The 71,910-nt window shown below is 41.8% G+C and overlaps 4 protein-coding genes and 1 long non-coding RNA gene across 7 annotated transcripts; 1 reads left to right on the top strand and 4 right to left on the bottom strand.

Moving 5' to 3' along the window:
- Positions 1-35,847: 35,847 nt before the first annotated feature.
- LOC147861358 (uncharacterized) lies at positions 35,848-37,199 on the top strand. Of its 2 annotated transcripts, none has more exons than XR_015530164.1 (2): positions 35,848-36,032; positions 36,527-36,647. XR_015530164.1 is itself a non-coding variant. In XM_087323994.1 (2 exons), the coding sequence occupies exons 1-2, from the start codon at positions 35,961-35,963 to the stop codon at positions 36,893-36,895; spliced, it is 420 nt and encodes a 139-aa protein (XP_087180120.1). In that variant the 5' UTR covers positions 35,878-35,960; the 3' UTR covers positions 36,896-37,199. The 2 variants fall into 2 exon arrangements, 1 of the variants encoding a protein (XP_087180120.1); XM_087323994.1 differs by having other exon boundaries at positions 35,878-36,032; positions 36,548-37,199.
- Positions 37,200-37,501: 302 nt separating this feature from the next.
- On the bottom strand, positions 37,502-39,308 carry LOC147861357 (uncharacterized). Of its 2 annotated transcripts, XM_087323993.1 has the most exons (3): positions 38,581-39,308; positions 37,644-37,873; positions 37,502-37,569 (listed from the first exon to the last, which is right to left on the bottom strand). In XM_087323993.1, exons 1-2 carry the CDS (start codon positions 39,259-39,261, stop codon positions 37,691-37,693), a joined length of 864 nt encoding a protein of 287 aa, XP_087180119.1. In that variant the 5' UTR covers positions 39,262-39,308; the 3' UTR covers positions 37,502-37,569; positions 37,644-37,690. The 2 variants fall into 2 exon arrangements, with proteins under 2 accessions (XP_087180119.1, XP_087180118.1); XM_087323992.1 differs by having other exon boundaries at positions 37,502-37,873.
- Positions 39,309-41,709: 2,401 nt separating this feature from the next.
- Positions 41,710-43,744, bottom strand: LOC147861356 (uncharacterized). The gene is made up of 2 exons (XR_015530124.1): positions 42,967-43,744; positions 41,710-41,983 (listed from the first exon to the last, which is right to left on the bottom strand). It is a non-coding gene; the product is annotated as an uncharacterized LOC147861356 (long non-coding RNA).
- A 5,036-nt stretch (positions 43,745-48,780) lies between these two features.
- On the bottom strand, positions 48,781-62,011 carry LOC147861355 (putative starch synthase 4, chloroplastic/amyloplastic). The gene is made up of 16 exons (XM_087323399.1): positions 61,715-62,011; positions 60,012-60,285; positions 54,184-54,268; positions 52,992-54,081; positions 52,842-52,893; positions 52,569-52,691; positions 52,373-52,448; positions 52,115-52,299; positions 51,831-52,025; positions 51,674-51,745; positions 51,332-51,547; positions 50,606-50,731; positions 50,193-50,342; positions 50,053-50,114; positions 49,763-49,838; positions 48,781-49,670 (listed from the first exon to the last, which is right to left on the bottom strand). Exons 1-16 carry the CDS (start codon positions 61,873-61,875, stop codon positions 49,494-49,496), a joined length of 3,120 nt encoding a protein of 1,039 aa, XP_087179525.1. The 5' UTR covers positions 61,876-62,011; the 3' UTR covers positions 48,781-49,493.
- A 1,901-nt stretch (positions 62,012-63,912) lies between these two features.
- On the bottom strand, positions 63,913-65,870 carry LOC147861354 (large ribosomal subunit protein P1-like). The gene is made up of 4 exons (XM_087323960.1): positions 65,737-65,870; positions 65,034-65,157; positions 64,528-64,622; positions 63,913-64,120 (listed from the first exon to the last, which is right to left on the bottom strand). The coding sequence occupies exons 1-4, from the start codon at positions 65,803-65,805 to the stop codon at positions 64,067-64,069; spliced, it is 342 nt and encodes a 113-aa protein (XP_087180086.1). The 5' UTR covers positions 65,806-65,870; the 3' UTR covers positions 63,913-64,066.
- Between the last annotated feature and the right edge of the window lie 6,040 nt (positions 65,871-71,910).

Here is a 71,910-nt window from a genome sequence, read left to right as displayed (position 1 = left end):
CATATTCCCTGGTTTTGGTCCTAGGTGCTCTTGCTCAAGTAGCATACACATGGGCAACGTTCTCTAGAACTACCTTTCTTTACGAAAAGCACTAAATGCATTTTCCTCCTTCCTCTTAAAATGCCCATAAGTGGGCCTTAGACTTTGTTATTCCCTATTTAAGAGTTATAGGTAATATCATTTATCAAGATGCCCATTTCCCCTTTGTACATTGTAAAAGATTATGTGCGGAAGCAATAGAAAACCGAACACAGAAAATAGGCAGGTTCAATGGAGAGCTTGAATATACACAGTACGCGAGAGAGATAGAGAGAACACACAGAAACTAATTTCAAAAAATAATACTCAATCTGTACATAGAATGTGCTTAGTGAGCACTTTTATACAAGTCCATACGGACTGACAAAAGTACTGACACGTACTTCAATGCTCATAACTGAGCTCTAAGCTAACTCCCAAAAATATATTCCTACGTGGAATATCTTTCCAACGTCCTCACGGTTTATGCACCGCTACGACTTCTCGTTACGCACTGGTTTGCGTAACGGTTTACACACCCATTTTACACATCGGTCCGGCCTAACCGATCGGCTCCAACCGATCCGGTTCTCGGCTTGCACGGCTGATCTGGCCAATGTTGAGCTTGTATCTCAACACTCCCCCTCAAGCTCAACTTGAGGTTCGATCTGCTCTTCTGGGTCTGCGCTCCGGTTCCTTTTGGCTTCACACCTCGCTCGCACTCCTTGACCTGTTAGATTCTGCGCGCCTTGACCCTTCCGGTCAGCTTGTCTGCTCACATGGCCCTTCTTAGCTTCCTTGTTGTTGCGGTGTTGGCACCTCTTCTGTTGCCTTCTCTTCTGCTTGGCCCTTGGTTGATTCAACGTATCCGAATCAAACATCCGAACCGACTTGGCTTCCTCCAATCGGTTTTCACTCTCGTCTGAGTTGGCTGTCTCCAACTCGTCTTCAGTCTTCTCGTCCTTGATGGCTTCATCTCCCCCAAGCTTGGTTGGCTTCGGCTCTTTCTTTCAACTGCTCCCCTTATGTCCGCTTTCTTCGGCTCCGAGTGTGGAAGCCGAGGTTCTTTGATAGCTGGATGTTGCTGAGGTTGTCGCAATAGATTGTCGTTGGATCAGATACCTCCACATGCAGATCGTTAAGCAATCACTTCAACCATATGGCTTCGCATGTTGCGACAACCGCTCCTCTATACTCGGCTTCAGTGCTCGACAACGCAACTGTCGGTTGCTTCTTGCTACTCCACGTGATCGCAACACTCCCAAGAGAGAATGCGAAACCGGACGTGGATCGGCGATCACCAACGTTTCTGGCCCAATCAGCATCGGTGTAACCGACCAATTGCGCGGCAGTATCGGCCCAATACAGTAGCCCTCGGTCCTTAGTGCCACTGACGTATCAGAGTACTCGTTGTGCGCACTGAAGGTGCTCCTCGATCGGTCGTGCCATGAACTAACTGATCACCCCGACCGGGTAGCTGAGATCTGGTCGGGTGATGGTCAAGTATATAAGGCTTCCGACTATCTGTCGGAACCTCGTCGGGTCGCACACCTTTCTCAAATCGGGGCGAAGCTTGACGGTTCTATCCAGAGGAGTCAAGACGAACTTACAGTCGGCCATCCCGAATTTGAAGAGCATACTCAGCACGTAATGTTGTTGGCTGATCAGTATGCCTTCAGGGGTGCAGATCACTTCGATCCCAAGGAAGTAATGAAGGTCCCCTAGGTCCTTCATGTCAAATGATGCCGCAAGCTGGAGCTTGACGCGGTGAATTTCACCAAGTTCGGCGCCGGTGATGACCAAGTCATCAACATAAAGTAAAATACTAACCGGCCTGAGTCGTCCTTTCCGGGTAAACAGTGAGGAGTCCGATTTTGACGTCGTAAAGCCCAACCGACGCAATCGTTGCGTGATCTTTGCATTCCAGGCACGCAGGGCTTGCTTTAGTCTGTAAAGGGACTTCTTCAATCGGCACATCGCCGAAGTGTTCATTCCGGAGTGAAATCTGGGGGGTTGTACCATGTACACCTGTTCCTCAAGCTCACCTTGCAAGAACGCATTCTTTACATCCATCTGATGTAAGTGCCACCCCTTGGTCATAGCTACGGCTAGCAGGACTCACATGGTAGTCATCTTCGCGACAGGCGCGAAGGTCTCGTCATAGGTCACACTGTGTTCTACGCGTAGCCTTTTGCTACTAACCGGGCCTTGTAGCGGTTGACAAAGCCATCAGTGTTGTATTACACCTTATACACCCACCTACATCCGATCGGCTTCACACCTTTTGGTGCGTCAACCAGGTCCAAGGTTTCATTCTCCACCAACGCGCGCATCTCTTCCTCCATTGCGGCACGCCAATTCGCGTCCTTCGCGTCCTTCGCGGCTTCTGCGTAGCTCTCCAGCTCACGCACTTCCTCTACACGTGTCATGTACGCATAATGATGTGCCATGTACTCGTTGTAACCGAACCGCACAACAGGGTTCTTCTGGTGTGTTGATCGGCGCAATTGCTCATTAGCCGAAATTGAGGCTTTCTTGGCCGATGTGGACTTTTGTCTCGAAGACCTGTCGTCCCTTCCCTCGGAGTTGGACTCGCGTCGATTCGACTCGTTCCTATCCGTGTCGTAATCCGACACCTTCTTCTTCCCTTTTTCTTTGCGCGTAAGCCATCTCCTCGGCTTCCTGCACGGGGAATGCACAGCCAAGTCTCAACTAACCGAATCTTCATCAGACTGGTCGAACCGACTCAATCGTCCATCCGGTCCGCGTAACCGAAACGAAATCAGACTCTCTTCGTGGGTCCCGATTTCAGGCTCATCCGGAGGTATCTCAGCCTCGCTGACCTCATCGTTAGAACTCGGATTTGAGGTGAGGTCCGGAGTCGGGGGCAAGTACCAGGACGCGGACTAGTCAAACACAACGTCACGGCTCACGCACGCTTGTTTGGTGCGAGGGTTATAACGCTTATAACCCTTATGCTCGTCCGAGTAGCCGACTAATATACACTTATTGTCTTTCGCATCCAACTTCCTCTGTTTGTCCTTCGGTACATGCACATACGCAATGCTACCAAAAACTCTCAAGTGTCGTAGATTCAACTTCCTTCCGAAATACTGCTCATGCGCCGACACTTTGTCTCTGATCTGATTTTGGATGTATACTGCGGTTCGTACCGCCTCGGCCCAATAAAACTTGGGCAAGCTCTTCTCCTCCAGCATTGCCCGTGCCGCTTCTACAATTGATCGGTTCTTCCTCTCGGCCATGCTATTTTGCTCCGGCGTGTATCTACAACTGAAATCGCACCGAATTCCTATCTGTTGCAGATAGCCGTTGAATTGACCGGAAAAGTATTCTTTTCCACCATCCGACCGCAAGCACTTGATCTTTCATCCTGTTTCTGTTTCCACAAACCCTTTGAGGTCCCGAAAACAGTCGAAGACTTCACTCTTCTTCTCGATGAGGTAGATCCACGTGTGCCGCATATAGTCGTCGATGAAGGAGACAAAATATCGACTCCCGCCAAGACTAACATTCTGTGTCGGCCCCCATACATCGGAATGTACCAAGTCGAGCTTGTTCCAGCTCCGGTTATGCTCATTAGGGAAAGGAAGTCGTTGTTGCTTCCCTAGCTGGCAGGCTTCACAAATTTGCGCCTTTCAGCCACTAAATTTGGGCAATCCGAACACTACTTGTTTCGATTGCAGGTCCTGAAGCCGTTGATAGTTGGCGTGGCCTATCCACTTGTGCTATAAGTCGATATCCGAATCGACTTTTCTTAGGTACAAGAACCACTGCTTGTGGCACGTCATGTGGTTTGACGCGCCGGAGTCGATGTACCACACCTTGTCCGATTTTGGGGTGGACATCTTCATCGAGTTCGCTTCGTGTCTCGTCACAAAGGGCGACCCTTTTCCGGCTTTTCCGGATCCTTCGGCGTAGTGCGATCGCTGCCGATTTCCTTTGTCGGTCTGTCCGGAACCTGATCCGGATCCGGTCCTCTCCAAATCAGCACGCTTCTTCCAACATTCGCTCTCCTTGCGGCCCTTTTTGCCACAATACCAGCATTCCGCGACAGATTTCCCTTGCTGGTTCTCGTCGCCTCGACTCCGCCTATTTTCGAAGGGTCCGAAATTTCTATCGGCATCACTTCGATGCCTTCTTCCTTGATCCCGTCGGCCGCCCCCATTGCGCACCAACTCGCCTCGTCCGCCACGACCACGGGGTCTATCTCCCTCCGTGTACAGCATCTTGCTATCGGCATGCGTGGTTCTCCTCTATAAGGACCATCGATTGTAAGTCGAAAAATGACGGCGTATTCTCCTGTGTACACACAGCAGTTCGGAACACTCCGAACTTTGACGCCAGTCCCCCGAGATAGATCTGCACCATCTCGCCTTCCTCAACGTTCACATCGATGGAAGCTAAGGAGTCGCATATATCTTTGATCTTCGAGGTGTAATCAACCACCAACAAATCACGTTGTCGTAGGTTGCTCAGCTCCTGTCGGAGTTGAAGCTTTTTGGTTGTAGTGCTTGCGGCGAAAATCTTCTTCAGATTTCCCCAAGCATCTTTTGGCGTTTTTGCATCCGGAATGTAGCTTAGGAGTTGTTTGCCCACACAAAACGTGAAGCAGTACAGTACTCTGCTCGCCGACTATTCCCACACCGGGAAATCTCTGTGTGTCGATTCGGGTGCTGTGTCATTTGCTCCATCAACATAGCTCCAGTAACCGTGCCCGAGCAGGTACTGGTGCATCTTGTAGGACCAAGACACGTAGTTGTTCCTATCGAGCTTCTCGGTAGGAAGAGAGCTAGCCATGCCTCTATCCATTTGTTTTTTTTTGTTCTTCTTGGTTAGTTTTCTTTTCAAGCTATGTCGGCTGGGGCTGCAGAGGTTCTCAACCCTCGCGCTCTGATACCATGTAAAAGATTATGTGCAGAAGCAATAGAAAACCGAACACAAAAAATAGGCAGGTTCAATGGAGAGCTTGAATATACACAGTACGCGGGAGAGACAAAGAGAACACATAGAAACTAATTTCAAAAATAATACTCAATCTGTACATAGAATGTGCTCGGTGAGCACTTTCATACAAGTCCATACGGACTGACAGAAGTACTGACACGTACTTCAATGCTCATAACTAAGCTCTACGCTAACTCCCAAAAATATATTCCTACGCAGAATATCTTTCCAACGGCCTCACGGTTTACGCACCGCTATGGCTTCTCGTTACGCACCAGTTTGCGTAACAGTTTACACACCCATTTTACGCACCCATCTAGCCTAACCGATCCAGTTCTTGTTCTTGGCTTGCACAGCCGATCCGGCCAATGTTGAGCTTGTATCTCAACATACATCCCTACTTATATCTATCTTATAAATATATTGAAGTCCTACGTTGGATGACTAACAACCAACAACATGACGGTGACCTCGTTTCTATGTTACCATCAAGGATGACCTTGTCATGATATACATTCACATTTTGTTATTTAAAAAAAAGTTTTATGATTTTGTCATTTACTTTTAATCTAACGTGAAGCACACTATGTGATGTTGCCAACCCACGTCAAGGTTGAGTAGGTGTTGAGATATCAAGCTCAATAGTTCAAAGCTATTGGATTAGAAAATCTTGGACAATTTTCAATGATGTTCAACCTACATGTTCTTGGCTTGTGGAGCTTGAGATATACTGCAATAATGAGCAAAAGGGATCCGAGTTGTCAACTACTTGATGATATGGCACACTTGAACTTGAAGATGTGTTGAGATATCAGGGTCAATGTGTGCAAGACCCCAGTGCACATATATGGCTCAACTATCCATTTTATCTTATTAGATGAGTAGTGTATGCATTAAAATCCTTGCGATGTAACTATTAGGTCATATAATTAAACTATGTCCTATGTAGATCCACAACTAAATGGACAAAGTAGTTGTAATTAAGTGATAACACAACTCTCTCCATTTTGTTAGCATTGTATATCCTCATTCAACATACTTAATTGTCTTTGGTATAATTGTATTAACTTCTCTATCTCTTATCTTGATTCTCACACACACAACACAATCAATTACATAAATAATTATATTGTTTATCTGTTGGTATGATTAACTATTCACCTAGCTCTCCAAATATTTACATGGTTATATCATAGTGCAAGGGTGTGACCATCATAGCCCATCCACTTCTTGTGTGTTGTGTTTGCGACAATCCTTCAAGGAAGAACCGACTCATGTGTCAACTTGATTGATTGGTGCTAGATTCTATGAAGTAGAAGTTACAATTTGATTCAAAGGCTACATGAACATTGATTGGGCTGGTATTTTGATAGATTACTTATCAATATTGTTGCGATAATAATGCATGTGCGTCGAAAATATGAGCAAGATGGCTAGAGACCTGAATTAGGGAAGATGGGTTGACTTGAACCAAAGACCTATGGATTCTTGCAATTGTATATTCTAGTTAGGGAAGATGGGTTGACTTGAACCAAAGACCTATAGATTCTTGCAATTGTAGATTCTAGTCATTTTGAGCTTTCTTTGAATGTCTTTGATAGACTTCATTAATGTCATTATGTCACTATGTGTCTATGGCATTGGGTACTTTCGTACATATACGTATGGATTTATCATTGCCTAGGTATCTAAGAGTATTTGTCTGTATATGTATCTTTGTAAATAAATAAATATATATATGATAATGTGCAAGGCATATATGCGTAAATACAGTGTGATTGTCTACTTGAGAGATAGATAGGTAAATATATAGATTATATTATCATCTTCGAAGGTCAAATATGACCTATGAGACAAAAAATATTACATTTCACGTGATACGTGTGAAAGTGAGTACTCTCGATGTTCAAGAACTTTACCAATGAATGTTACAATCGAGAGTGCACATTGTGGTTGTGAGAGAAATTCTTGCAAGGATTGGGCTCGATCAAAGTGATGTGGAAAGCATGGTAGAATATGATCAAAGGCAGAGCATTGTATCAAAGTGTGATACTCAAACTCTTAAACTTGTTTAGGGCAAAGTGTGCATAGTCGGTCACTCTCATCACTTGTGCCCCAACATCCCATCTCACATCGCAATGCATGTGAGCTAAGTCACGTGGAAGCAATGGCTCGAATGGCAGATAACGAGATGGGCTCTAACATGTATCTATGTGTACGGTTTCTCCGTTCCGTGAAGAATACGGTTTTGTTGTCAGGTGCAACATGTGTAGTATAATGCGTGGAGCGCGAGCCTCCACATTTGTCCCATGTCATGATACATTGGCGTTGCAAAAATGCCTCGTTTACTGAGGAATCTAGTGATGCATCATGAAGCAAGTGTCTTGCATCCCTTCTACCAAACCATTTTTCTATATCGTGCATCCAACCGGAACACAAAATTTTGCTTTTATGCGTGTTTTGGATCTTTTTGGCTTGCTTCCCATGCAATTCTAGGAAGTCTATGTGAAGTACTTTTTTGAACCTTAAGCATGTATTCAACAACCCTTTCCATGGCCATGATCTCAATGGGAAACGATCCCGTCTCAAGGAGGGGGAGGGTGTAGGGTGTTTGTTTCTTAACTTGTAGAAGCTTTGTATGAAAATGTTTTTGTACATTTCCTAACACTTTCCACGTAGATTTAGGGATGCTACCACCCCATACTTCCACCCCATAGAGAAGAACCGGTGTCACCAAAGTTTCGAAAAGATATTTCTTGAGGACCAAACACTTAATATCTCTAAGATTGCATGTGTTCTCAAATGCATAGTAACGGTTACCACCCGCCTCTAAGCGACGTGTAGCACATTCATTCCATCTATGATTTGAAGGAACTTCAAGGCCAAGATATTTGAAGCTTCACACATCTTCAAGTGGCTTATTGTTGTACATAATGCATGGTTTATCACTTTTTTGGCTCTTCACAAGCATAATCTTTGTTTTAGAGCTATTGACACTTAATTTAGTATGCATGCAAATTTTTTCCAATGCCTTCATAGGCTTTTATGCATCCCCTAAAGTATTTGCAAAAAGCACTACATCATCTGCATATAGCAAAAACTTAATCACAACATTCCCAATGGCAACTTCTTCAACACATTCTTCCTTTACAAACTTCGTAACCATTTCTTCCAATTCATCAATGCATAGAACAAATAGTGTTGGTGAGAGTGGGCATCCTTGCTTAACACCAATAGTGTTATTGAAACAATTTGAAAGTCTATCTCTGATACACACACAATGTTGGGAAAACAGGTCCCTCCGGATGGGAAGAGTACGGGTCGAATTGGATGGAACCAATGGGCAATTCGGCCTTGACCGAAATAAAAAATCGATTATATAACCGATTCAGGAGACTATATTTATAAATAGTCTAAATGTGCCCCATGTGGGCTATATCTATAAATAGCCAAAAATTGTATAACTATAAATACAACTACGGCAAACTTTATAGTGTAGCAATCGTGAGTCATTATTGTTGGATAAATACTGACGAGGTCGTTGCCTCTGTAACTAGGGAGTGAGAGAGTGAGAGAGAGTGTGCAACTACTCCATAACTGTCTGTTCAGACAAAGGAGAGCTTAAGGTCATTGATTTGAAGCTTCTCATTGTACTCTTTCATTATAGTGAGTCAGTTCAGAGTTCGAGGACTCCCGTGGTTTTTCCTTTTTTTGGGTTTTCCACGTTAAATATTCTGTCTCTCTGTATCTTCTCGTTTTTTTTGTTTGTGCACTATCTTGCTTGTTTCTTTGCACCCGAATAAGTATACATACGAGCAACCGGTTGTGGCCGGGTTCGATCCTATCACACAACATATAACCTTCTCATATATTTGGGAAATTGCACGCATATATTCACTTGGCACCTCAAGTTCTTCCATTCGCCTCCAAAGATGCTCACGAGGTACCATATCAAAAGCTTTCTTGAAGTGGGCTTGAAGTCTACAAAGCACCAATATAAACCTTTACCTCTAAGGCGACTTTCCTCCATTAATACTCGAAGGGTGACAAGGTGATCAATGGTGCTATGGTGTTTTCGAAACCCAGCTTGCCCGTAAGGTCTCTTACCATTTTTTTCAGCCCATACACTTATCTTTGATTCCATTATACATCCAAATAGTTTTGCCATTAATGAGCCAACCATGATGGTTCGATAGTTGTTTACATTATTTACATCTCCACCTTTATGTAAAGGTTTGATCCAATTTGTAGTCCAATCATACGACATACCATGTTACAATGCATCATTAAACATATCTCTCATCCATACATGTGCTTCCTTTCCCATCCATTTGAGCATTTTAACCTTTATACATTGAAGATCACTTGCCTTTCGAGAGGCCAATTTCTTAAGTCCTGTGCATATATCTTCAATTGTAAAGAAGGGAGACATATGTGAAAGACAACCATAACACATCATCTTTCCGGCAAGAGATAACTCATATAAATTCTTACAATGCATAGATAAGTCGTGAAGAGTTAAGTCACCATAACACTCAACGCGTTGTCGCGTTGTCACGTTGTTACGCGCGTGCGTGGAGAACGAGGCGGGACCACAGGGGCCTTGGACCAAGAAATAACTGAATGAGAAGAGGGGAAGGAGACTACCGATGTACTTCACACGCGCACAGACACACAGATTCATAGGAGTTGCAACTAACTCTGAACAATGGAGACAGAATGAATGTATATGTATATATAAACCAAGGAGTTACAATCAGCAAGCCGGCGAGTGATAGGCTCCGATGCCTGCACACACACACACACACACACACACACACACACACACACACACAGAACGCGAGATGGAGACTCTACCGGAAGCACTCAGCGTTCCGCGAAGCAGAGTCAACCTCCCGAAAACCTGCACAGAACGACTATGGAGAAGACAGAGGAGAAGAGCTCGGTTCTAGTCCAGCAGCACCTCCTCCTCCACAAAACGCGATCCCCCCCTTTCTACCATACCTCTCCCTCTCTTTTATAGGCCAAGGAGGGAGGCCATTACCACCCGTTCATTACATCATGTTTATTCCCTGTCCTTTCAGACAGGGATACGCCTCGATTTTCTCCCTAATGAATGCGTGCTACCTAGGATTTCACCTCAGCCGACTTGTACCTATCTACGTACTATACAACAAAACTTGTGCCCACGTGTAAGGGCCGGTTTACGCACATTATACCTGGTTTCCGCCTAGGGACGGTTTTCTCCATGACATCCGCCCCCACCTAACCGCGCATCCACCGATATGCGCCAAAATTAGACCCTTGCCGGAGAAAACCGGTCCACGCTTATCCTTCGTCTTCCGGATCGACATCTGTTCTGAGCCGGTCGTTGTCGCTATCCAGGTCATCCAGGTCTGGTTCAGCCTCATGCCGCTTTTTGAATGCTTTGATCCTTTTACTCGCCACCGGTACCGCCATCCTTGTCCCGTCAAGCTCCGCGAGATGGTAGGTCCCATTGTCGTTGGCGTTTCTCACCACATAAGGCCTGAACCACCTTCTTGCAAACTTCCGCATTGCCCTGTGCTGGTTGTCGAGGCTGTTGTCATACACTAGAACCCAGTTGCCTTCCTCGATCTTCTTCGGTCTCAGTCGGTGAGTCCGGTCGAACCGTCCTTTGTTCTTTACCCTCGCCACCTGTAGCTTCTCCGCGGCTCAGTCCATGTCCTCCGGTCTTCGCTCCAGCTAACGAATCTGTGCCGCTAACAGCTCCTCCCGGCTCATCTCGTCTTTCCAATCCACCGTGGCCCATGAGGAGATTGTATGCTCCGTTGGCATGATCGGCTTCTGCCCGTACATTAGCTCTGCCGGCATGAACCCGGTTACCGAACTGTGCGTAGTTCGGTCCACCCACAACGCATAGGATAAAAGCCGCATCCAGTTCTTGACTTGCCCTCCACACGCCCGTACTAACGCTTTGACGATCGGCCCGTGTCCGCATTCCACCTTCCCATTAGCCTCCGGATTGTACACTGTGGTGAGCGAGAGTTTAATCCCTAGCCGGTCAAACAGCTCTTCCGCCTCTTGTGCGTCCAATTCTCCGCGGTCGGCCACGATCTTACCTACGCACCCGTACCGGCATACCACTTCTTCAGCACGGCCGCGGTCATTTTGTTCTGCAACACTCGGCCTTCCACCTGGTTCATCAGGTCCTCCTGAGCCAACACCAAATACCGCATCTGCCCCACCCCCATCGACATCGTCACCAGATCCACCATCCACTTGAAGTGGACGGTCGGAGGGTAGGTCGGGTGAAGCTCGTCCCGATGTCGGACTATGGAGTGCACCTAACAGTTTTCGCAAGTCGTCACGAACCAATGCACGTCCCGGTATAGTCCCGGCCACCAATACTTCTCCTTTAGCTTCTCGAATGTGGCCCACGTCCCGCGGTGTCTGGCCCAAGGACTCTCGTGGTATGCTGTCAACAATTCTTCCTGTTCCTCTTTCTTCGCCACCACTCGGAGCGGGATGTCGTTTCTCTTCTTTGGGTGTTTCCATATGCTCATGTACCGAAGGAAGAATCGGTACGCTTTCTTCCGAATCCGGTTGGTCTCTTCCTTCGTCCACGCCGCGTCCGGTGTCATTGTCTTTAGGAACCTGCCGATCTAAAGCCACTCCCCGCCATACTTTCTCTCATCGAATTCGTTAAGAGCCGGAGTGCTCCCCGTCCCAGTTGCCACGTTAGCTGACCTGAAGAAGTCCTCGCCGACTTCTTCGTTATCCGAAACCATGCCGTCCTCGTCGTTGAACCGCGCCCTTGAAAGCATCTCGGCCATGGCGTTATCCTTTCCAGAGATGTGCCGTATCTCCGGGTTCAAGGACTTGATGTACACGATCCACCTGAGCATCGCTAGGTCCGGAGTTGCGCATCCGGAAACCATACCCAGAATCAGTAGGCAGTCCATCTCGATGATCACTTCCGTCCCGATCAGATAGTCCTTGTCGGCCTTGACTGCCAAAATGATACCCCATAGCTCCGGCTTGATTTGGGCGTATCCTCGCTGCCACTCACTCAATACCTTTGCCCCGAATCGGATCGGGAACCGTACGTCTTCTTCGTCTTCCTGATTGATCACCCACCTGATCCCAGTCGGGCTCGTGTCCACCGTCACGTAAATGGGGACTTCCTTGCCGTAAACCGCTTTCCGGAGAGCCGGTGCCACGGCGAGCGCCTCCTTAAGTCTCCGGATTGACTCCGTGTGCTCCGTCCTCCATTCGATTCGGCGCCCTTTCTTTAATAACCCGTAAAGCGGTTCCGCGACATGCGCGTAGTGCGGAATCCAAATGTGATAGAAAGCACATGCCCCCAGGATCCTTCGGACCTCCGTGACCAACCCGCAATCATCCTTCATCACGGAGATTGCTTCTACCTTTGCGGGGGACGGCTTCCGGTCGTAAGGCCCGCACAGGTGTCCGACTACCAGGATCTCCGGCTGTCCGAAGGCTGATTTTTCTCTAGAGAAGGTGAGACGCGCTCTCCCGAGTCTTTGTAGCACCTTCTCGCAGTCGCGGATGTGATCCATCACGAACCTCCGGCAACCGTCGAGCCCAATCAACTCGTCCTTGGCCTCCACCAGACATCCTTTGATCGGGATGTCATCCAGAAACGGCATGGCGATGTCCGGGATGGAGTCCCTCAACACCTTGTTCATCGCATTCACCATGTGCACCACCGAGTTAGTTCCCCCTTGCGGTAGGGTACACATCCGAACTAGGCCGAGAGGAGTCCGTATCGTCATGACATCCCTGCTCTCTATGGCTAGTTGGAACTGATCGTACCCTGAGTACAGATCCCCGACCGAGTAAATCGACCTTCCGGCGAAGGCCTCCGCGAACTCGTCTATGGTCGGTCTGATTCCTACATTCCGAATGGTCACCTTGTTGACCGGCTGCAAGTCATGAATAAAGCGCAAGGTGTCGTTCTTCTTTGGCACGGTAAACCACCGATTCGAGTATGGGGCACTCGATGGTTCGAGGATGCCCATTTCCACCTTCTGTTTCAGTAGCTCCATCAGCTTCGGGATGTGTGCTCTAGGTACCAGAATCGGTTTGAGATTCCACGACACATGCGGTACCGTGAAGATCACCATTGGTTCCACAACCGTCGGGTCTACACACCCGATCTCCTCTGGCGAGAATTCGAAAGCCTTCCCGTGCCTCCCGAGCATTCTCCGAAACTGGTCCTCTTCTGTCGGCAGTAGAAAGCCACCCCCACCGATCTTGAGCTCCCGTAGCGTTATGTCGGTGAACGTGTGTCCTATGCTAGCAGGATCTCGTAAACTTGGGTCCGACGCGACCCCCTTTATCCGTAACTCGCTACCCTCTGGCAAAGGTGTTGCGACTGGCCTCACTTTCCGGTCCACAATCTTGTACTTCGTATCCACTCGGGCCGTCCGATCCGACTCGAATCCATTACAGAAGTCGGCGATGACTTCGTACATCTTTTCCGAACATACCGGAATCGTCTGGTCCTCATTAAGGCCTTCTCCGAACACCTCCCGTAACTTCCCTAAGGTGTCGTCGAAAGAGACCACGTCCACAGCTCCGTTGATTTCCTCTTCAGGGCCGAGGACTCCGCATGCCCGAAGTTGCTCCTCCGCCTGCTTCTTTTCCCGGCCAACTACGCCGGCTATCGTACAACCTCAGCTATTGGAGAACCAAAATTTCCTACCTCTGATACAAGTCTTTTTGCCTATATTACATTTGTGGGGTTTTTCCGGGGTGTCCGGACTATCGCGGCCCCACTCCTTGATAGCCCTCTCTAAAAATCCCCTTGGTTTTCACCACTGAGGGTCTCACGGTTACGCTCATGGTTCGGTCGCACCGTCAGAACTGGACCGATTGACACCCATCCTAGCTCTGGACTCGTGCATATGCCGAACCGTTGTCCAACAGCTTTGTCTCCATCCATGCCGCCGTGATGTACGGTTCCTCGAGTATAACCGGATGCGAGGACGTCTCCTGCACGAAGAAATGTTGATCGATCTCGACATCGCCAATTTTCACTCGTACATTCGGGCAGGCTCCATGGAGCTCTTCCGTGGCGCGCGTTGTTGCCCGTATTTTCCACCCGTGCTTGGTGTTGATCTGCCACTTCCCCTTCTTGTAGAAGTCCATGGACATTAAGTTGATTTCTGAACCGTGGTCCACCAACACCACCACTGGCTCCCGAACATCTCCAATCTTAACGGGGGTCTCCGTGGCTGCTCTGGCCCAATGTGGCCTTGAATAGTGGCTCTCCGCCAACTCGTCTTCTAGAGCCATGTCTTCTAGGTGCGCCGTTCGCACCTCCACCGGCTTCTCCGGCTCTGGCTCCGTCGAAAGCCTTTTACGCTTCACCAAGTCTACGATGGAGTCGTGGAACTCCTTCTTGGCGATACCGAGCACTTCCCTCAGCGACAGCTCCACTTTGCTATCGAGGATCTGTTCCTCTAGGACCTTTCGTAGGTCTATGGTTTTTTCGATCTCTATGCTCAACCCATAACCAGCCTTCTTGGCCTTGTCCGGTGCGCCAGATGCATTGACATCATTCTGCTTCGGCCCTAACCGGGTCTCATACCGTTGTGAGGGTCCGGCCCCCGCGGTCTTTCCCGCGCGCTTGTCTTCCACCAGAACCTCGTAGTTCTGGCACATGGCTTCCACGAAGCCCATCTTCTCTTCGACCGGGTCACTCCACCCAGTTACCTCCCAGACCCGTCTTTCAGCGCGGTCCGCTTCCTCTTCCCTCAGTCGTACGCCGGCGAGGCCTTCCAGCATCAACGGCCAGAATCCGGCTTCCTTCGTCTTCCGGACTTCATCACTTCCAACCCGGATTCTAGCCGATGCCGAGTAGTGGACGGTCTCCGCGTGGCGAGTGGCCGCTTCTTCCATCAGCCGCTTCATACCCCCTCGTCCGACATTCAGATCCAGGGCCCTTCGAGTCTCGCTAGCGTGCACCCGATCGTTCCATAGGTACACCACGTTGTCGCGAAGTTTCGCGCGTGCGTGCAGAAGGGCGGGACCACGGGGGTCTTGGACTAGGGAGTGATGGAGCGTAGGAAGTTGTGATTCACCATTTCCGAGAAGTCGGAAACAACCAAAAGGGAGGAAGAGAAGAACACGCGCGCACCCCTGGCCGACACACGCACACACAGTGCAGACCCCACTCACGCTTATGTACAGAAACAGAAGTAAGGAAACACTAAAACACCCACACAGACACCAAAAACATAGAATCTTCCATAGGTATATTTACAAGAAACAAGATACAACTATCGTCTACTGCCAAGCCGTCGGTCGGGGAGCTCACGGGCTCGTCGTACCGAGCAGGGTCTTGCACAGCAGATAGGGCAGATACAGAACTTGCAAGTATCAAGCTAGACTCATAGAGTGACGAAGAAGAAGCCGAGGAGGAGAAGAAGAAGAAACCCTAAAACAAGAGAGAAAGAGGAAGAGAGAATGTCTCTTCATCTAACGGTATACCCTACTAATACAAAATGGGCAACCCTTCTACAAGGGACCATCCCTTCCTTTTATAGAACAAGGAGAGGGATGCGTTACAATGTGGGATAAATCCCGATTTACATGGGATTCTTCGTCCCGACTTAACTCCTATTATTCACACAATTATACGAGGGTGAGTACACATGGTACACCCCGCCGATGTAGCCAATATTTCCCGGTTTCCGCCTCTGGCCGAAATTCTTCACGACAATGTTAGCTCTTATCGCTTCGGCGAAGTTTCCGTAGTCCTTTCAGGCGTGGCTGACCGCGTCGCACCACAAGCACCGGTTCCCAACTGGAGGTCTTCGGTCACGGACTTGTTCGCCGTCGTCCCTCCGTGCTTGTGCAATCTAGAGATCCCTCACCATCTAGTCAGCTCCTCCAGAGCCGCTCCTTCGGACGAGCCTTTGACCATGTTGGTCGAAGTCGAGCCGGTCTCGAGCCAGTCTCGGGTCTCTTCCCTTCGCGTTGGTGGGGGAACTTCGACCTTCCTTGTCACAACAGAACCCGCCCCCGTCAAGCCTTTATCAACTTACTCACGTCGTTTGTCAAAACGGCCGCAGACTCTCTTCACCATGGCCTAGTCGGTTGTTAGGCCGTCATCGGTCTCCAGCAGGAAGCCCACTTGCTCCCGGTCCCTTACATCCACCGATTTAACGAACAATAGGACATGACTTGTGTCCAGTACGGTCCGGTCCAGCGCCGAAAGACGTGTGAAGCGTTCTTCAAACTCCCGAAGGAGCACCGACACGTTTCTCCCCTTTTCGGGGGTCTCCACCCATTCCATGAAGTCCCGCTTCAATAGCCGAAGCACGTCATCAAGCCCGTATTTTTCAAGGAGCCGACCTTCAAACTCTTCCCAGGTCCGACTCTCAGCCCGTACCTCAAGCACCTCCGCATGGATGCCCGACATCGCCACCCTAGGGAATCCGGCCAGTCGCTTGTCCTCCGGGATGTCCCTCATCACCATTTCGGCTCAGTAAGCCTCCAAATAGCTCGTGGCATCCTTCCCACTGAACCGGCCTATCGTGCTAACGACTACTTCAATAGCCCTATCGAGGGTGCCTATGCCTTCGCGCGCACTCACTATCTGATCCACAGCCAAAGCCATGGCTTCTGCAAGATCCGACCCTCTCATCTTTCTATTCCTCTGCCGCCTGTTCACGTCGGGTTCATCAAATATGTCATGTTGTTACACTCGTGCGTGGAGAACGAGGCGGGACCACGAGGGCCTTGGACCGAGAAATAACCGAATGAGAAGAGGGGAAGGAAACTACCGATGTACGCGCACAGACACACATATTCGCAGGAGTTGCAACTAACTCTGAACAATGGAGACAGAACGAATGTATATGTATATATAAACCAAGGAGTTACAACCGGCAAGCCAGCGAGTGATAGGCTCTGACGCCTGCACACACACACACACACACACAGAACGCGAGATGGAGACTTTGCCGGAAGCACTCGGCATTCCACGGAGTAGAGTCAGCCTCCCGAAAACCTGCACAGAACGACTATGGAGAAGACAGAGGAGAAGAGCTTGGTTCTAGTCCGGCAGCACCTCCTCCTCCACAAAACGTGATCCCCTCCTTTTTACCATACCTCTCCCTCTCTTTTATACCCGGTTTACGCACATTATACCCGGTTTCCGCCTAGGGATAGTTTTCTCCACAACAGCGTGTCCCCTTTAGATTTCCCCAAAATTTAGCACATGCATGTGCTTTCTCTTGCATTTTGAGAAATTGTTGAGTAACTTCCCATATTCTTCTCTTTCTTTGAATAAGCCTTTTATACTCATGCAAATGCTTTTGGTAATTTTCTTTATCATTAACTACATCCAAAACCATAAGGCACTTTCGAGCTTCATGACATTCTTTATCAAACAATTTTTTCTTAAATTTCTTGGTGCATTTCCAAGATGTGCGGTTGGTCGAAAAACATTTGTTTATACAAGAGAGAATGACTTTCTTAAAAGCTTCCCATTTGCATTCTAGTGTGGCACCATGTTGTTTCTTTGTCATTTGTAACATATCCTCTACCATCTTAGAATACATAGGCGCTCGCTTAAGGTTCATGCTCAAGTGTGGTTGTTTATTAACTTCAATGGTCTTCTCACAATCAAACCTATGGATACATTTGAGATCATTACATAAAGCCCTATGATCGGATTCTAGTGTCCATTCACCAAGTGAGAACCACCACGAAAGTGCCAATGTCGAAAGCCGAACAGAAGCCGACATCGAAAGTCGGACAACGCCGAATACAAAACCAGATGTCAAATGCCTCACACTTGAGCTTGAGGGGGCGTGTTGAGATATCAAGCTCAACTAGATTTAGTTAGCTAGTCAACACACATAACTTAGTAGTTACCTAGATAGAATCTAGTTAGTGTGTTGACCTTAAAGCCTTAAATAAGATTTTGTACTTGAGTGGAATATATTGTAGATCCTCCACGCCCATGTTCATTTAATATACGACTTATACCTTTGTACCTATATTCTACTCACACATGTGCACCTTTGCACATGAGATGTATGTATACCTAATTCTGGGTATTTTTGTAATTGATGATGCTTTTTAATATAATTAATCATCCCCCATTTTGTCATGTTGTTCATAAATGTTTTTTCTCTCTTCCTCTCACACTCTCATATACTTACACACACATCACATAATCTTCTGTTGCTTAATCACATAATTAGGTACTATTTAACCCATAGTTAATTACCTAATTCTTAACAATCTTCAATGGCCTTCTCACAATCAAACCTATGCATACATTTGAGATCAATACATAAAGCCCTATGATCGGATTCAGGTGTCCATTCACCAAGTGAGAATTTATGTATATGATCCAGAATACCTTCAAAAAGTAGCACATAGTCAATCACACTATTTCCGTTGTGTTTTCTACATGTAAAACCATTAGTGTTGGGCCATAAGGAAACACCATTTGCAATAAGAAATCCAGTACTATTGCACATTTGTAGGAGTAACTTCCCAAATTGGTCTGGATATTTTTCATCTGTAGAAGAACGACTATACATTTGCATATCCTCTTGCATCCTTGAGATATGTAGCATGAAATATTCGTGTGAATCAAGTTGGAAACTTCTTATACGAGCATTCATGTCACCAAAGACAATAACTTCCCCTTTGGATTTGAAATAAGCAATATTATCCTCTAGATTAGTAAAAGATTGATCTTTATCCAAACAAACATAGAAGTTAGAATCTTGATGAGGAATGTAACATCCAATTATAAAAGTGGGCAAATCATTAGGCGTTTCTATTTTGAGCCATATGTAGCATTTATGTTCATCATTTTTTATGATTGACACATATTTCTCTATTTCCTTTTTAATCAAACATGCCACCCCTCCTTGTCCTCTTCTTTGTCTTGAATTTTTCTCCTATATCAAAGAGTGTACATCATAGTTTCCTAAACCTTGAATCCTTTGAGTATCATGCTCCCATGTTTCAACAAGACGTTGTCGTGAAGATTTTCGGCAATGGTGTGAAAATCGCATAAAACATACGAAATCGAGTATGAATCATATAAAACAATAATAGTGAAAATATTATTTTAAATATGTTTAATATCTTAGTACAAAAAGATGGAGGTCTGCAAGAGCTTTCGAATGCACCTTACTACATAAGAAACGGACATCTAAGTCTCAAGTTATGTGGGTAGGAAGTTTGCAAAGGAAAAGAGAAAAATAAAACTGTGAAATATCCCACATAGAAAAGAAAAGTTTAGGCCCAGCTATATAAGCAGTTGTGTGGGTAGGAAGTTTGCAAATGCATGAGGGGATCTATAAAAGAGGAGGGGAAAAAAATGAGAGGGACTAATGAATTTTTTTTATAAAGAGCTTTGTACTTTATATCAAATTTTAATATTAAGAAGAAATTTCGTTATCCAATTGATGTATTAATCTTGTTCTTCAAATCTAAAATCAAGAGTTCAATCTTAACCTCTCTCTCAATCTAAAGTCAAGACTTCTATCTTATCTCAATCTCTCTCTCTCAATCTACCTTAAATCCTTTCTCGTGAAAGTTAGTGCAACTTCGAATCCTTCCGATCCAGAACCCCGGCGGTTCCGCCTCACGATCCGCGCGTAGTGACGGATCTTCACGACAACATGTGATATCTGAGTCATCGGTGAACTCCTCTATGCCAAATCCCACATTCCATGGGTATCCATTGCAATTCCAAAAGCATAGTCGTAAAAGACGTGGGTTAGTCTCATAGGTCACGTGTCCCTATTTGCCTACATTTCCATCTTTAGGGACATCCTTAACCTTATTTTTCAAACTTTCTTCATATGCTTTACGACGGGCATTTGGTTGTGAGATAGTATGATCTTCACTCACAAAGCATTGCATACCTTTGAGGTATACCCAACTATTTTCGAGTATGATCGAAGACTTTGTATCTTCCGTCATTGTGCATACAATAGGCCTTTCTCAAGAGCGAGTAACACCATGTTTCCCAAGTCATTGTGCCCCATATACATTCACATTCGACATCCCATAATGCACGCTAAAAAATTCACCAATGGCCTTTCTAAGGGATGCGGGTGTTTCCATACTCTCCTCTTTAATCCCATGGATGACAATGTTCTTTGATCGTCGTTCACGTTCTTTCAATTCTCGAACATCTATGCTTTCTATATTCTTCTCTTGATGCATCACATGCATATTAGATGTGTTTGATACCACATCCCCGCCACATACATCGACCTATGACTTCGTTGTACATACATTTTTCATCTCACTTACAAGTTACATCCCGCCTCATTGTATCCAATTTTTCTTCTTTTAATGCTTCCTTTAACTCAATCTTGTTAAGGTGCTCATTTGTTTCGAAAGAATCTTTCTTGAATCTTATCTTCAAGTTTTGCAACCACTTTCTTAAGACTTTCATTCTCAATGACAACAATTTGGAGCTTAGTTCTCTTTCATTAACGTCCTAATCTCTTCACCTTGCTTGTTTATGATTTCTTGAAGAAAAATCAAGTGACTCATAAGCATTTTGTCTATTGCATTGGAATCAAGATTTGTTGGTGATCTCGACTCATTATCAATCATAATCCCGAACTTTGTGGCGGCTTTACGAGTGTTTGCCATTGTAGGACCAAACCCTACGGGAAGAGCGAGAGGGAGGGAGGGAGGGAGGGAGGGAGAATGTATTGTTCACTCGATTTAGGGCTTCAAAATCTACCTTGTATTTGAGGAACCATGGGGCAAAGATGGATGGAGACGAAAATGCTCATAACTTTTCTCCATGGTAACAGAATTCGGTATTCCTTAGATAGCTCTCTAAAAGGGCTTTCCAACGAGCTATAGAATGTAGAAAACAATGGCTGGATTCAAACGAGCATAGAGAGAGAGATGTGTACGTTATGGAAGAAAGAGTACAACATTGGTATCAGTAGGGTTTCATGGCTTCATATATGTACCCCGAAACATTTAGGAGGAGCCGGTTTACTCAATTCGGAAGATCATCTGGTTGCTCGAAGGTTTGGTCTCTTGAAAGAGATGTGTTTAGGTTCTCAACCATGGGTAGAGATAATTTGTTATTTTGTGGAGAAAGTGGGGATACAACATGGTAAAACAAAAATTAGAACTTCATGGTGGCATGTTATTAACAACACTCGATCATTTAGATGTTCAACATCTACTATTGTTCAACATTTAGTGGTCTCTTGGCAAAAAAGTTTGAAGTTGTTCAATTGGAAACCACCTGATTGTAGAAAAGATTGCAACTCGTTGCCAGCATAGGTGATAACATCGTCAAGATTATTACAATGGGATGGAAAAGATAGTTTAAAGTCAAAGTTTAATAGAATGGCAAAACTAGGTTTGGTAACTGTGGAGGATGGTATTTTAGAGTCACAGAGGCAGATGATGGCTTTTCGAACTATGAGAAATAGATTTCATATACCTCCTGGATATGGTCAGATTTGGCAAACAATAGTACAATTGCCTATTTTATCATCACCGATTCCATAATTGGTGGTGGTGGAACCGTGGAGAGATTGGTTTTTTAATAACAAGAAATCATTCTTTGCAGTGAACACAAATGATGTTTACCATAAGTTGGTTAAGGATAGAGTTTGGGTACAGAGGAAGGTTTTGGATACATGGCACATTATCCGTGGATGTGAATGGTGTGTTAGAGTTTTAGATGCAGGATGGAAGTCTCATCTTCCTTTCCATGCAAAGGTGTTTCTTTGGCGTGCTATGGTTGGTGGGTTACCTTTGGCTAGGGCTTTAAAATGAAGACACATTGGTAGTGGTACATGTGTCTTTTGTACAACGGTTTATATCTTGCCCTGTTACTAAAAGTATATGGATAGGTATATCACAACTGTGGGGGTCATTAACTGGAAATGTTTTGTCACCTTTTCAATGGATTTTCATTGAAGGTGATAGAGTTTTACCATCCCTAGAGTATAACTTTGTGTTTGATTATTTGCGGTACTCGGACATGTGGTATATTTGGAACTTGCGGAATGGTTTCTTATTTGATGGGCTTTCTGGAGTATCTCAACAGATATGTAGGATAAGAAGAGTTGATTTGGCAATTTTCCCAATTATGTTGTGTGGGAACTTTGTCCCCAAATGAGTTACATTTGTGTCGCTTTGTATTGCAACACCTTAGAAAGTTGCCCTTGCCACATCGCTACCTTTGACGTAGTTTTGATAGCAAGGTTTTTTTGTATTATCATGTTGTTTTAATATAAACATACATTTACGAAAAGAGAGAGAGAGAGAGAGAGAGAGAGAGAGAGAGAGAGAGAGAGAGAGAGAAAGAGAGATGTGTGTGTGTGTGTGAAACAAAGGTGGAGAAATGAACATGTGCAGGGGCCATCAAGAGGCCATGCAGGCAAGTAAATGTGAGGGGGTTTGCGAGCCTTCAAGGGAGAGCAGGGGCATTCAAGGGGTGTGTGTTTGAACACACAAGTCTTGAGTTTGCATCAATTGCCACGTCACTGTTGCTCCTACCATTATAAAAGACAAACCAACAGTAGATCTTTGAGAATCAACGTCCCCCCCCCCCAAATCCGAATCAGACCAACTAACGAGTGATTTGATTGGTCTTTCGGATTGGGATCGTTTATATGTTAATCCTTAGTTAGATGTGTGTTTTAGATATCACATAACTCGTTGAAGTGATTTCCAATGCATAAGTCCGAGGTTATGCATAAAGCGTGTAAGATAATTAATTGCAAAACAAAGGTCGGGATGAGTTCCTGTGACTAAATATTGAAGTTTTCCTATTAATTGTTTAAAAGGAATTGCTTCATAAAATTAATATCTTTGTTTGTGGTTGGACCATCGGATATACTTAAGTTACATGTTAGTGATAAGGGAGTAGTGCAAGGTTTAATGTTTAGCATCCCAAAGGATTTCAAAATTTCATTAATGAATTTATTTTGATGAATGATCAAAGTGCCCATAATACGATTACACGTAACTTGTATGCCTAGGAAATAAGATAGGGGACCTAAATCTGTTATTGAAAATGCTTTGGAAAGTTCTAGCTTTGCTTGAGTAATTTTAGATGGTGTTCCAACTATAGGAATGTCATCCACATATAGTGCTACCACTAAGAACTGATTAGATGTATGATTATGTCTAATGTATATATTTGGTTCTGATAACAATCTAGAATAGCCATGTGAGAGCATAAAATTGTTAAAGTTTTGAAACCATAATCTAGGAGATTGTTTGAGTCCATAAAGTGATTGATGTAGCCGACAAACATAGTTTGGTTGAGAGTGTGACTCAAACCTAGGAGGTTGGACATGTAGATTTCTTCTAGTAAATCACCATTTAGAAATGCCATGTGTACATCCAAATGATGTACCTCGAGGTCAAGAATGGTGGCCAAAGCTATTAGGAGTTGAAATGATGCCGTGCGGAGAACGGGTGAGAATGCCTCAAAATAGTCAAGTCCTTCGACTTGAGAGAAACCACAAGCTACAAGTCGAGCTTTGTAACGTGCAATGGTACCATCCGGGTTTAGTTTTCTCTTCAACACCTATTTGCATGAAATAGGTGAGCGTCCTATTGGGAGTGGTATTAGAGTCCACGTTTTGTTGGCATCAAGAGATTCAAGTTCTTTTTCCATGGTAGCTTGCCATTCAACACGATCTGAACTTTGCAATGCCTCATTGATAGTTAAGGGATCATCAGAAACGTATGATGTGGTTGAGGGGGAACCAAGTGCCAAAAATGCAAACTCAGTTTCAAATTGACGGTCCGCAACAAGGGCATCTATTTTTTTTCGTGTGATCATAGAGATCTTGAATAGTACGAACTTTCTTTGGAGTGGATGTAGGGCTAAGTGTACTAGGTGATTTCGAAATGTCAGAACCATTTGTATGTTCTACATGCTGGTTATTAGTGGTTCACATGAAGTATTTCTACATCCTATTTTAATTACTTTTGCATCCTTCTGACCAATGGTTTTCTCCTTGCCATTAAGGCGTGAGGATCGTCGTAATGGGATAAGGAGATTTTTACTAGGATGGGAACATGAATAGTCGAGTTAGTTGTATTTCATCTAAAGGTTTTTCCTTATGAATATTAAGGTGATTATTAAGGCTCTTTCTAGTTTATGTAGGATTAGTGTTTAAAATTGGAGTATGTACATCAGTTTGTTGTGATTGTTTGGTTATTAGAGGCAATAAGTTAGTCTAAGAGTCATTGGTTGAAGCTGAAACTTGTGGGCGGGCCTCTAGAGATGAGGGCATTAGTGGAGGAGGGTTAATTGGCATATGGTCAAGTGTGACTTGTTGAATTTCCAAGGATACTGGCGGAGCCCGCCAAGAATTAGTAGGTGATAATATTACTTCTTTATTAGATTCAGTGTTAGACATGGTATTCACGCCTTGTATCTTTTTATATCCATGGTGTAGGTGAGGATTAGATATCATTTTATCTTCATCAAATATCACTTGTCGACTAAATATAAATCTTTTGGATTTTGGGTCGTATAATCGATAACCCTTATAGCCATGAGGTTCGCCATACCCAACAAATATTGTGCGAACAACATGATTATCTAAATTATTTTGATCGACTTTCTAAGGGTACGAGTGCATATGATGGACATCCAATGATTCTTTGATTTTCATAATTTGGATTTTTTCCAAACCACAAGGAAAATGGAGTTGTCCTAAATTATCTACTATATGTTCTATTGAATATATAACAAGCAGTTGAAACAACCTTGTCCCAATATGTTTGGGGAAGGATTGCAACGGCGAGCATGCAACAAGTGGCATCCATATACAACCAATTTCATCATTCAGCCCTTGAATTGTGTTGAGGTGTATATGGAATGGTAAACTATTGTTGAATCCCATGGTTCTAGGAATAAGTTTGGAAGTTTTGGGACTTGAATCCTCCACCATTATTTGATTGGAGTACTTTAAGGGGTAAATCTTGTTGATTTGTTACTCTAGGCTTTGAATTTCTCAAGGATTTGATCATTACATTTTGTCTTTAGAAATGTGACCATTGTGAAACGAGTAAAGTCATCGATAAATGTTAGGAAATATGCATTTCCAGATAGGGATGGGGTAGACAAAGGACCACATATATCCGTGTGTACTAGTTGGAGGGGTTTAGTGGTCATTGTTGGATGGGATGGAAATGGCGAGTTAGAGAGTTTTCCAAATATACACCCTTCGCAAAGGGATAGTTTTGATTTACGAGGAAGAGTAAAACCAATTGCCGATAGTGTCATAGTAAAGTCACATAGTTTGATGTGTTTGAATCATCTATGTGGTGTGCTTCTTTAGTAGGTACCACAGAGTGGCCTAAAAGGTAAAGACATCCTTGTCTTGGACAATTAACGACATAACTTGGACCAGGGGGTGTCTTATGACGAATGATACAATATTTGTGGTAGAACTCAACGGATGTATTATCATTTGTGAGTTTATTAACAAATATCAAGTTTTTTGCTATGTTAGGTATATAATAAACTTCATTGACTTCAACGAAGTTCCCATCAGAAAGTTCAAGATGGGCAATCCCATGTCGAAGGGCGTATTCAACCCCATTGTTCCCAAATCTCACCAGGAAAGGATGTTCTAAGACCTTATAGTCTTTGAGCCATTCAACCCTTTAGGTGAGGTGACATGTGGCACCTATATCAAGAATCCACATTGAAGTGGGAGAGTTGTTAAATGAAGTGAGATCCATGAAGGCAATGAAAGAATCTTCATTGTCCTCATCGGAATTTTGGTCACTATGACATATGTCATTATTTTGATCGTAGTCATAATGTGATGCATTGTAAGATTGGTCTTCTTTATATGTTCTTTTCCCGTTGTTGTTAGAATTCCTATAACAATATTTCGTTTCATGTCCACTCCTTTAACAAGTTTTGCAAAAGGATCTAAGGAACCTACATTTGTTATGATCCCTTGAATCATTAAATTTGGAGGTTCATGAATAAAATTTGGAGTTATTAGGTTCGTATGTTGATCTAGGTTTATTATAAGATTTTTTATTGTAATTTGGATGTTTAATATAAAGTGCAGTGTGAGATGAGGAGGGTTGATTTATTGCCCTACGAAGTATGTTTTCTTGTGAGATTGATGTCACTAATGTTGGGACACTAATGTTGGTTGATGTGGATTTTGTACTTATAAATGGTTGCCATGATGTGGGTAGGGCAACTAACAAGAGGGTGGATTAAACGGAACTTGGCAAACTAAGTCCCGAAAGGATCACATCATCAAGTCAAAGTCTCCAATTTTTGACAAACGTGTCAACATCATTATTTTCATTCATATTCATATTTGTTAAAGTTTTTAAATTGGCAACTTGGGATGTAACGTCCATATGGAGCTAATCAGCCTCTAATCTATCCCATATTTGTTTGGAGGTAGTCAAGGTTCTCACACTTTGCTTAAGTATGAAGGAGAATATCTAAGTGAGCGTTTAAATTACGTCGCTTCCACGTTTGCACGTCAAGTGCATTTGTGGGGACATGAATGTTGGGGCACACGTCAATTCCATCGACGATATTTACCAAGTTATATTGTTCTAATATAATTTTCATGGTCGTATGCCATGGTTGATAGTTTTTATCATTCAAATTTTCAATTTGATAAGTGTGAGACAATACTGGGGTGGCATTTGCTGCCACATTCGTTATCGCTTCAACTTTTGACATGGTCGAATATTGTTTCTTTAATTCACACGTTCGTTATTGACACCACGGAAAAATTCTTGGTGGGGTTGGAGTCCTTCACCGCTTTGATACCATGTAAGATTTAAGAAATGGAAAGAGAGAGAGAGAGCCCAAATGGATGTAGCTCAACCCCTACATTCCACAGTGGCATCTAGTGAAATAGAGATATATATGAAGTATATAATAGAGAGGTGGGGAAATTGGGTTTCGAACCCAAGACAAGGCCAAGACATAGTGCTTCTAGTGTTATCGACTTATCACTAGGGTAAGCTAATTATGATTAAAAAAAAAAAGAGTGAGAGAGAAAGAGAGAGACATTATTGGGGACTACAACACAATTGGAATATGCGTAATGCTTTCATGTTTGATAATAGACATGAGGTGAAAGCCTATATAAAGAAGTTGAAAGGTATTCTCATGTGGAATTTTTCAATGTTAGAGCATGCGGGGATCATTTCCCCAAATGCATATTCAAGTTTTTTAATGGCATTACAAGATGTCCCTCTCCCTACATAGGCATGTATGATAGGTAGAGGAGACTTAAGTGGATTTTATATACAATTAATATAATTGTGTGCTTTTACTCAAAAGAGAGAAAGAAAGAAAGAAAGATGTATTAACGTCTTCTAAGGCCAAATTTGGCCCATGAGACAATTGGTTTACAACAATAGAGTATTTATCCAGTCATCATAACTAAAATAAAATTAAGTAAAAAAATAGAACTTAAACTAAAAGAGTTCTAGTAGTGTACAATATGTAGTATACTCGAAAGTGACTATACACTAAGCCTAATTTTATTTCCACCCAAGCCTCTCGAAAAGAAGTGGGGGGTCAAAGGGTCTTGATGTGGGTTCCAATGTAGAGAGTGCCCTAGCCATGGCTTCTAGGCGGTGTAGCTCACGTTCCCTTATTTTCAATATTGCTTCCACATCACGTCGAGTTGCTTTGAAACCCGGCACCCGAGGACGTCTGGTTCTTCTCTGGTTTTCTGCCTCATCAATGGAAAGGCCGAGTGGTGCAAGTGTGTCGGCATTCGTTGTCTCCTCAGGTTCCTGAAAAACTGCATTTGTTACATGTTCGTGATCATTAGCAACATTATTGTCAACATTTTGTAATTTATTCTCTCTGTGTTGTTTTAGCTCTAGAATGTATTTGCCTAATTTCTTTATATCTAGAGTATCTAATAGTTTGGGGATGGTGGGAGACGGACCAAGTATGTCTTGGTGTTTTGCCCTTATCTCGGCATAGGTTGGTCACTTGCATGTAAAGTGGTACTCATCCTCTATCTCTATGTGACATAACCTACATATCCTTTCCTCCCTAGGGACTCCACTAGTACGGCCATTTTCAATCTCAAGTTGGTGAGATGATATTCTAAGTTGTCCAATGGCAACCCTTAGTGCATGTGGTAAGAATACATCTAGATATTTTGGCCGCGTGATAAAACCTAACTCAGAGAAGTGCATGAAGTGTTTCTTATAGTACGACATTTTAGATGGGAGTGGCTCTAGTGGGGTGATCCATTTACACCGAGTGTAAATTTGCCATATTTCTTGGCGTATTACTTTATTGCGGTTCTCATGAGAGATTAAGGTGTTATCACTCGTGTGGTTGTACCTAAGGGGAGGTAGGTTATTAATGTCTAGACCATTCGCAAGAAGCCAAGTCACCATCATGCCATACCATGAGCTAGTATAGCCGGACTCATACAATGATCGAGAGGCCTTAAAGGCTTGATGAGATATTCTATCATGTGGTTGGCTATGTATCCTATCAATGAAGACTATAAGTTGAAAAAGTGCCTCTACTAGCATTGGGGGTAACGTGAACTCGGCCCTAATAATGTCATGTGGTACAGTCGATTTGCTTCGGAGTTGGCGTGATAGCATCATCACCAATGGTCTCTCTAATTGCGTCCACATGAAGGATGGTAATCCTGGAGCCCAAACCGTTGATGCATACATGAGGGAGGGGGTCACTAATGAGTCAAAGAGCCACCCTTTAGTCTGTGGCTCTTGAAAGTGTGCTTGGTGGCATTGTCTCTCTAGGAGTGAGAGGGATGCATGTCCTCTCGTGAGTCTATCCTTCGCTACCTGTGTCATCGAAAATTTACCTGAGCGGGCACTAAAAGTGACTCCGAGATAGACGTACGATCCAACCACCTCGACTGGGCTATGGGAGATAGTTAGGTGACACTTAGCTCTAACTTGGGCCGATGTGTGGAAGATAAGGACTTTCGTTTTCCCTAGATTCACTACCAATCCTCGTTGTACACAAAAGTCATCTAAGGCATTAAGGTGCCTCTGTAGGTCGTGTTCGGATTCAGAGAGCAAAACTATGTCATCCGCATAGAGCAAGATACGAACCTGCGTATCCCCAAGGACCACTCCGGTGCCTCCCTCACGAGCAATAAAATCTGTGATCTCATCAATGTAGATCCCAAAAAGCGTCGGTGATAGGGGGCAACCTTGTTTTACACCAATAGTGCTAGTGAAATGATTGGATAGGCCACCTAGGCATCGGACACACCCGGACACTTGTTCATATAGTGCGTAGATGGCCCATACCATATCATCTGGTATCCTCAAGCTTTTAAGTCTATCAAACAAGCGCTCTCTAGGGACTGTGTCAAAGGCTTTGCGGAAGTCCATAAAACAACAATATAATTTCTTCTTGCGAGCCTTAGTTTGGTCAATTAGGCATCTAAGTGTGAAGATGTGATCAATAGTGGAGAAGGCTCGTCTAAAGCCAGCTTGTTCAAGTGCACGAAGGTTTAGGGTCTCCATGTAGTCGCTAAGCTTTGCTTCCATTACTGCACCATATAACTTAGCAAGGGTATGGCCTATCATAATGGTCCTATATGTATTTGGGTCCATGGGGTCCCCCCCTTTATGTATGGGGGCCACTGTATTCATAGTCCACTGTGGTGGAAAACCCTCCGCAAGGGCACGATTGAAGATTAGAGTTAGCAAGGGAGCTAGGCACTCTCTCGCATATATAATGTGTTCTGCTCGCAATCCTATGTGGTCCATGGACTTCCTATGTTGTAATTTCTTTATGACCTTCATGACCCTAGAGGTCGTGAAAAGTGTCCCCGTGGTAGGCCGGGGTGTGGAAGGCATTGGAAAAGGTGGTTGGTTTGGGATTTGGTAAAGTCTCTCTCTATATGTGTGCCAAGTTTCGGGATCTTCGATGGGTGTTTGTGGTCTTGGCTCCCGTAGTCTCTTCCATGCCGTGGCACAATCGCTACTCATGAGCATATGGTAGAGTTCCCAGTATTGGGATGCCTCCCACGCTCATCTCTTACGACGTGTCATCTTACGCATTTCTTTGCGAGCTTGTATGGAGGTAATACTACCATTGAGTTGCGATACTGTAAGTTGTCTATGTAGGTCCCTACAATCCTCGTCATACCATTTATTTTGTGGCATTGATCCTGATCTACCTTGATTTGAGTGTTTTGTATATGGGAAACTGCTAGCTGCTGCGGAGTGAAGGATGTGTGTGAGTTTTGTACTAAGGCTTTCTAACGGTAGGGAGGGATCAATGGAGGGGAGATGGGCCTGAACATGTTGAGAGTATATGTCAGAGAGCTCATGTGTGAAATGTATTGTGGTGTGATGGCATGGTTGACTAGACTTGGTGACCTTAGAGATATCACATTTTAGCTCGAAGTATAAGAAACTATGGTCTGCGCCAATAGGGCATGGGGCCACTCGGAAGGAGTTAATCATGTGGGTAGCTTCAGGGCGCCCTATTAGATAGTCAATTGTGCTTTCCCCTCCTCCATGTGGGAAACATGTGAGCTCTTCCGAGCCCAGTCACTTAGCTAAACCATTATATATGACCATCTGGTGCCGACTGCCAAGTTCGAGCAAATGATGGCCAGAGCTCGTGGCGTCCGCACCTTGATCCTTTGATCTACGTGTGGTGCCTATGTCTAAAGGATCAACATTTACCATTTCTAGGTTTCTATTCATCTGAAATACTGTGCATTGTCGGGATTGGGTTCTCGCATTGAAGTCTCCTACAAGAAATACTTCTCCTTGGGAAGAATATCGGATTATGTCATCCGATAGGGGTTCGTATGGAGAAGGCCCATGTGGCATTCCTTCATTGACTAATCTCGTCAAGCCACTAATATTATAACGGGATCCTTTTGGGGGAAAGTAACAAATGGCGAAAAATATTGCATGGTCTTTGCTTGTGGAGACTTTCACCCACATAAAACGAGCTTTTGGGTCTATCTTCATTATTTCTATCCTATTATGTAGCTCTCTACGAAATAGTATCGCGACACCTCCAGATCCCCTAGTAGTGTGTCGATGTGAGGTTTGTCTAAAAGCGGACTCCCAATGGAATCCTTCGACCCGTGGGAGTCCTCTATTTGGGCTCTGATGTGTTTCTACCAAGAAAAGTATATCAGATACCTTTAGTATCTCCTCTAGGCGGCCGGGGTGTGCCCAGAGTGCGCCATTACAATTCCATAGGGTCATCCTAAGTGCATTTTCTGTCACATGGGCCACACGCCGTCAGTTAGTAGTGCGATCATTTATGATCACTCGCCCATCTCGGTAAAAGGCGCGATGGCCTTCTTTACGAGCTTGCATAACTCGCGGCATACAACTCTTGCGATGCTCAATTTGCATCTTAGTGAGGTCTTCATCGAGATAGATGGGGTCACCATCCATTCCTCGAAGGATTGGTCTCTTCTTAAAGAAAGTGATTCTAGAGTCTAAGTCTTTAAATTGAAGGACTAAGGCTCTCTTCCTAGTTGTGTCACGCCCGGCCCTCCATGCTTTGGTGATAGGTAGGGCCTCTGTGTACCCTAACATTTTCCCAAGTGTTTGTGCGTCCTCATTTGGGGATGCACCTTCCTTGAGCCCAGTGACACGTACATTTAAGCGTCGGGCCTGACGCATTTTCTCTTCTTCAAGGGTGGTATTAACAATATTTTCATCTTTTATTTCTTTTTTAATGTTTCTTTTAACCACATCTACCCAACCCGTTTTAGCTAACTCTATGTTATTATTAACTTCCTCTTTAACTTTTTTAATTTCGTCCTTTATATCCTCTATAGAGGATATTTCACCGTCTTCTTGAGATACCTCGATGTCCTTAAGTTGTTTTTTAAGGTCGATGTTTTCTACTTTAAGTTGTTCTATTTCGGCCTTGAGGGCGTCTTTTTCCTCTCTATCTTTTTTCTTGTGGGTTTCGGTGTCTTTCACCCATTTTTTCATATCCATCTCTATTTTTGTTAAACGATTAAACATATCTAAAAAGTCCTCCTTACTTATAGCCTCGTCTTGTATATCCTTAAGTTCCTTAGTCCGTCTAGACGTCATTGTGGTGTCAATAAGAAAAAAAAGGTAAAATAAATGGGTTCGAGACTTAGCCGAGTTTGTGTGTGTGTCGCAATCACATCGGCATTTTGTAGCACGCGACGAGCACACCAAAAGAACCCACCCACGAACTCGTCAAGAAAAGGGCACTTCACCACATCAAGAGACAACGGAGAAGAAAACACCCCGTGACGGCGACGGTGACGGTGGCAGTCGTCAAACGACGGTAGACGGCGGCAGAAGACGGCAGAAGACGGTAGACGACTGCAGACGGTGGCAGACGGCGACGGCCGTAGATAACGGCAGCGACGGCGACGGCGACGACACTAGCCGGCGACAACAACGGCAGAGAGAGACGAGGAAGCGAGAGAGAGAGAGAGAGCAGACGGCGACGGTTGCAGCGGCTGCAGACGACGGCGACGGTGACGGCGACGGCGACGACAGCGACAGCAACGCAACGGCAGAGAGAGCCATTAGAGCAACGCAACGGCAAAGAGAGAGAGAGAGAGAGAGAGAGAGAGAGAGAGGAAGAAACATTATTATTAGAGGATTTGTCTCTGTCTACAACCAACCGACCACACAAAGAGAGATTGTGGTGGTTATATGGTTATAGGTGCACCCTATTTTTGGGGTGGACCTTTTCATATTGTTTACCATTTCGTATAATTTATTTGTCTATTTATTTATTCTAAACTAATTAGTTTATTACAACATGCTTGATATCCTAATATCTTTCGTTACGAACGTCATTCAATTGATGCCCAAGTTTCCAAGCTCGTCATGGAGGATTCCGCTCTCGTCATTCGAAATAGGAAACAATTTCGTGTGTGCAAATTTTCAAGCCAAAAAATTTGCCACGTCACCTCTTGTCATCATTGGTCTTGTATCCTCTCTTATTCGTAATCTCGAACTCAATGGGTAGTGCTACTGCCTTGTGGCAAATTGAGATCCCATTACAATGGAACCTCTTCTCCCTTGTATGGTCTCCTAGAGCTCACATTGGTAAATAAAAATAGTAATCTCCTCTTGTAGCATGCATCTCTCTTTCCCTTTTTTCATGTGCTCATCTTTATATTCCCAAGATGCTTGGAATTAAGTTATTGTTTTATAGTATGCTTGATCTTCATCTCCTCAATTTTCCTTCCAACAACATCTTCGCACTTTCCTCCCTTTGCGTTCCGCAATTCACGACATCCACCCCCACATGCAAGGCATGTACATCTTCTGGTATGCACCAAAAATTGTGGTGAATAGAGATAATTCAATCCACGTTCTCCTCATTTGACAACCCCTCTTCTTCACCTTACAAATCCATCTTCTTTGGGGTCATCGATCACACCTTGTGTCCCATCAAGTTTAACCAAACTTCTTGAACTAGAGCTTACATGAGCAAGCACAACACATGACTATTGACGTGATACCTATCCTAATTACACATTTGAACTTCATGAAATTTGAAAATATTCAACACTTTGTGCTTATGTTCAAGAAATTTTATGTCATTGGAAGGCTCAACCATTTTTGGTTAGCATTGGATGAAACATTGATTAGTAATTATTCTTGAGATCGTCTTATTCCACTATGTTCTCCTGGTTCCACGTTATTTATTGGAGGTTACAAAGTAGTCCTGGTTATTACCATTTCTTTCCCTCGAAAATACCTACACCATGTTTCTAACCTCTATTTCTCTAAATAAACTTTTTTGATCCAAATCCTAGTTCTATTTTCAGCCCATCCTCACATTGGTGATCCCTATTTGAATCCTATAATGTTCAAGTTGTCAAGGTTTTTTATTGAATCTTCTTTAAACCACGAAACATTTCACTTAAGTTTCCTCCATTCATTTGTTATCTCCAAATCTCTATCAATTTATACAATAAATAATAGTCTCTTCCTAAAATGTCCAAATGGACCCACCTAACTAATGTTCGCTATTATTTTCTCCATCCCCTTTAGAAAAACAATTTAAAAAGTATTGATGGCTACCTTTACTAGTTTTCAAAATTACAATATACAGAACAACACACACTCCCCAACAACTCCTAAGCCGTTGAAATTGTGGTTCCAATCAAGATAAACCACAAAACGGTGAATTAATATAATTTAACACTGAACCAAAGTAAATCATTCACTCTTCTTCCCCCCCCCCCCCCCCAAAAAAAAAGAAGCCAAATTAAACCCATATGTAACCACTTTTTGACTTTGGAACCAAAACTTATCAATTGAATTGTTTAAGCTATTGGGTTGTGAATTTGGCTATACATGAACTATTATTGTTTGCTCTTACCTTTTCATCTATTATTATTCCAAGATAGAACCAAGTAAATCCATGTGTTTGTAAGAAGTTAACAACATGTTGATTAGGGTATAGGGTATGTATGAAGTTGGATGCGTCAATGACTATATTTGAGATAATTAAAGAAAACTTACTCAAAGTTTATTATTCAACTTGTAAGTGCCACTGTGTAATTCTCAAGATAAGTACAATTTATAGTTATAGGAATGTATATATATATATATATATTGGTACTTTTGATCAAGTATTCCTAATTCCATACTCTCTTTTTTTCTTCTTTTTTTCCAAAAAAAAACTCCTTCCATTAGTTATAAAATTTTGCAGATGAGATTAGTATATACAATTCCATGTAGGGACACAATAGGTCCATCTTATGTGGATGCCCACTGACTCAATAAAGGGGGAGGACGACCATTGTTGGATGAAGGCTAGTTGTTGTCTTTCAACTCCATCGGAGTCACCCTTGAGGCTATCATATTGGCTCTTTAGAGTGGCTACCACTTCACTCCATATCTCTTGCATTAACACTATTGGCTGCACGGTTTGGTTGGAAAAGACTTGTCTACACAAGTAGTTCATTACATAAATGATAGGAGACTTTATTAAAATATGCTTAAAATGCATTAGAATTTCAAAAATGTGATTGGTTTGATATTTCCATGAATGAGTTACAAGATAGTCTTGGTAATTAATTTCACTAGGCTCACTTCTATTGGTTCAACATAAAAATTAACATTAAGCACATAATTAATAAGGCTCCTAAGAGAAACACAAACAAAGAACAATAAAATGACTCCAATAGGAACCAGGAAAAGAAATGAAGGAACTTCTAAATTCTGAAGAGAATGAGCGAACTAGAAGCAAGATTTACAAATCACGCTCATGAAATATTGTTACAAGGACAACGATAGAATAATGAAGAAACGTAGCATGGACTTGCAAGATCACAATATCTACCATGCCAAGTCTTGTATTCGTTGTGAACAAGCACTAAAAGGGTTAAAATTATTGGTATCTCCAATATGGCAAAAAGGCTAAACTACTGGTTCATGGCAATGGATGGCAAAAAGCATTAAACGTGTACATGAGACGTTCGGTAGATTGACCATCCAAACCAAACCAATAAAAGCCTAAGATGACGAGCATGCCAAACAAAAAGTGCATGGAAAGAGAGATTAAACGTGACACACGTTGATTAACCATTTGGATTAACCGTTTTGGTTCTGTAAACTTGTGTATGGAAACCAACTAACGATAGATATGACCATTAGCGAGAGCAATGTGCTTAAACTAATAAATGGCCGATGAGTTGTAATACCCTTAAACCCTAAACCCTTAAAAGCTAAACCCTAAACCCCATGAGGTCATATATGTAGATTTTGGGAAATATATAAGTTTAAAAAACTTTCCCAAAATGGAATTATGTGTGCTTGTATTCTTTTAGAAAATTATTTTCCGAAAAGGGAAAGAAATCTCAGACCGTCAGTACTCTGAACATTCCTCTGTTTCTCGTTCCTGTGAACCATTTTGGACCTACAAAGAAGCAGAAACCGAGAGGGACCTCGATCCGACAAAAGTCAGAAGAAAGAAGAAAATGGATATGGCGATACTGAAGAGGATGGCTCTCTTCAGATACGTTACTGCCACTTTAAAGAAGAATTCTTTGGTGAGCCATCTCTCCGTCTCTCTGTGTGTCTATGTATTTAAGAGAAGAAAATAAGACAAAGAAAAAACATGTTTCTATATGCATGCACGGAGAGATGGTGTCCGGACATGAAATTTTCAGGGAAACACGTTTCTGTAGGATTATTAGGGTTTCTTGAGTATATAATAATATGTTAATAACACAGTTTACACATAGAGGTGTTTTTAGGACATGGAATTCTTCGTGAAACCCAGTTTTAAAGGATTCTTAGGGTTTTATGAGTATATATATGTGGTGAAAGTACTAATGTTCTCCAGAAGATGTGATTGTTTCGTGTGTTAGTCTTCATGCTATTCTTTGTTTTTGAGTGCATATATTGCATGGAAGCCACACCATGTATTTATTGCTTGAATCTGGGTTAAAACTCGTAGCATCTTTTGTATAATCGGGAGCTTGTAATAAGCTTTGGCATTGTTCTTTCTATGAATTTTGTTGTATTTGATGTTAATGTTTAGGAATTGCTCGAAATGATGTAGGGAGGCTATGAAAAGTATGTTGTCAGTAAGCATTTAAACCCTAGATCAATTGCTAGTAGCTATACTAGTCAAGGAGCGCCACACGAACCATCAAGCACATCAAGTTGGGATGTCGGAAACCCTAAACCCACGAACACTCCATCAGATGAAGGAGAGAAAGATAACAATGAGAAGCAAGCGCGAGAATCACCCAACTCACAAGAGAATCACAGTGGTGATAGACCCATTGACTCGCCCACCCCGTCTTTGGAAAAGGAAACAAGTGCTAGAGAATTCTTCCATGTGAAGGCGAAAGAGACAGAAGATCGGCTTCATGAAGAAGAAGAGGAAAAGTTGAAAAGATCTTGATGGAGGTGTGATTAACAAGCGCCTTCATTTTTGTTCCAACTATTATTATTAATAGTTAAATTCTTGTTGTAGATATCATGTCACTATATATGAAGATATGGTTATACGAAGAGTGAAACCTTTGAGGTGTTTTTCTTTGTGATTTATTTCAAGGAGATTCCGTCTGAGGGTTGTAAATTGGTTTTCTTTTCTTCAATTGTTTTTTATGCGGTTTCTGTGCCATGTTTTCTGGGAAAGGTGTATATTGTAAATACTCTTGTTGTTTCCATGAGGAGCAGGGGATGTAATATGAAGTTTTTTGATGTATCCATGATGTATATAGTTGAGTCTTATGACTGTAAAAAACAAATTCAGTCTCTGTTGCACTATATTTAGTGCTAATGCATCCAATAGTAATTGTAGCAAGTATACGAGATAATATGAAAATGCTAGATCGAAAGCCTCAATTATCATCACATAATATTATCCACAGAGATCTGAAGGCTGCAAATCTTCTGATGGATGAGCACGAGGTAAAGACTTAAGTTTGAGGTCTTGATGGAGGTAGAAAGATATGCTGAATTGAAGTTTAAATGTAGGTGGTTAAGTTATGCATATATATACATGTATGTATATATACATACATTGTATGGAAATCATGTGAAATTTTTTGTGTAAATACAAAAAATCATGTTGGTTCATTAGCAGTATTGATGTTTGGGATATGCAAATCATGTGAAATTTTTGTGTAAATACAAAAAATCATGTTCATTAGCGATATTGATGTTTGGGGGTAAAACCAATTAAGAAGAGGTTCTACATTGCAGGTGATGAAAAACATTGAAATATTCGGAAGGTCCAACTCCCTGCAGTTGTTAGCCCCTTGCGAATAGTATCGAGGATGTTACGAGAGGTCTCTTCAACAGGTTGGAGGATGACATAGCCTTGAGCATTATTTAGAGTGTGAGAGAAGTTCAATTGAAATTTATCATCCGATCCCTGTTTTCATAAAGCTATACCATGTCAATAATAGTGTGTACTCCAATAATCAGACCAAGCATTTCTTACTAGAACTCCAAGCGTGTTTACAAAATTCATTGGAACTCAGAATGTGCCTAAATTTGAAATGTGAAGGGCCACTTTATGCCTATCATCGGATTCCTGTTTTCATAAAGCCATATCATTGTAGATATCATGTCAGTTCCCAAAATTTTACCCATCACTGTACTACTATTAGTCAGATTTTCTATGGTGACACCAGCATATTGCAAGAAACCAAAAGCATAGCATAGATTATTATAAGCGAGAAAGTTTGCATCAAATTGGATCCCTCTAGTTATTGTGCCCAATGATTTGGCCTTACCGTTCCTAGGGATATGCAGTACAAGTGTTGTCCACTCAACAATATAAACCCTAATTATGAACGGATCTAGTGCAGAATGGATTAGGCGATCATAGTGCGCTTGACAATATCTACCCAACTTCTTATGATCTTGACATAGGGACACGTCTTCGAAAATCCAAATGGGGGGCTCATTGAGATCGAGTTTTAGGGTTGGCATCTAGATCTATCCCGTTGGAAAAACCGAGTAATATGGCCGAATTCTCTTGGCCTACAAAGGATGGAACGAGATGACGAGCGACCTGACCAACACATAGCTAGTTGAATATACAAAGTGTGTCAAGAGAGGAGGAACCATTTATACCTTACTCCTATTCTCCGCGGTGTCTAGGAACCCAGGCTTGGGAGCGAGGTGAGGGAAGATGACATTGGACGACCACGCGATGGTGGATTGGGGATCGGCGCAAAGGTGCGGCATCCCAGGCGCGATGGCCACCGTCATGGGCGGCCCTTGGGTGAGCAACGCCACAAACCCGTACCCTTGGAGCAATGCGATCTTGACAACTGGCGCCGTGTTATTGGCCACGATGCCGCCGGCCCCGCCCCCCCCAAGCTGCACCCGGCGGATGGTGTGAGCCACGGTGGGCTCGAAGGCGAGGAGCGCGGCTGTGTTGACCGCGAGCGACTCGACATTTCCGCCTCCTCCGAGGCGGAGGAGGATGACATGGCAGCTCTCGGAGGCGAGGAAGAGGTGGGCCCCCGCGGCCGGGTAGGCGGCCGCCGTGGCCAGCATGATCCCAGTCCCGGAGTCGGAGTTGGGGTCGCGCGTGAGGAGCACCTGCCCACGGTTGGCCACGAGGCTCGACCCCTTCACCCACACTTGGGTGAGAGCATTGCCATCGCTCCCGGCCGCGCCCAAATTCACCTTGAGGAAGCTCTTGCCACGCACAAGCTCGAACGCCTCGGGTTGGCCTTGGCGCTGCGTCTCGAACGTGTCCGACATGAATTGTTGCAAGGTGGTCGCCGCCCCCATTTTCCGATCCATCCCAAGGGGATCTAGGTATGTGTGTGTGTGTATTAGAATTTTGGGGGGGCTTGACAATGAGGACGTCTTCTTGGATGCCTTAGTGATTAGGGGCTTCATTTTATTCATGGTTAACTTGTAAAGCCGGCGGTGGGCCCCTCGTGGGTGTCACAAATGTCAAACACTTTCGAGATGAATGTATGGTCACCTATAATGAATGTCAAACTCCTCCGCCCCTTGTTCTTCTTTTTCGGCCCCAAATCACTTTATATTACTCGAGGGAAACTCATGAAAATATGCTAGTGTACAAAGATGTTGCGAAAAGAATATTCAAAAGTTGGGAAAGACTCAATATTATGTCGTGAACCTCGAGACAACCATGCAACAAATTGCCTAAGAAAACGTGTGTTTACTTGGTATCCATTTATTCCATAATCCCCAAAATCGTACCCAATTAAAAAGAGTCCGGTGAGATCTCCTAATAACTTTGAAAATGAAGTGTGCATACTTCATGGGAGGAACTACTATGTATCCTTGTCCTTACTATACATTTCTTTACCCCGAGCAAAAATGCAATAACCCTATATCCGTCATTTTTTAATTGGGATCTCACCCTCTACACTAATCTAGATTGACCTCAATTATTTTGCCCATGAGCACTAGATTGCCCACATATAGTAGCATATGGATCACTCAAAAATTAGGGATGTGTGAACATCCTTTACCCCATGGTGGGTACTCTCCCCTTGAATTCGTAGATTGTGTAAGTTTGCGGGATGGATTATATGACATCTAGTGTGTGCTAAGGCTCTAGTGGTCACCCTCTCTTGTCATCAGTCGAACTCTTGTCTTCTCTCAATAGCCAAATATTTGCCCATTCTCCACTTCTTCTTTTATTGTCTGTGGTTACTCAATCGAGCCTATCGTTCTAAACTCACTTGTCGAAATTCACAATCATGCACCATTTTGCAATCATGCTACCATTCTAGCACTAAATTTATAAAAAAACAAATTGACAATTAAATCTACAATAATCTAATACATGACAATTGGCAAGACCAAGAAATAGTAAAAAAAAAGTATTCGACCAAAGACTAAGAGAAATGAAAGATATTTATAAATTATACAAACATTGTGAGTGGTGTCTTCTTTTTCTTTTCTTTTTTCCAAAAACCACGGCTTCGCATTAGTTAGCAAATAGAATACAACAAAGTTTGTCCAAATGCACAATGGGATCAACATATAGTATATACAACTTGGAGAAACAACTCCAAAACTATCAAACAAAAACAACAAAAAAACTCAACCGATCCTTAACTCAAGCAAAATTAAAATAAACCCTATTTTACCCCAACTCTACCCAACTAACTCTTTTCTAACAACATTATCCGGGTAACTCGTGAGTGGTGTCTTAAGTATTAATACAATAGAAACATCTATGTCTTGTAACAGTTACCCTCCTTTTATAATTAGGATTGGAGGTTCACACAAGTCTAAGCATCTATCCTTTCTCCACAACATATAATATTTACCATAAAAACTTCATAAGCAATGACAAAGTGTGGCACTTAGAAATATACAAACTACATGACTTTCTTTCTTGAAATTCGATTGCAAATGCCGCAAGTGGCCCCCAACCCCTTCACAATAAACGGAGATATTAACATTATGCCTCTCTAGTTTGATCTGACATGCACATTATTGTATACCTCATAGAATCCTACAATGAATTTGGTATCTTTGTGAGAAATTAGTATGTTTTGGTCTTAGTATATATTAAACTAAGCTACACCACTTTGTGAAACTAAGGAAACATTAGGCGAAGTAGTGGAAGGTTTTAGAGGGTTGTAGAAATGTGTAGGAGGTTGTATGGGAGATAGTAGAAGGCTTTGGAACTTTATGGAACTTTATTAAATATTTTAGGAGATTGTAGAAGGTTTTTGTGGAACAACATATCAACGCCTACATTTCCCTTCCTTTTACTTGTATATTTTATTGCCTTGAATATTCGTGTACGTGTTGTCTAAGCTTGGCCTAGGTTTACACCTAGTTCCCTCTCCTCCTTGCCTACTACTCTACCTATTCTATTCATGCTTATTCAACATACCTCACATGTGGCTCAACTAAATGAAAACAATTAGTAATTCTTTGATAGTGAAGGAAATATGGATTTTTCATGTGTTTCCTTGTTTCCCAAAAGTGGAAAGGAAACATTAAATCTTACCCCCCATTGTCTCACTATCTTGATTGTCCTCCACCATTTCATGGTCACATCTATGATCCAACATTTCCGTCAATTTACGATTACGTGGGAATATCATACATAAAATCCATATCGATTTATTCTCATCGATTTTCAATGTAAAAAAATCTCTGCAAGGGCATCACTAGTTTCTTGTGACCCTTTTCTCTTTTTTGAAAGCGAATATCAATATGTTTATTATCACATGATGTAATTAATACATGGAATGATAAAAAATCATTATATAACATGAAATCATTTAGATCACTAGTGTTCTTGATGTTTGGGTTAACAATTATCGAAACAAGGACATTACGGAACTCCGGGTGCTGCAACACATCTCAATATTCGGAAGATGATACAACTTGCAAATCTTAACCCTTTGAGGATAGCAGGAAGGATGTTCCGAGTGGTCTCTTCAACAGGTTGGAGGATGACATAGCCTCGAGCATTATCTGAAGTGTGCGAGAAGTTCAATTGAAATGTATCATCTGATGATACCTGTTTTCATAAAGCCAAAATACCACATATCAATAATGTGCACTTATAGTTACATCTTAGGATTGCTTGTAAGAGCTAAAGTTTGGTCATAGATCAATGGCTTTGATAATGTTCTTACATTTTAAGGACCACGTTGTCATTAGTATCTTACAACAACAAGACTTGTCATTTCTAAGGAAAGAACAAACTTGGGTGTTTTCATAGCTCACTCACTCTATAGCAGTTGGGTTTTCTATAATATCTTCACATACCATGAGAGGCCAAAAGCATATGCATAACTTAGGGTTGAGAGGCTTCACACAATATTGGAGGACTTTAGGGCACGTGGAGCCCTAGGAGCCCTTTACCACTCAATGCAAGGTGTTGTAGCATACACAACACCAAGAGACCTTCTTAAACAATATCCAAGGTACATCCCTTAAACCGAAGTAGAAGATAACTATGATGGGCATTTCCTAAGTCCGTATTGATCATAAACTATGATCATGGCTCTAAAAATTGTCCACTCAACCATACAAGCCCACACTATGAACTAGACTAGATTTATGTTAAAAACATTGGAGCTATAGAGATGAGGAAGGTATGTGCATCATGAGAAAACATAATGAACTATGCAATCATAGTGACAATGAAATGGGAGAAGGCCAAGTAACAATAGCTACATTGGAACTATATCAACCCATCTAGGGATAGAATATTGAATGGATGTTTCGATCTACTTCAATCATGATGCCGCCAGATTTTTAATCACGAGGCAGTCGATGAGATGGGATCTAAACATCCTTGAACCATATGGTCGCTCTTGAGATGGGATCTAAACATCCTTCAAATCGAACCCGATCTTCTTCTTTTTTTTAGTGGCGAACATAATAGCTTCACAATAAAACAATTTCATAAAGATACCCAATATAGGAGAAACCAACGATCATCATCATTGAATACGCAGAAATATCTTGAACACGGGGCGAGGACACGAAAATTACCTTCCTAGTATTCGCCTCGGCTTCTAAGAACCCAGGCTTCGGAGCGAGGTGTGGGAAGACTACATTGGAGGACCAACCAATGGTGGCTTGAGGATTGGAGCATAGAGGTGGGAGGCCGGGGTCGATGGCCACGGTCATCGGTGGCCCTTGGGCTAGCAAGGCCACATAGCCGAACCCTTGGAGGAACGCGACATTGACGGTGTCCATGATGCTGCCGCCTACTCGATTGACCGGGACCTGATTGACGGTGTGGCGCACCGTGGGCTCGAACGCGAGAAGCGCGGCCATGTTCACGAAGAACGCATCGGTGTAGCCGGGGCCGGGTTCGGGGCCGGGCCGTTCGAGGCGGAGGAGTACGACATGGCATCTCTCAGAGGAGAGGAAGAGGTGGGTCCCGGTGGCGGAGGAGGCCAACATGAGGTCCGACTGGGGGGCATCCGCATCCCGCTCGAGGATCACATCCCCGCGGTTCGCCGCTAGGCACGAGGCCTTCACCCACACGCGGGTGGGCGCGATCCCGCCCGCGCCAATCCCGCCGCCCAAGGTCACTTTTAGGAACCGGCGGCCGTGCACGACCTCGAACGTCTCCGGCTGGGCCTTGGCACGCGGCCGCGTCTCGAAAGTGTCCGCGATGAAGTGTTGCAATGTCGAACCCATTTTTTAGTCTCGATCCGATCCGATCCGATCACGAGATGCTTGTGAATGTAAAGTTTGTTCTTTCCTTCCCCAACCTTCATAATTCATTGAGTTTGTGTATAGAGAAGATAGAAAGCATGGTGTGGTGGGGGAGGGGGGGTTCTAGTAGTTTGAATGTCCACTCTGTCCAACATGTATTTGTCTTGGTTCCTTCATAAGTCAACACTAGGGGGTTCACTCTCTATTATTCATAATGGTCTCTCACTCTCTCTCAATCACCCAATATCTGATTCCTTTTTTATATATTTAAAAGATGTCAATCAAAAAACGTGTTATGGAAATGAAAACATTATTGTCGTTCACGAGTTTCGAAAAGGGGGGGCCTACACACTTCATATCACAGCCTCGGGAATTTAATGTTTTTCCTTCATGACCTTCAAATAGAGTTAAAGAAGTGCACCCACTTGTGGCATCTCACAACTTCAAGTTAAGGACCCACCAAAACATGCACACATTAGACAAAATCAAACCCAATTCTCGTTCGTTTGATTATACCCATGCCCAAATAGAGAGAAATAATCAAAGAATACATGCAATCAATGTATCTTGATTTATTCATCACTATCCATCTATCATTGATTGACTTTGCACGATTTACAACTACATAGATGAGATGGCAAATTTTCCCTTATTCATATCAACAATGAGTTTGCGAGTAATGCTTTTGCACAGTGTCAACGATCTAGTAATAACCTATGTAGCTTTGGGGTGTTTGAGCCCATCCTCTTACATGTAAAGAGACATCTCATTGAACGAAGTGACTGTGAAATTTCCATCCATGGGTGATGTTGGTTTGACAACGGATCCGTGTGTATTAAAAATATTGTTGTACGGTGCTAGTTTTTTCCACACAACATAACTTAAATGCTAGTTAAATAGAAATGCTAAGCATTTGTTCTTTCCACTTCCTAAAAGTTGTATGAGTCTCTATCCACCTTCACAAATTCTCTGCTCAATGTCCAGAGTTTTGGCATATCCTAGTTATTCCATTTCACTTACGGTATGCATTTGTAAATGGATTTCGTGAATAGACTACACCATGACATCATAGATCCATTTCCAATATGAATGAAAAGTATGACATTGGAAATGTTCACATGATCCATTTATGTCAAAGCCATAAAAGAGTTTGATTACTTCATTATGTGATCATTTGTTGCAAAGTTCTTTTCTCCTAAAGCACTAATAAAATTCTAGACAAGTTAGATGTGCACATAAGAGAGCAATCATGGGAAGGATTCAATGCGCATTGATTAATCAAGACAATCTTTTATTATGAGGATGGGAAATTGTCTCACATATAAAAACCATGCACGAATCACAAAGATTGGTGTAATTGTGATTAAATAGGAGCAATATTTTCCATTTCCATAGAAAACATTGGAACCACAACCATTTGTTTATAAAATCAAATCAAAGTCAACTCTCTCCTAAAAGTTATTTTTTGTGACCATCACTGCACCAAATGAGGACTAATTTTAGGGAGGTTGTGCGGATAGAACAATTTCAAGGTTTGAAGGATATGAAGAATTTCATCATTGACAACTTGATATGCGTAGCAATGCAATCTTTTCTGTAACATTTTGTTTGTTTATGTGTTACATTATCTTTTCTATAATGATGTGGTTTTATTGTGTAATTGTTGCATTTGTTTTTTGCATCCTATGGAAAATTTTATTACATTGCATTTTCTATAATATTATGTGGATTTATAAAACTTCTTATAAGTGTTTTTGGATCATTAACAAAATATTTAGAATGTAGCAAATATTTGTCCCATGAAACAATTGTAGGTTAAGACAACCTAGTAAATATAAACTAATAGGGAATCTTACTTATCCTATGGGTAACTTCTAAACACAGTCGAAGGAAAGCTCCCTAGAACAAATGGACCTCCAAAAACATAACTTCTTCAAAACTTCTTTATCCTCCACTACATGCTATTACCCATACAATTGATAGTTGCAACTAAGGTATCCTAACATTGTTCCAGTAAGTAGTATGCAAAACCAGTTGGATTTTGACTCTAGAATGACTTCTCTTATGCGCATTGAATTTTACAGTTTTAAACAATACACAAACATAAGAACAAACAAAAAGTCAAAATGTGCCAATATTAAATACAAGCAATGCATACATTGACCTTAAATTATGAGCACACACCAACTTTTTATTCTTCAAACATTAGCTTTCTCATCCCAATCCACTCATATGTGTGCATACAGACATTGCTTTATCCAAAGACCGCACTCTAGTTGCTAGTGAAAATTCAAATTTGAACAGATAGAATATACATATGCAATTTATAATATGAACCAGTAATTATAAGTTACGAGGAGATTAAACATTCCTTTTGTCTCTCTACATGTGAGCTTTCTAAATGCCATATCAGGATGAAAATTTTCAAACTAAATATAACAAATATTTGTACTTTCTAAACCCTAAAATGTAGTATGTCATATACTTGAATGCAAACCAATGTGTATGTTATCAAAACATTCTTATGTTTTATTTTTACACTTTTTACCTTAACTTTCTTACCATAATTTTTTTTTACCTTATAATAAATAATGAATACAGAAGTATGGTATTTACCATACTTCGAGGGTGTTTACCATACTCGAATGATTGAAACATTATTGGATGTGAATGCACGTATGGTACATATGGTTCATTCTAAGCCCTAAACCATACAAATCAAAATATATTTCATAAATGTGATAACAATGGATGTGATTCATGATGAAACATCCCTTCTGACTCTACAAGTGAGCTTTTGAAATGCCATAACAAGAAGAAAATTTCAAACTAAATATAACAATATATGTGTAACTTGATCCACATTTGAGAGTTGTTTTTTCTATTCAAACAAATCAAAAATATATCGCATGATGAAGAAAGTAAAAACAAAATAATCTTGAATCTTTGAACAATACTACTTTACCCCATACATTGATGGGCATAGGGGCTCAATTAAAAGTTTACTAAATCTCCAATGTAATAATAAAATTATAATTTAATGAACTAAGTATTGAAAAAGGTCCAACTATTGCTTCCATTTGATCAAAAGTTAACCAAATTTTTAATCTAGTAGCATGACTACTTAGAAATGAACAAACAAAATCGACATAGAAAAAGGTTAAGTGCATTGTATTGGTTGTAACATGTAGGGGCCAAAGTCCCCTTGTTCTAAACCTGTATTTTATTTTGTGCAATCTAGTACCAAGGCTACCACTAAACCAAGAGAAATGGCTTGGTGATTTAGTAAGTACCACATCCCTTGTAATTTGTGCACCATCTCTAAACACAACCCAACACACACGCGCACACACACACACACACACACACCCCACATACCCAAGGTGATCATTGACGACCGAGGCTATGAAAGTTTTAGACATACACACATAAAGGAGAGGAATCGAAATCTTCATAAATGATTAATTTTGTATTTGTGACCTTCTATATCACGTATGTTCAATGCATGTTAAAGATACACATTATCTATGGAGATTTCTTAATTTCTATAGTACATTTTTTCCTATTGGATCCATCTATTCCTTTGTTGTGACTTTTTGTATACACTTTAGATTAATATAAGTTAAGGTTATGGTCAAACAAGTAGTGAGGAAGAGTTTAGTATGGATGAAGACTGAAATAACGAAAAGATATAAATCGATTGGTAAGAGTAAACACTCAGATCCTTGCTGTCAATTGTAGCTTCTCAATATGGAATTGACTAATTCCACAACTCTATTGGTTCGGAACCCATTTTGGCAAAAGAAGTGGGAAACTATAGTTTACATGCAAATTATACAAGGATGAGGAATGTGATAAAATGAAACAAGGAACACACTTTTGTGAAACTTGAGTGTCAAGGACAGGTAGTGTGAGTCATGCTATTATTATAAGGGCCCTCCCAACCCCAATAATAGTGAGTTCATTGGCAAGGGGGTTCATTTTAGTATTCTAGGCCGAAGCTCTATCGCAATTCAGTTTGACATGGGGTAGCAAATCACAAGGACGCATAGGAGACCTACAAAAACAAAAGGTAATGTGGTTAGCGCCAAAACCCAAGAATCTCTCTCTGATAGTCTCTATTTTGCTATTACATCCTCTTTGCTTCTCATACATGTAAACAATATAAACAAAACTCTCAGTTGTAATCTGGTTTCAATTTATGGTTTCACTGAAGTTGTGAGAAAACTTATCATTATGTATAAAAAAAAACAAATATTTGACAGAGAATGTAATCAAGAAAGTGGTTTGTTTCTCTCGATTTATAATTTGTATCTTCTCAAGTATTGCGAAAATCTACACACAAAAATCTTATTTTCATAGGTGATGAAATTCCAAAGGATCCTACTCCCCATCACCAAAATCACTCTGAAACTTACTGAAACAGAGATTCGGCTGCGATATACGAGCCTGACAGAGCATGTTCTGTGTCGAGGTGGAGAATTACAAATAATGGGACTCAAAACCTGCATTATCGGGAAACCCAACACTTGTCCGAGAAGAAAGATGGCTCCGGCTCCAGGTCCCTCGTCCTGATTAGGCCGAAGCCTGGCCTAAAGCTGGACCTAAGATAGGGATAGAATGAGAGACAGAGAGAAGAGCAGTTGTTGGTCAGCTCCAACCTCTAGCTTAGTACTCACTCATGACTACTTGGCGAGAATTGCTGGAGGGGTTGTATCTTCTTGCCTTTGCCTCTGGAGTTCTTTCATAGTTCCTTACTTCCACGAACAACGTGTAAGGAGTAGCCATAGAGTGAGAAAATGAATGCCAAATCATGGAGATCATTGCTCTTCATGTACAATCCCCCATGGACACTCTGATGCACTTCTTAATTTGTCCATGGCATCATTTCACTACACCAACCAACCTTGCATACAAATGTTCAAACACCACTCTACTCTCATAGATATTAGATACACACTTCATTCCCCTGAACCATCTCAAAAACATTCCACCACATGCATTAAAATGATTATCATGGAGCTTAAGTATATCTAGAGCTTTTATTTTTGTTTTAGTATGGATGACATGAATTTACCCATAATCGTAATCATGATTTGACTCATGGGCCGATTTTGGCCTCTAGTAGACATTAATCTTAACAATAAGAAAATTGGCATACATATTATTCGGATGAGAAATCTCCAAAAACAAAACCAAACGTTACATAAGATGTGACAATTCCATCCCATATCTTATTAAGATGTTCAAAGGGATCACCCACAAGCATTAAATACTGTACAGAATCCCGATTAATTACATTGATCAATAAATAGGATGCCCACATCGATCTTCTTGTAAATACTTCTGATATTTCCTTGATTGTGATGATTGTACATTTAGAAAAGCAAATGTCTTCATTGAGCTTGTTGACTGGATATTGAGGTCCATCAATCAATTATATCCTCAGGGGACCTCAAATGATTCATTGCGATCATTGCAAAAGAGAGCATCAGCAGTCCAGTCCCACATACCTTATGATGCTGCCTGCCTATTTATCATTTCATCTTTAATTTCACCCGTGTGACGTGTCGATACTGACAATTTCTTCTATGAAGAGCATCCAATCCAATGAGCCTTCTCACAAACCTTGAACTCAAAGCCAGTCATATATACCATTATGTAGAAAATCCAAAATGGTGATTCAGGGCTTTGGTCTCTCGAGCATTTCTGATATTTCGGACAGGGTCATCATACATAAATCAAGATTCAATAAAAAGCAAGGGGATTTGGCATAGTTCAGACCCTTGCCTTGCAACAACATGTTGGAGTTCAAATCTCTCCACTGCCCCCATCCATTTTAAAAAAATGATCTATGAAGAAGCTGATCTTCTTGCTCTTGTAATAGCTTTCTCATATAGTTCAGCATACTGATCAGATGATGTATTCCAGCTAAGGTCTATCTGCATTGCCTTTCTAACAAGTTCCTGCCACCAAAGCCGCCTTTCCACATAGTAATTCAAAGCACGATCTAAGGCAGAGTTCAGATCCTGTGACAAAGCAGTATTCATTATTTTGTAAGGTTTAATGTCCATGGCTTTGGATGCCTATGCATATATAATCTGAAAGAATAAATATTTACCAGCTCAGTTGTACCCAGGAAAGTGAACCCATTTCTCCTCTGCCATGGAATCATTTCATCATCCACATCAAACACACTGCATGGACACAACACATACATAGATTCTGTGAAATGATAAATCTAAATAAAACACTAAGTAAATTTATGAATGCTAATGATACATGACAACACTTACAGATATCGGAGACTATGTGACAAGTCACATGGCTATGTGACATTATGCTTAAATCTAAAACAGAGGAATGTGCAATAGCATTTACAAATATAACAAGAATAGAAATTGGAGATACCTGTCATTTAATCCACCCGTACGTCGGGCCACAGGTATGGCACCATAACGCATGGCAATCATCTAACACAAGTCCAAGTTCTCTTTAGAAAAGTCCGACAAAAATAATACAGGGAATGAAAGAAAGGTAATGTTACCGACCTGTGTCAAACCACAAGGTTCAAAAATGGAAGGGACTATGAAAATATCTGCCCCAGCATATATTAAATGAGAGAGACTCTCGTCATACTTCAATATCAACCTAACATGGGGGTGATTGCTGAATTGCTGAGAAATTGCTTCAAATTCACTCTGTGAAAAGAAATCTATGCTGATCAAGATTCAGAAGAATCATAAAAGAAGGATGGACTCGGGACAACAACATGAAGGCATATATGAGCTAGTTGTGTTGGGGATTAGTAGGGACAAAATATCAGATAGACACTTACCCCCACCCGGGCTTAACTATGTATTGCCTTCAAGAGTAAAACAGCCACTTTTATCAAGGCAAAAAGCCATAAAAATTACTGGGTTAATTCTGGAAAAACCTAGTGATACAAGCTTGGATAGTTAACCTGAATATGCTGGATGGGGCTTGATCCCAGAAGAACAAATTGGCCACCTTGTTCGAGTGTTCTATATATAGCATGACGAATCAAATGCACACCTTTCTGTGGAACCAACCTTGTTATACATCCGACCTGCACATTTGTTTTATCTCAAATACATTAGCAATTTGTTTTAAACATTTCTTAGATATATTATGCTTCTTTTCTTTTCTTTTCTTTCCATTTCTTCTTTCTTTCTCAAATGGTCAAGAATTATTTTGACTCTATAAAATGCTCCAACCCATGACAGTTCTCCCTACCACTATCCTATAGCATATGTCACTAGGACACTATAAATTTTCCCTCGTGCTCTAGCACAGTTCCAGCTCTGCTCCAATCAAAACAGAGCCAGCTGTGTTAAACTGAGAATCAATGAAGATGAAAGTTTCAAGACGACTTTAAAAACTAAGAAGTCCATCAATTTTATTTAGTTATAAACAATGCCCTACCACTGGAAATGCAACGTGAGCACTTTGATGAATCAGAAAGGAATATACAATGATCTAACTAACATTAACCATATTATTATAAGGAAATTGAATGTCATTGGCATGCTGAGTAATTTTAGTAGGCCACAAGGGAGTTTCATTATATTAACACATAACATAGGCTGTAACTAATAGAGTTTCTAAAACGATGTAAATTGCAATGAGTGCAACATAAAAACCTTAGTATTTGGAAACATAAACTTACGATAGGCCTTTCTGAATCCAGAGTTGTCCCAGAAAGACCAAGGGTTGCTCTAAGAGATCTTTTATTAGCTTCCTTCCCACCGATGTCCTCAGCATTGTATTGATGATCTATAAGTAAGTCAGATGCAGGATTCCATGCTTCTGTATCAATGCCATTTAATATCCCAACAAACTTATGTGAGTGAGCTCGAAGTGTCAAATGTAGGCCTTTACCCTCCTGCAGAAACAAAAGAAAATTCTCTTTTGTTCAAATGTTATTCAACTCAACATTGCAATAATATTTTAAATACTTTCACATTAATGTACTCTCAATACTGGAAGGAACCTAAAGTCAACAAAGTACCTCTACAGTTTGCACTTCTTGTGCATATGTTGGAGACACTGTCGTCACTATGTTTGAAAAAACAATGGCCCCCTGTATTCCAACAAGAGATTGAGATTCAAGATCCTAGTACTACATTAGATTCTCTATTGAATTTCAATCATCCATAATCTCACACCTTCAGTAGGTTTATGCGGTCATGCAAGAAGTTGTCCTGCATTCGGTCAGGTCTATGTAGTTGTTGAGGATCAAGACCACAATGAGCAAGAGACCTAGGAAATTCTGTGCCTTGGTACTCAAAGTTATGGCATGTAAACGCAATCCTAGCTGAGTTGAGTCCTTGGGGTACATATATGTTCCAGTATAAAGGAGCCTATAGAATAGGAATCCAACGTTTTAAACTTCTTTATCACTATATTATTTAATTATCTGAAAGAAAAGAGTAGGGTCACTGTTACACACAACAGCAGCAGTGTGCCAATCATGACAATGAATGATATCTGGCTTCTTGGTAGCTTGCAAGACAAATTCAAGAGCCGCGCGAGAAAAGTATGTAAATCTTGCAAAGTCGTCATTCTCACCATACACCGTTCCTCTCCAGAATAATTTTGCTGGGTGATAAGGTTCAATGAAATACACAGGTAATCCTGCCAACATGCAATAAAATTTGAGAGTTGCAGATGTCAGATATTCATGGATACTTCATGAAGGCCCCACTACCATCAACAGTGCCAGTCCAAATTTTGTTTTTGTATGTATGTCCTTCGAAGTAAGAGTTTAAATCCATATTAATGACCTATCCATAAAAAACAATATATATATATTTAGCTGAAAAGGGAATTGTCGTGCAAGTCGAAGACAGTTATGCTTTTACATTCAAACCATGAGGAAACGTATGTGGAAACACTGCTTTTACCTTGAGGTTTTTTATTCTGCTATAATCCATGCAATCATATTTTGGAAGGATAACCTCAACAAGGTGACCTTTCTTTTGTAATGACTTGCCCAAACCAGTCACAACATCTCCTAAACCTCCAACCTTTCACAATTATAAACTTCATCATTAAATATATATGTATACACCTTTTCCATCAAAGTAACAATTCAAACTAAAGATTGATCACAAACACACTCAGATCACTTTGAGTGGAACATCTTTAGACATGTACAGAATACAAGTTTCTATCACCTTTGCTACCGGGGCCATCTCTGCTGCAACATGTACGATATGCATTCCTGGTCTGAAATAGCACAATAGGTAAGCGTGATTGGTAAGAACATCCATCTCAATCACATTTGGTTATTGGAAAAGCAGTCAAAACACACAATTATTCAATACCTCTTCTTTTTTCGCAAAAGTTCCTCCAAACCAAATAGAATATCATCATCTGTAGAATCTTTTTTAGCAATGAAAACGTCCTTGATGCTAGCATCTCTTTGCCATGCTAGTTCTCTTAGTGTAGTTGCATCCTCAGACACAAGTTTCTTTTCTAGTAGCCACCCATCGATGGAGAGAAGCACATTGCTCCAAAATTCCCAAGGCATATCATCTACTATAGGGGAAACACTTTTCTCTGCCTTCAACTGCGCAATGCTATTTTGGAATGACTCAACTTCTGCCTGATAAGCCTCTAACTGAGACTTAAGAGCTGCATCTGAATCTGCCAGACACTGCTCGAGGATTATGACTTGACCCCGCAAAACTTCATTTTCTGACTTTACTTGTTTTAAAAGCTCATTTTCTGCTTCAAATTTCGGTAGCTGAGATTGCAATTCCTCAAGTCTATCTTTCATTGTCTGACTATCAACCGACCCATCTCCAGCTTGTCGTGAATCTATGCCCAATGTATTCCTTCCTTTCTTCTCAAGTTTCTGCAGATTTTCTCGTACAACTTGCTTCTCTAACTTTAATTTTGCCAATTCCAATGTGTCCATTTCAGTGAGGGCCAATTTTCTCTCAGCTTCAGAGCGAGCCTTTTGCATGAAGTCTTTCTCTGACTTGAGTTGTGCAATCACTTCATCTTTTCTTTTTGAGTCAACCAGTTTGTCTTGTAACGACTTGATATTACCTTGTAGCATCTCATTCTCTTTCGTTAACCGCTCTATTTCCTTCGATAAATAATCTGATTTTCCAGCTTCTATCTGCAATTTTTCAACATTCTTTGATAGCTCAATATAATCAACATCCTGTTGCAAAAAGGCATTTTGCAATTTGTTCCCCTCCGATAATTTTTTCTTTAAGATCTCTATTTCCTGCTCAAGTAACTTTAGCTTAGACTTCTCTTCAACTGTAGCTTTCAGCCTTGTCTCTGCTTCTGCCAATTTCAGTTGGAAGACAGTGACTTGAGACTGTAAGTCATCCTTGTCACGCTGCATTTGCTCCAAGTTCTCCAAGCTTTCTATTCGTGCTCTATTGAGCATCAGAATGTCTTGTATATAAAGCAAACTAAGCCATTAGTGTGGAATAGAATACACAAAATAAAGATGAAAATTTGAGGTTCATATGCATAATGGCATCACAGCCTCCTTACTTCTCTCAGCATCCTGGACCTTCTCCATTAGATCTTCCACCAAATCAATAAAACTTTCATCTTCAGGATCAGGATTGTGTACTGGCTGCACATAAGCACACAGCTTCAGAAGATAAAAGTATAAAACCAAGTGACCCTTGTAAGAGAAACTGAATTATTAAACAAAAAGAAAGTTTGATGTGAATATGTAGCCGGCCACAGCCGGCTATCAAGCAGAAATGAAAGTAACAACGAAACAGATAAAAGAACAAAGACACAGACACACAGTTTTAACGTGGAAACCCTAAATGGGAAAAACCACGGGAGCCCACAGACTCCAAACAGAATCACTATATGAGAGTGTGTACAAGACTCAAAACCACAACCTTGGTCTGATCTTCGTCTCAAACAGACAGATATACAAAGAGAGAGCAGGAAGTAGAATAACACACACACACACCTTGCTACACTCTAATCATACAACTCTAATAATGCCATACATATGTTGCCCTAGCTCTCTCTCTCTCTATATATATAGGCATGAATCGGCTTCAGCCGCCTTGCCTCTGGTCAGATCAGCCAAATCGGCTCCTAAGATAGCCGGCTCTCATACTTGTCCGGCTCACAGCCGGACTGGCCGGTATACAGCCGGCTCCTAGCCAGATAATCTCTCCTCCCATCAGGATTGACCTCTTCTACACAACAAGCTCCCCCTTCACACCTGTATGGGAAAGTCGACCAAACCAACCTTCAACAGGCACACTTTCAGCTAATCGATAGTCAATGCCTTCGTCAGCATGTCCGATCCGTTATCATCCGTATGGATCTTTTCAAGAGCGAATTCCTTTTCTTCCACTCTCTCTCATAACCAATGATATCTCCTCTAGATATGTTTTGTCCGAGAGTGATAGGCAGCATTCTTTGCAAGGTAAATGGCACTTTGATTGTCGCAATGTAGTATGAATTGATCTTGCTTCATTCCTAACTCATGAAATCTCTCATCCATATTACTTTCTTTCAGACTTCAGACATTGGCTGGCATTCAATTTGTCGGCAACGTCGAGCCGACCGGCTTGGCATTCTGCATGTTGACTCTCAAAAGCACCTTTGTCACATATTTCTCTTGTGACAGCCACAACATGTTCTTTGTCTGGTCCCGGACTATGTGCATTTCCTAGTATTTGCTTTACCGAACCCATATCTTTCATTGCAAATGACTTACTCAAAGTCCTTTTCAAACTCGCAATTTTCTTTAGGTCCTGTCTAACAATGAGCATGTCATCAACATACAATAGGAGGATTAAGAAATCTCCTCCATCATACTTCTTCACAAAAACACAGTGGTCAGTTTGTGTTGTGTGGAATTTATGGTCTATCATGAAAGATTTAAACTTCTAGTAACATTGTCAGGGAGCTTGTTTCAGCCCATACAAGCTTTTCCTTAGCCGGCATTCAAGGGTTTTCTTTTCCCTTCTCAAATCCTTCAGGCTACTGCATAATGCTCAACACAGTCTTGATGGATGTCATCTTGCCTGCTGGGGGAAATATTTCGTCAAAATCCAAACCCTTCTTCTGTTGGAAGCCTTTCACCACAATGTGGGCTTTGTACCTAGGTGGATTTCCGCTTTCTCCCAGTTTCAGCATGTATACCGACTTGTTCCGAAGTGCCTTCTTTCCTTTCGGCAACTCAGTTAGTTCATACTTGTGGTTCTCATGCAAGGATTCCATTTCATCTTGCTTGCATTATACCACTCTTTGTTGTGGGTATCTGTCATGGCTTCTTCAAAGCTTTCTGGCTCCCCTTCTTCAATCAGCAATATATGTTCTCTATCCGGAAACCGACATGGTGCTTTTCTTTGCCTCAAGGGATACCTTCTTTCATTAGTTGCCAGTTTTGGTTCGAATGCATCAGCCTGCTCGTCATCCGAGACTGATTCAGCTTCATCGGCTAGCTGTCTTCTATCGGTTGGCTCTACATGTACTTCAATCGGCTCTCTGAATTCAATCGGCTCCTAGTACTTATCAGCTAACTACTGGCTGTCGACCAGCTGATATTCAATTCAGCTTGTCTCAGTTGATCCAATTTCGGCTGCTTCAGCCAGCTTTCATCCACCGGCTGGCTGGGAGGATGACCATGAAGACAATGTCCCAGCTCCTGATGACCTTCTTGTCTATCAGGTCCTCACCGTACCCTAAGATAATACATGGCCGGCCTTTGCTGTCCAATTTCAATCTTTGGTCCTTAGCTACATGCACATATGCCAAACAGCCGAAAACCCTCAGATGCCGGTATGACACATCTTTTCCAGTCCACACCTTTTGTCGAACTTCAAAATCTAATAGCACTGAGGAGACCTATTTATAATGTAAGCAACCATCTTTAACGCCTCATCAACGGCATGTAATAGCATACGTTTGACCTTCTCCATGATCATTTTGTTCATTCTCTAAGCCATTCCACTCAGTTCAGAAGTTTTCGGTACCACGTATTCAATCCTCATTCTTGGCTTTGGCAGTACTCCTCAAATTGTTCTCACTACTCTCCGCCATTGTTTGTCCAGACAGCCTTCAGCTTTTGTCTGGATTCCCTTTCGGCTCTTGCTTGGAACTCTTTGAAGACAGACAGCACATGATCCTTTGTCTTCAACACAAAAGCCCACAATTTTCAGTTGTAATCATCATTGAATGTAACAAAGTACTATGCACCAGCATGTGATTTTGCATCCACATAACATACATCGGTATGCACAAGTTCCAAAGCATTCTTCCTCCTCATCGGAGGCCTAGAACGAAAGGCAACCCTGTTTTGCTTGCCAGCCAGGCAATCAATACATTTCTCTAGATGCACTTTTTTCACCTCCGGCAGGAGTTCCTTTTCAGCAAGCATTTGCATCCCCCTCTGACTTGCCGACAACCCTGTTATACTCGCCGGTTGTGTCAGCTGCCACATTTACCTCGTTCCGACACAACCATGCATGCATTACAAATAATGTGTTATCCGTACGAGAGGTATAGGGATGGATGAGAGTGACAATCTTTTGTTGGGGTAAAGGCTCTAAATGACCCCCTTATAGTGTGTACATGTGTATAAGCCTATTTATAAAGGCCAAAAGTCACATACCACATTTTCGTTATTTTTGGGCCAAGTTCAGTGTAAACTTGGCTAACTCTAAATAGGTCATCTAAAACATAAATCAAGAACTTTTGGATCTCACTTCGAAAGGTGAGCTCCTCCAACTGTCTATCTCTCTATAAGAGACGAGCATGGGAGGCATCCCAATATTGGGAACTCTACCATATGCTCATGAGTAGCGATTGGAATACATCTGCTCGAAAAACTCGAACTTTCTCTCTAAGGACGAGATCAAGTTCATACGTCACAAGCCGAACAACAAATATAGAGTATGTATTCTATACTTTCTCCCGAAACTCCACAAAACACCTGTGGTCGGGAGACCTATATTTTTGTACAATGGCTTCATCTTCGAGCATACCTCCATCTTGCTCCACCACAAATTATATCTGATACTCCAACGACAAAAGCAACACCTCGAAGATTCACCTTCCCTAGTTCGGAACCTAGAAGATCTTCGACTACCCACCATTACACTACTCTTCACTTTTGATGTGAAATCATTGTACCCCAACATTCCCACTTCTGAAGGACTACATGCTCTACGTGAGATGATACGAGGTCACTTCCCACTCGGGGAACTCAACCTAACAACTAGATACCCTCCTAGATATTAGCCCTTAGTCATTAAATGCACATACTTTCTAAAAAGTTAGAATTCAAAACCAACCTAACCGTTGGTTCTAAGAGACAAACCCTCCCTATAAGAGGAGTAAAACTCAAACATTGTAATTTGTATTCACAAAGCCAGTGTCTCCACTAAAGAGCTCTCCTTGATAGAGCAAAACTAGTTTGGAACAACACACGTCGATAATATAACATTTGACTTTTTACTCGCTTTGTCTCATCTCTTTTTTAACTTTCTCACCATATTATGTTGTAAGAGATCCTTGATCAAACACCTATCTAACTCAATACATTTGAGGCACTTGTATGTTCAACATCTTCTCTCCCTCTCTTACTTTCATAATCTTTCGCCTTCTCTTCCATCTCGTTGTTGCACGTCCAAATCCCAACCAAACCCTAAACCCTTTATCATGATGCAAACAAGTGAACCACCACAAGAAGAACGAGATGGTGCGGAACCAACCCACACCAGCGGTGCTACCACGACTAAACCCGCTAAAAACTCTTCGGTAAGGGATCTCCCTTTTTCTCTCACTTTTGCCTTCTTCTCTCAAGATTTGCTGGTTTTTTGGACCGACTCTCGAGTTTTGTTGATTCCTATGGCATTCTTTCCCCTTCCGTGTTGATGTAGCATCTAGGCGACTGGTGTTAGCGATGTTTTGCCCTTGTTCTTGGTGGACATTGTTGTTTTGTCCAAGTTGACTTTGACTCTTGTTAGTGCGATCTACTTGTTTACCCTTCGGTTTGTCTTGAGCTTGAGCGGTTTGTTTCACGAGAGGTGAAGTGTCTTGTTTTATTATAAGTTGTTCGCACCTCGTGAGTATTGGCAATAGTTTCTTCTCACGAGAGATTGTCAGCATCCTCCATTGCTAGATCTCGAGCTCTAACTTGTTGAGTTTGAGCATTATGATCATTTTGTGCTTAGAGAAATTGCTCGAGCTTAAAGTCATTGACTGCTCGTCTAAAATCTCGGAGTATGTTTTTCTGCCACTTATTGCAGGTGTTACGCCATAGATCACTAGTGCTATATGAGCTAGCAGCTAGCACCGAATGCTCTACTATGAATTCTCGAGTGTCAATTATCTGGAGCCGGCCACAACCGACTATCAAGCAAAAATGAAAGTAACAACGAAACAGATGAAAGAACAAAGATAGAGACACAAAGTTTTAACGTGGAAACCCTAAATGGAAAAAACCACGAGATCCCACAGACTCCAAATCGTATCCCTATATGAGAGTGTGTACAAGACTCAAAGCCACAACCTTGGTCTGATCTTCGCCTCAAACTGACAGATATACACACACAAAGCAGGAAGTAGAATAACAAACACACACCCTGCTATACTCTAATCATACAACTCTAATAATGTCATATGTATGTTGCCCTAGCTCTATATATATAAATAGGTATTTACAAATATAGGCATGAATCGGCTTCAGCCGGCTTGCCTCTGGTGGGATCGGCCAAATCGGCTCCTAACTTAGCCGACTCTAATACTTGTCCGGCCCACAGCCGAACTGGCCGGTATACAGTCACCTCCTAGCCGGATAGGCTCTCCTCCCATCAAGAAGGACCTTTGCTACACAACAAAGAAAACCCCATGCCCACCCTTGCCATGCACTTATTGAATCATGTCTCCCACTTCATGGATGTTCACTAAGGGCTTCCTCATAATATCATAGGCTCCCCAACATTTTGAGTGTGAGCACATGCATGTCTACCATCTAAGAGACACGATGTATGCATGTCATGCCCATCCTTGTCATGCATTGTTTGCATCATGAGGATGTCAAAGTTTCCCATAAACTTTGAACATGCCTATATGCTCATCTACCTCGGTAAATTATCTATTCAATGTTTCCATATGGACTTCACACTAGTTATCGTTACCTGTTATTCTCTTGAGCTCACATTCAATACTAACACATGATGCCTTAAACCGATTATATCCATCGACATGCATACTATGCGTTTATCCACTCATAAGTACACAAATATTTACATGCAACCTTATCAAAGTGGGGTCATTAAAGGTCTAATTTGAAGTGATTCAGATACCACTGAATAAGATGTTGAGAAAGTAGAAACCTTAGCTTTGTTTGGTAGCTGTTGCTTAGCCAGAATAACCACATCTGTCCGTGGAATTGGAGTCTCATCACTAGCTGGGCTCGCATTTTCTTCTTCAGAAACTTGTTCATTCACAATTGTTCCACTGTCCATTTCAGTAAACTCCCCTTCTTTCTTATTTTCGGCACCCTGTTCTACGACCTCATTGCTATACTCACTTGTGGAGCTCTCCTGGTCAACAGGAGATAAATTTTTGCGCAGCAATTTCTTGGGGACTTTTTTCTGGTAAGCTCGCCTGCAATGCAATGGAATATTTAGTGAGTTATGGTGTGATCGAGTTGTGTAAATGAATGTATGGATGTATATGTACAGGATATAAATGCATAATTAACTAAAAGTGATCATTCTTATACAATAGCCATGTGTGAAAAGAATATTTTAAGAACATTGAAAATAGAATGAAACTGGAAGTAAAGCCATAAAGAGTATGTAGTAAGTCCTCTGTAGTTCTGGAAAATGTCTCTAAATTATAGAACGAACATGAAAATCATCAGTAATGTAGGAGATAATATATATAATTTGAAATTTCATCCCTAACATGCTTCCATACATGCATAGAATGCAATCATATTGCAATCAACTTTAGTAAATAATGAAAACTCATGTCAACCATGGAGTTCATCTACCTGATGCATTTTCCTTTCAAGGACTTGGGAGTTCATCTACTTGTCAGTCTTTGAATGTAATTATCTAAAATTGAATTATCATTCTTATACATTAGTCCTATATTGAAAAGGTTAAGGACATTGTGGATTAGAAAAAGCATGACCTACAGATCATAATAAGGATGCATTTCATACACTTTCATTTGTGATTCATGGATCCAATATGACTTTAATTATAGAATGAGCAGGGGAATACTCAATAAGGTACGAGTATAATACCTACAGTTTGGTGACAATCCAACCATCATGATCGAATGATTTTGTGTGTGTGTGTGTGTGTGTGTGTCATGAGCTACTTTGGCATGAGTTCCAACAGCTTATTCTGGACCATATCACCAGGCACCAATTATATATAACTTGCTGTCAAACCATATGGTTTAATATGAACCAACCATTGGTTTGGTGTAACCTGTAGCTCGAGTCAAAAGGTATGAAGGAGCCTCTAAAGGAATCTCTATTTTTCCCGATGTATCTATTTGGAATATTGTCTACTGGTGTCTTGTCACAGTCAAGGATATTTGATTTACCTGCCTATAGGAGATGTGAAGAAGCAATGAAACCTTTACTCATCTACTCTGGACTTGTCCCTGTATGATACTTTCCTTGGTCCCAATCTACCAACTTTCTACGGTTGCAGCTCCCCACTAGTCAGTTCTGAGTGTTCCTTGGCTCTTTGGCTTGTTGCCAAGGGAGCTTAAGCTTTTGCCATCTTTTTGCATGGGTTTATTACTCGGATATTAGCATCTACAGAGAATATGAACTATTTGCAATCACTCGCCGATCGATATTGATTACTTAGATTTTTCATCAAATAATCCTTTCACATTTATTGTTGTTTCTCGTGACATTAACGTGCACATACATGATCATATAAATCTACATGCACATCTACATACACACACACATATAAGTCTAGATGCAAATCTACACACATAAACATACGTATGCACACGAATCTCTCTCTCTCTCTCTCTCTCTCTCTCTCTCTCTCTCTCTTACCTTGCAGGCATGAAATGATGATATTTGACACTATACTGATCGCCCAATACATGAAGATCATTTGCTCTCACCCTAAAACACCTGCAACAGACAGGTTGCAATGGAAGAGCCCTCGCAGAGCCAGCACCACTGTACAGTGAGGAGAGGCTCATCTGTGCCATGGCTGTGAGGATCACACAGAGAGGGGAGGAATGGGCAACAGGGTAGAGTCTATTCCTTCTTCTTTGGGTGATTTTTTCCTGTTGTGTTTTTTACAATGAAGGAGAGAAACCATGGATCAAAATGAAATGAAAAATGGAAGGGTGGGTGGGTGGGTGCAGTCTTTTCTTGGGGGGGGGGGGGATTTTTGCTTTACAAGAGGGAGCTTTTAGTATATACATACATATATATATTCTCTTGGTTGAGTCTTGTCTATCAATTTCTGTGGCCTAGAACATGCACTTCCAGAATGAGGTTTCACAAGAGGACCCTTCCTTATCTTATATCACAGAGTGCGCGGGACAGGAAGAGGAAGAGGAAGAGGAAGAGAGGAAGGAGGCAAAGAGAGGTATACAAGCAGAGGTGTGTGTATACATGAATCGAGGCTTGTTTCGGGTGGAGATGTCCGTAGCAACTAACTAGGAACCTATCGACCTCTCTCTCTCTCTCTCTCGCTCTCTCTCGCGTCCTCCATTAGAACTTGGTCTCTCTTTATATAGCATTATCAACCTCATCCTCAGCGATTGCATTAGGCAATGGTGTGTGTGTATCTGTCAATTGGGAATCATTTCAAGTAGAGATGTCTATTGTAAAGTCAAACTAGGAATCCATCGATCTCCCTGTATCCTCTTATCTTCCTCCATTGTCACTATCATCCTCTATCCCCATCGATTGCATGACACCTGCCCAAGTTCAAACTTGAATACTCACACAAACATTCATATTAATGTGGCCAAAAAACCCACTAGCCAAAGACAAACGTGAGGCATGCTAAGCATTGAGCTTTAAGAGATGGGCTCATCCATTCCAAAAATGGTCTCTATTTCTTGAGGGAGGGGGCGAGTAAGGCTTTATTCAAATTGAGTGCCCTTACAAAAGCTTATGTTACTTTGTTGCAAAACCATTAATGACAAAAAAATGTGGGCCATATAGTCTTAAGCTTATTAGGAGAACTTGTAAACATCTAGATCATCACGAAAAGTGTGCCCAAGTGGTCAATTAAATGAGAACTTTTTTAACATTGTGAAACCAACATGTAAATTGAGCTAAAAATAGTTTCTCTTTATGTAAAGTTCTGGTTTAGCCGTTTTACTTAGGGCGTATCAAGTTTATATGGTTTGGTGACACTCACTTAACTATATCATATCAAGTTCTTGTCTTTAGTAGCAAGTTAAGGAGCAAGAAAGGAGTTCTATCTACAAAGTCGAGAATTACAAACATGGCTCACTCAATACACTTCCATGGCAACTTTGTCACATCCAACAAATTAACTAAATGGTGTTGATGAAAAGAATATATGGATGGTGTGTTGAAATTTTTGTCAACCATTACTGAGTCGAATACAAAACTCACATAAAGATATACAAGTTGTGTGCAAACCCACCTGATCATTAAGAAATCCCATCAGAGATGGTAATGATTTGGCACAAATGGGAGTTTGAACAATAATATGCTACAAACACGTCAACAATGGATAAGCAATTGATAGTTCAATATATGTACAGAGTTAATCCAGACAACATAAAAGTTGTGAAGCAAATGAATACTTTCAAGCAAGCCAAGATTTACCACCACCTACTTACAACTTCTGATATGACAACACTAGAACTGATCAAATTGTTCAAAATTTCATATACACACCCATATAAAATTCAAATTACAGTATAAATGTATCACGTATGACATACGTTGGCTACTGAATCATGCACATATAGTCAACAATGCTTCTGGATAAGGGGACAGCAGATGCATTCATGTCACGAGAGACAGGAAAGGCAAGAAAATACCCAACCTGGCATTTGTTTATCATAAAGATGTTTAATAATAAGATTTAGGACCCTTAATTATACATAGCCATCAGATTTAAGATTATAAAACCACTCTATTGACAATATGTAGATCCTTACGGGAGCTCATGAGCAGTAATCCGAGATGAAATCATGGAGAATGATGTCTAAATAATACAAGGCCGCAGAGAAAAATTGATAGCATCACTAGAATCAACCAAAAAATTTCATGTACTCATTTCAGACAATCAATCATATTCCTCGATTACATTTGCATTGTTGGATTAAGACAATCTGTTCTAGTTATATATTTCCTACAAAACCAATGGATCCTAAATACATTGCAATAAAAAGAAAAAAACTTCACTTAATCAAACAAGCTGAAGCCCATGTCATCATCACTCTCTTCCTTGGGTTCCTCCTGAAAGCAAAATAACAAATTAAAATTAGAGTATGGAGATTGACTCAGTTTTACATTCAAAATGCAGCTCAACATTGGGAATGCCTACAAATAATGGATTAGATTTGAACACGAACAGACATAGCATTGCCTGTCAAGGAATCAGATCCCAAATGCATACATTACGATGCTTAATACACTACACAGCATTATATTCATAGCTTATAGATAACATTTTTAGCTCAACACATATGTACATATATAGGCCAACCAATATAACCACAATACTGTAGTCATTAATAGAGGCAGAAGAATCAATTTTGAAGCTCGTATACAAACAAAAAGATAAACATTTCTTACTTTTTATCATTTTAAAGTCAAAACGCCAGAACTGAAAACTCAAAACACAGAGGAAAATGAAAACTGACCTTCTTCTCTTCAACAGGTGGAGGAGGAGCAGCCGCACCCCCAGCAGCAGCAGGGGCACCTCCACCAACAGCCACAGCACCACCACCACCACCACCTGCAACACAAAAGACAGTAAAGCTTTCAATAAACTCTGCATATTTAAAAAGACATAGCAAAAACCCTATTCACAAATAGGAGTATGGAAAACCATGTTCCGATGCAATTCCTGGAACATCTTTAATTATGGTATGCAGGGAGGGCTAAACCAAATGTTCGCAGCATCTTAGAGAAACAATGCACAAAAGATTATACTGGAGTGGAATTGTTTGAATGTCTTAAGGTTTATTCATAGACTAGACTGACAAACTATGCCATCCAAACGTGGTCTCCTTGTCACAAAAGATTGAAACAATGCACAAAAGATTATCCTGGAGTGGAATTGTTTGAATGTCTTAAGGATTATTCATAAATTAGATTGACAAACTATGCCATCCAAACGTGGTCTCCTTGTCACAATGACACCAACCTGATCCAACATTCGTGATGAGATCCTCCACACTACGCTTCTCGAGGAGCTTAGCAAACAACGCAGGCCAGTAAGATTCGACCTCAACATTAGCTGCCTTCACAAGGGTGGCAATCTTCTCTGCCTGAGAACAATCAAAGACAAAAATATATCTTCTCAGTCCTACACCTCCTTTAAGTTCAATGGAAGATTCTTGTTCAATATATTTATAAGAAAAACTGAAAAGAACATGAAATTACCACCAAAACCACCAAACGTTACTGGCTAATCATCCGAAATGCTTCTACATTCCTCATAAATACTATCAATTTTACTCGCAGAGAGGGGTATTCAAATTTACTCGCAGATGTTTAGGACATTTATTAGTATATCTCAAAATAAAATAGCAAGTGGCCATCACGTGCGCAAAAAGGCATATAACAACTCTGTGTGTTACCGTGTTTGTAACAAGGGGTGCGCTTTCATCTCATGAAAATTTGGAATATTTAGTCAAACACATGAAATACAATAAAAGAGCTCGTGAGCAAATAATTCACATAAATTGGAAATAAAAACTTGATAACAAACAGTGATTTCAGGCCATCATAGAGAAACTAGCAGTGCACAAATGAAAACATCAGAAGGATGGAAGGAAGTAAAGATGGAGCTTTCTTTCGAGCTATAACAGAAACATTAGAAGCAAAAGAGGAGGAGGAAAACATACCGTAATAGGAATGCCATCGTCGTGAAGGATGAGGGCGGCATAGGTGCAGGCGAGCTCGCTGATAGACATGGCGAAGAGAGGCTCTGATTTTTCGCACAGACGCGCAGAGAGCACAGAGAAACGCAGCGTTTCCTTCGTGAAACCCTAAATCTCGAGGAAAAGAGAACAGAGAGGTTCTGGAGAGAAGCACTAAAATGACCTAATTCTGGTTTCACACCTGTCCGGACACTTTGATGCCCTATCCTGGTTTCACACTTGTCCGGACGCCATCAATTCTTGAGTGGACATATATATATATATATATATATATCTTAGACACAACACATTTGATTCACCATGTATCCATCATCCACATTCAGATCCCTCTGTGAACGAGGCCGTTTTTATAGTGCCAATTGTATCATGACCTATGGGAAAATGCGGACAGCTCACATGACCTATGGGAAAATGCGGACAGCTCGCGCTTCTTCGTGCATTATATTGCATGTGTTGCACCTGACTTGAAAACCATGTCCTTCGCCGAACGTGGAAATCGTGTTGTTTGGCATCCGAACCACCCCCATGTTAGCACCTGCCCATCGTGTTGTTGTCCACCATCCGAACCATACCATTGCTTCCATGTGACTTAACTCACATCTCATTGCGATGTGAGATAGGGCGTTGGGGCACCAGTGATAAGAGGAATAGACTATGCACCGTTTGACATCTAAAGACGATAATAAAATATCTCTCTCTTGTAATATTTATATGAGATTAGTATTGTGTGTTCATTTGAAGCCAAGCGCTAATCTCTTTGGTATGTGCTATGTGGTGACCTTCAAAATAGTTGAAGCGTAGTTAGTTTATTTACATGTTAAATACTTAATAATCATTTTAGCGCCTAAGCCCTATTGAAGTGTAGTTAGTTTATTTACATGTTAAATACTTCATCAGTTTAGCGCTTAAGCCCTATTGAGGCATTATTAAGCCCTAAGCCATGTTGAACTTGACCGGCTCTTCCAGTCAGTAAATCTCAGTTACATAATGATCCCACTAGCAAGCTTACCAAACCATATAACCTTGTCCTTACCTAACATCACAATCACTCTCATCCAACTCGTCCTCAAGAGGGTATACATCGGTGTCGTGATGTGGCATGGCGGTAAAAAGGTGGGAAAATGGAGGGTCTACTCACATCACATAAATATATGTATATATAAAAGATAAATATTTTAGATAATAAATAAATGTGTATATATGTATGTTAGCGTGGCTTAAATCAAGGGTTATTTATTCCCGTTACTTTTTTTCTAAGAAAGAAAGGGAATAAACGCATTTAATGCCGAAATTAGGTGCTTCGTTTTCTCTATAAAAAAGGAGAAGAGGGCTTAATGGGGGATTGCCATTTGTGGTTTGTGGCATACCATTAAGGTTTGTTTTCTTCCTATTCTTCACTTTTAGAGGGTCTCTTATTTTGTTGTTTTGAGGTGTACCATTAGGGTTTGTGGGGGTGACTCATTTTGCGTTTTGAGAGTGCACCATTAGGGTTCCTTCTTTTCTTCAAACTTTAGGTCTTGGGAGGGTTTTCTTCTATTCTTCTTCTTATTCCTTTTCAATGACCTCTTTGACACTTGGAACTAATTACCTACTTACATCTACTTTGGAGGTTTAATGTTCTTCTTTGCGATGGATAAATGTTATGTGATGGCAATTTCAAGAGAAGGGCCAGGCTACCTCACACTCTAGTCCTTGAAGGGAGGACGAAATGACATGGGAACACTACACCGTCATCCGGGCGTTGTAGCCAATAGTGGTAGTTGCAGTTTTGGCAGCTCACTTGATTCACCTTCGCTGGAAATTCCATAGTGTCCTTTTTGTTCGTTTCATTATTGTTTTTATGCTCTAGTCATGTGATCATATTTGTAAAAACCACCAAATTTGTGGTAGTCTATCTCTAATTGTTGTAAACCTAAATTTGTAAATATATCCCTTGCATATTGTGAAATGCACATAAAAGGAAACCAAACCAGCCTAGCTAGCTTCATACTTTATCATTCAATATATAGAAGATACAAAGAACCCATTTTGGGACGACCTAGCTACACGTGTCCCAAAATGGTGTGCTAAAAGGGTGGGCTAAAATGGGTGATGTGCTAAACGGGAGTGGCTAAAAGAGTGGTGTGTTCAAATGCATGCTCTTGCATGAAAGGGACACCACATTTCCCCCCTCAGAAAAACAAGGAGTGTTACGCTATGAGAGAAGGAGGGGTGTTAGAAGATAGGCTTGGGGTAGCATATGGCTTGATATGGGCAACATGGGCTGAGGTGAATCGACAGTTGGAATCGCGTCGGAGTAAGTAAGTCGTGGACTTGATGGCACGAATTACGGTGAATGGGCCGATCCACCGGTGCATGAGGGATTCACTGAGACCAAGCCGCCGGATTGGAAAGTAAACAAGGACTTTGGTTCCATCAGCATACGTCAGGGTGATTCGACCCACGTCGTAGTGTCGCTTTTGACGTTGTTGTGCGACTTGTAGATTTCGGGAGCTGGCTTGTCGAAGGAGGGGGAGCATTTGTTGGAGATAAAGCCCCCAAGTAGCACTATCCATGTTGGCAGGTTTAGAACAGATGTCAATGGACGTTTCTGGTGGGAGCCGCGGGTCGCATCCATAGAGTGCTCAAAAAGGGCTGATCCGTGTCGACGCTTGTACGGATGTATTGTAGGCATGGGTGACAAAAGGCAAGATTTGATCCCAGGTTTTGTGGCATGGATCGATGTAAGTGGCAATTTCTTGCTTGAGGGTCTTGTTGAGGCGTTCAGTGAGGCCATTTGTTTGAGGATGGTAAGGGGATGTAAACACTTGTTGGACACCTAGTTGAGTTGCCACAGCATTGAGGACATCCCCATGGAACTGGCGGCCCTGATCAGATAAGATTTGGATAGGGCAACCATGTTGACATATTACCTTTTGCAAGAGTTGGGAGGCAATTGTTGGCGCAGTGACGTCGGGGATGGCAACAGTTTCAGCCCATCGTGTGAGGTATTCTGTTATGACAAGGATATACTTGTTGCCCCTAGAGGTTTCGGGAAAAGGTCCCATGAAATCCCATCCGACCAGCTCGAAAGGTGATGTGACGGTGATGGGTTGGAGTGTTCCAGCTGGCTTGCCCCCAGGTTTGATGTGTTGACACAAAGCGCATTGTTTGATATAGGTAGAGACTGAGTGTCTCATGTTGGGCCAGTAATACTTGAGACGTAATTTTTCAAGAACCTTGTGGAAACCCAAGTGGCCCGACAATGGGTGGTCGTGATAAAATTGGAGATACGTTTGTTGTAGGGCGTCAGTTTCCCGAAAGCTCAGCCAACGATGACGTGCCAGCCATAGTTATCTAGACTTGTTGCTTGTGAGATTGTTGTTGCAATTTCCGGCACTGACGTCAGACGTGTCCATAATTGTGGCAGTAGAAACACCTCGGGCGCCCTTGGCTATCGCGATCGAGACGGTTGCGGCGAGCTTGCAATTGCATGTTTTGGACATCAATGTCCATGGGGGTCGCGCCTTGGTATTGGGCGCGTGAGTCGGTGGCTGATGGATGGGGCCAACGAGGTTGGGTGTCAGATAATGTACAAGCTTCGATTCGTTGGGCGATGAGGATGGCGTCGTTGAATGTCTGCGGACCTTGGTCCCGAGCGCGGCGAGTGATGTCGTGGCGCAGACGAGGCCATAAGAAGAAAAGCTTCACATGCTCGGGCATGGTAGGGTTAGCGTGAATGAGGAGTTGATTGAGGCGAACACCAAATTGGCCCATGGGTTCGTGTGCTTGTTGTTGTAACGTCGTTTGGGCTGAATTTTGATGGGCGAAGTTTTGTACGAGGAGATCCCGAAGGATCACCCAATTCTCGATCACGTCGCTTGATTGTTGGACGTACTAGGTGGCGGCGACGTTTTCGAGCAGGGTACGAACTTCCAAAGCTTTGCGCTCGTCGGACCATCGATGGTAACTAGAGATCATCTCAAAATGATCCAACCAAGCTAAGACATCCTCGGAAGGCAATCCGGAGAAGGACTTCGGGCACACCTTGGAATCTGGACGATCTTGCGCGCGGTCATTGTGAGTGGAGAGGAAGGAGAGCATAGCTTGATTCGTATGGCTGATTTGAAGCATGGCGTTGGAGATGAGTTCCAGGAGCTGCTCCATTTGGAAAGGGGGAGGTCGTGCGTGAGGTTGCGAGAACTCAGGCTCCGTCGGGGTATCGACGTTGGAGGCGGCGGAAGGGAATTGGGATGCCATGAACAATGTAGTAGTGGCTAAAATTTGAGCCCGCTTCTCCACCAATTATGTGAAATGCACATAAAAGGAAACCAAACCAGCCTAGCTAGCTTCATACTTTATCATTCAATATATAGAAGATACAAAGAACCCATTTTGGGACGGCCTAGCTACACGTGACCCAAAATGGTGTGCTAAAAGGGTGGGCTAAAATGGGTGATGTGCTAAACGGGAGTGGCTAAAAGAGTGGTGTGTTCAAATGCATGCTCTTGCATGAAAGGGACATCACAATATTTTGCTCACATTTTTTTTCCATAAAAATTATGCTCCATTGGTATTAAAATTAAAAAGGCCAGAGGCACTATACAAATAGACTATAATATTTTCCATGGCTACAAGTTATATCATCAAAGAAAGGACCAAATATTTTCCATGTCTACGAGTTATATTTTGCTCACATTTTGTATTAATATTGTGCACATTCCCTTAATTGTGTGTTTCAATCCTAATTGTGAGCCTTAATCTTGAAGTCTTCAACAAAAGCGCTTCTTCGACACGAGCTATCCTTCAACAAGAGTGAGTCTTCAACATACGCATTTCTTCTACGAGAATAAGCCTTCGACTAGTTTGATCTTTCGACAAGCACGAGTCTTCGACTTACTCCCTTTTGACTCCTCTATCTTTTCGACTCCCTAGTCCAAGACCTCGTGGTCCCACTCAAGTAGCATACACAAGCGCATTTACGCGACAATAGTCCATCACTGACATATGATTTCGGCAAGGAGAAAGAAAATTGATCGAGATCAATAGGATGTCCAGTACATCTTGAAGAGATTTATGCAAGGCTAAACTAAGGGGTCTATACTCCTTTTTGCAAGTTATGTTAAACTTGTGCTTGCTTTGTGTTTAATTTGGGATTTGCTAAAAAACATCACAATCATTTTTCTCTTGTGAATATTTTTTGACATACACCTTATTATCTTTTAATTATGTGGTTTGCGACTAATCGTTGAGAATCTTCTTACTTTTCGTTATTTTACATTTTTGTTTCTTTATCACTTTTTGACATAAAGCTTAGTAATCCATAAACATTATCACAAAAGAGTAAAGGCTAGTTTGTTAGAATTGTTTGTTTTTCAACTTCTTATTTTCAACACAACATGGTTTCATATGATATTGTTTACCCCAAAGACATTTCACAAGCGTTTTACCCGAGCCATTTGTACAAAGGAAATACACAAAACTTTATCACAAATGCTCCCCTCAAAGAGTTATTGTGAACAATTTCTATGCCAAACAAAATCATGTAGAAGTTATTGCGTAAATGTGATACACAAAGATTGCTAGCAAAGGCTATTCATGAGGATCTTCAAGGAGTGATTCATGTTTTCAGCTTACAAAGTGGCTCATTTTGGACTTAATATTGTGAAATCCATTCGTAATCTCATGTTCTTTGGGATAGTCATGTGTTTCATTCTTGACCTCGTGCATTAATTGTTGTTTGAGTCGTTACTCCCTTCAACCCTAACGAGGGTTTGATTTTGAAGAGCCTTTGAGTTTGAAGAACCTTCGAGTTTGAGGAGCCTTTGACTTTGACGAGTGTTTGAGTCCGATGAGCCTTCTAGCCTACAAAGCTTTCGACTCCAAGGAGCATGTGAATCCGACAAGCCTTCAAGTCTGACAAGGTTTCAAGTCAAAGGAGAGGACCCTTCGACTCATTGCATTTGGAAACTTGAGTCAACCCATCCTCATTGGTTCAAGTCCCCGGTGGTTCCGCTCTGATTTCATATCCACACATGTAACTTCACAACAACGTGACTGAATTCATTTAAGCTACAACATATCACAAGGGGGGAGACCCTAGAGTGATAAATATAAATTAAAACATGTTCCCATGGTAGATGATAATAACAAAGAACC

Source organism: Azolla caroliniana, unplaced genomic scaffold (genome assembly GCF_043228905.1).
Source record: "Azolla caroliniana isolate FFs.n. ecotype wild unplaced genomic scaffold, voAzoCaro1.0.p SCAF_8, whole genome shotgun sequence".
NCBI classification, from domain to species: Eukaryota; Viridiplantae; Streptophyta; class Polypodiopsida; order Salviniales; family Salviniaceae; genus Azolla; species Azolla caroliniana.
Note: the sequence above shows the minus strand (reverse complement) of the source record. Positions and strands in the feature narration are given on the sequence as shown.

Excerpts from the sequence above, each read along its gene's own strand:
- LOC147861358 (XM_087323994.1), top strand. The coding sequence starts at position 35,961 with ATGGATATGGCGATACTGAAGAGGATGGCTCTCTTCAGATACGTTACT. Across the intron at positions 36,033-36,547 it reads CTTTAAAGAAGAATTCTTTG|GGAGGCTATGAAAAGTATGT; the intron begins GTGAGCCATCTC and ends GAAATGATGTAG.
- LOC147861357 (XM_087323992.1), bottom strand. The coding sequence starts at position 39,261 with ATGGATCGGAAAATGGGGGCGGCGACCACCTTGCAACAATTCATGTCG. Across the intron at positions 37,874-38,580 it reads CCGCGGAGAATAGGAGTAAG|GGATCGGATGATAAATTTCA; the intron begins GTATAAATGGTT and ends TTATGAAAACAG.
- LOC147861355 (XM_087323399.1), bottom strand. The coding sequence starts at position 61,875 with ATGGCACAGATGAGCCTCTCCTCACTGTACAGTGGTGCTGGCTCTGCG. Across the intron at positions 54,269-60,011 it reads AGCTACCAAACAAAGCTAAG|CCAGTACACAATCCTGATCC; the intron begins GTTTCTACTTTC and ends GCTTATGTGCAG. Across the intron at positions 54,082-54,183 it reads GGTCCAGGATGCTGAGAGAA|ACATTCTGATGCTCAATAGA; the intron begins GTAAGGAGGCTG and ends TTTATATACAAG.
- LOC147861354 (XM_087323960.1), bottom strand. The coding sequence starts at position 65,805 with ATGTCTATCAGCGAGCTCGCCTGCACCTATGCCGCCCTCATCCTTCAC. Across the intron at positions 65,158-65,736 it reads ACGATGGCATTCCTATTACG|GCAGAGAAGATTGCCACCCT; the intron begins GTATGTTTTCCT and ends GATTGTTCTCAG. Across the intron at positions 64,121-64,527 it reads CACCTGTTGAAGAGAAGAAG|GAGGAACCCAAGGAAGAGAG; the intron begins GTCAGTTTTCAT and ends TTTTGCTTTCAG.